This window comes from Opisthorchis viverrini, assembly GCF_000715545.1.
Source record: "Opisthorchis viverrini unplaced genomic scaffold opera_v5_115, whole genome shotgun sequence".
Taxonomy (NCBI): domain Eukaryota; kingdom Metazoa; phylum Platyhelminthes; class Trematoda; order Opisthorchiida; family Opisthorchiidae; genus Opisthorchis; species Opisthorchis viverrini.
Window position 1 is genome coordinate 1,181,576 of NW_008751773.1, and position 57,091 is coordinate 1,238,666.

At 45.5% G+C, this 57,091-nt stretch overlaps 4 protein-coding genes across 4 annotated transcripts; 2 read left to right on the forward strand and 2 right to left on the reverse strand.

Annotated features, from left to right (window-relative positions):
* Positions 1-8,528: 8,528 nt before the first annotated feature.
* T265_05925 (hypothetical protein) lies at positions 8,529-11,782 on the forward strand (the record flags this gene model as incomplete). The annotated part of the gene is made up of 3 exons (XM_009171060.1): positions 8,529-8,564; positions 10,828-10,974; positions 11,699-11,782. 3 exons carry the CDS (start codon positions 8,529-8,531, stop codon positions 11,780-11,782), a joined length of 267 nt encoding a protein of 88 aa, XP_009169324.1.
* Positions 11,783-16,324: 4,542 nt separating this feature from the next.
* On the forward strand, positions 16,325-45,445 carry T265_05928 (hypothetical protein; the record flags this gene model as incomplete). The annotated part of the gene is made up of 9 exons (XM_009171063.1): positions 16,325-16,453; positions 17,312-17,822; positions 21,538-22,110; positions 24,792-25,172; positions 27,770-28,396; positions 32,235-33,343; positions 39,848-40,552; positions 41,124-42,033; positions 43,266-45,445. 9 exons carry the CDS (start codon positions 16,325-16,327, stop codon positions 44,237-44,239), a joined length of 5,919 nt encoding a protein of 1,972 aa, XP_009169327.1.
* T265_05926 (hypothetical protein) lies at positions 19,652-28,707 on the reverse strand (the record flags this gene model as incomplete). The annotated part of the gene is made up of 4 exons (XM_009171061.1): positions 19,652-19,855; positions 24,508-24,577; positions 28,544-28,624; positions 28,670-28,707. The coding sequence occupies 4 exons, from the start codon at positions 28,705-28,707 to the stop codon at positions 19,652-19,654; spliced, it is 393 nt and encodes a 130-aa protein (XP_009169325.1).
* On the reverse strand, positions 35,594-35,899 carry T265_05927 (hypothetical protein; the record flags this gene model as incomplete). The annotated part of the gene is made up of 1 exon (XM_009171062.1): positions 35,594-35,899. One exon carries the CDS (start codon positions 35,897-35,899, stop codon positions 35,594-35,596), a length of 306 nt encoding a protein of 101 aa, XP_009169326.1.
* Positions 45,446-57,091: the final 11,646 nt, after the last annotated feature.

Here is a 57,091-nt window from a genome sequence, read left to right on the forward strand (position 1 = left end):
TTAGCGAACGCGGCCCGAGCCTTGCAGATTCGTGCATTCACCTCATCTGTCACACTGCAATCAGAATTAATACAACTTCCAAGGTACGTAAAACGCTCCACAACTTCCAGTGCCTCCCCCTGGGTCGTAATTGGCGTGTTCAGTGACTGCACGTCCACAAGCTTGACCTTACACTTTGTGGGTGCAAAATGCGTACCAAAGGACGGGATGACTTTGGTCAGTTCATCCAAGAATACTTGCGCCTTCTCCTCCTCTTCGAACATGAGAACGATGTCGTCTGCATATTCCAGATCGACAAGGTGGGTGCAAAATGCATACCAAAGGACGGGATGACTTTGGTCAGTTCATCCAAGAATACTTGCGCCTTCTCCTCCTCTTCGAACATGAGAACGATGTCGTCTGCGTATTCCAGATCGACGAGGTTTTCTTCACTGGCTATTTGAACACCAGGGTTTTGGAGACCCTCCAGCTTTCGTCTCATTATTTCATCGATCACAAAGTTAAAAAGGAATGGAGAGAGTGGGCATCCCTGATGGACACCGCTTTGTGTGCGGAAGCTTTTGGAGAGCTCTCCGTACACTCTCACACGTCCGGAAGTCTGAGAATACAAAGAACGTATTATGTTTACAAACTTCCGGGGCATTCCTTGGTGGGCAAGCGTCTCAAGAAGAACAGACCGATCAACCGAGTCGAATGCGCCTCGGAAATCCAGGAATACTAGAATTGTTGGTCGCTTGTACGTATGGCGTTGTTCTAGCACCTGACGAGGTGTGAACATTTGGTCAACGCAACTCCTACGAGGCCGAAATCCCGCTTGCTGCTCTCGAGTCAGTATCTCACGAGCCACCGTAAAGCGACGAAGCACAGTGGACGCCAACAGTCTCGTTACGACCGGGTTATCACACTCACTACGCGCCCCCTTTTTGAAAACGGGCACTTCACCGATTCTCCCCAGTTGTCTGGGACAGACTCCTTTTCCCAAATGCAAGCAAACAGATCGGACAAGCGCTGACTGAGGACTTCATCCCCGTCTTTGGACAATGTGGGTGGAAGCTCATCCGGTGGCGTGGACGTTGATTTACGGGTTTGGCCACCTGGGAAAATGGTAGAGCCAGAATATTTGAAGAAATCGATCTGGTTTATTGATTCTCTTCTGATACTTAGTGTGTCCGACTGGACTGTCGCGCTTATATCGAAGAATAAGCCCATCTCATCGAAGCGTATTCTCAATGCAGTCAAGGATAGACTGCCTTTATATTGATTCTTTGCTCAGGACGACGATATATTGTTGCTCCACAGCTCAACAGAAACGTCTCGGTAATGTCTCGGTAACGTCTCGAGATGGTCTAAGTGGTTGGAACGCGAATTTGCTGACCGAAAGGTCCGTGGTTCGAACCCGACCCCCGCCTCTCGATTTCCCCTGTCTAGGCTTGGGCAACCTGACAGTTTCCCAGCCCTCGTGCAACCTTCGGGTAGTATGCCAGCTAGGCACCGGAAGGGTGCTACAGCTGAACGGTCTCGGTAATGTGTGGTGTAGTTTGAATTTCAGTGGTTTACTCAAAAGTATGGACGAGTCATTTCACGTGCCTGTTGAATTGTGAATCAGATATCCTCGGCACTGTTCTGCTTACAAAGTGCTGAAAAATGTGTGAAGATGAATGCAGATAAAGGGGAATAACGTTGAATAAATGGCTGGCGTTGACTGCCAGGACTAGACGGTGACCAGCATCTTCGGTGAATTAGAAATTCACGCCTTGTAGAGTCCCAGAGCGTAACGAAAGAGACTGAAAGTGCTTAGATTGCGGCCTTACCGTTAGCGATGCGACTACTGCGTTGAGAATCCACCACCATTGACAGGGCATCAGCCTGACCTATATTAGGGAGATCATGGCCTTAAAGTATGGTTGCTCACCGTTGCAAACGACAGACCATATAAACTGGAATGTCTTTTTCAGGTCCAGAAACACCAGTGGGAGGTTTATGGTAGGTGACCGGTTACGAAATTACGCGCCTTCAGCATTTTGCGAGAATTTGAGAGTGAAAACAGTTACCGCCTCTTCCTTTTTCGCTTGACCGTAGTTTAGTGTTAGATATATGGCTGCGTGACCAATGGGTTTTTCACTTCCATTGTAGAAAATGTAGGAAATGATTATTCGAACGTCATAGTCATATGCTTCTGACGATGATGCTGTCTATAATTGAATTGAACTGGGTCAGGAGTAGGTCAGATCCGAGAAGCACCGTTGCCTTGTCAAATCAAACAGACACTAGTACGATCAGCCCCGCGATGCATCCTTTCTTAGAAGACGTTTCGGCGGGTGGTAGATATTTCTTGCAGAAACGCACTGCAATCGTTTTCCAGGCCAAGAATGAACATTAAACTGAAAGGTCTGCCGAAACTGGTATCCGTTGCGTTTCAGACATTTTCTGGGTCAGAATGACAACCGTTTTTGTCAGAAATAGACCCGTTATTATACGGTGGGAGAACACTCACGTTTATCACAAATGCGATCGCGGGCCACATAGAACCGGTAACAATTATTCCATCCAAGGAAGTAGATGATCCACCACTTGAGCTAATCAACATAGAATCCATTACCTGGTGGAGTCCGACTAGTGCTGACTTTACACTAAACGGCAGGCAGTTTAGTTGAGATAAATCGAGGTGTGTGTTGAATGTCAACAGCTCTTTAGAAGCATTTGTGACTATTTCAGTGTAAGCGCAAGAAAAGTCAGGCTTTCAAAACGTGTTCTACTCTTGAGTTTCGCGGTTAAACTCGGCACCATAGATTGATGGTGATGTGAGTCCAATAGGCTAGTCGGCGCAAACGTGACTTTTGCCATTCTGCCTTTAAACGACAACAGTTTGAGCAGCTCATAGTAAGTGGTTGACAAGTTAGATAACTCCGGATTGTCTGGGGTGTTTTCATTCTTCCTATTCTCTTGAGGTCAGCTTGCGATAAGACACGCTGACTGCGGGAAGTATAGGTTCGTCAGGGTCAGCATCACGGCACCCTTTGGAGGGGACGGGGTGTTCATTAAGTTATATCCGAAGCTGTCGAAGCTTCCAAGTTCAGTGTCGAGTGCTTTGTTACGTGTCAGGATTCCGATTGGACAGCAGGTGGGCAATCGAGGTGTTCATAGTTTCCACGATAACGACTTATATGTTCTTTTTTTGGGATGAGCCCTCCACGTTTATCGTCGATCGCTTTTCTCACCAACTCCCTTCCTGAACCTTTGCCTGTCTAAGTAGGAACAGTTTTTGCACTTATCTTCCAATTCAGCAACTTCCGGGATCCTGTAAACTTCCTCCTCTCCGATGCCCCTCTTCACTCAACACGTGGCAATTTTTCGAATCGTGTTGTATTAATGATTGGCTAGAATTTGTCCGAACCTCGGATGAGATAAAAGTCTTGTCCGAGATCCACTGCTCAGGTGTTTGCACACACAGAGTGCCCAGAATCTTGTAGGTTTACCGGTTGTCACTAGGTGGATTGGCCGCGAGAGACTGTACTAGTGGTTTCGCTAAGTTAGCTTTACATAGGTTCACAGATTTCTCAATCAAGCGAACTGTGTTCACTTTACGTATCTCTGAGGAGCGCAAGAACAAGCATCAACTTATATGCGCGTGGTCTGAGATTACAAGGATGTTCCATACTGAACAGCAGTCAACAATTGGTCCTTTCCGTCTGTAACTGATGGCTATGTGCTTTATTCACAATCGACGTTGGGTCATATGTGAGGGGCGATGTGCAGCCAACAAGTTTCGTCTGTTTCGTAGGTTAGGCTACAGAAGAAAGTCCGTACCTGCAGCAGCCTTTCATAATTGTCAACAGACCTTGGTTCCAGTCCACCACAATAATCGACTTAAGTCTCAACAGCGTGAACTTGCCGGTTACCACAACAATGTTTGGGTTTTAGATGGCTGTAACAAAACACCTTTGGCGTCGTAAAAGCTGTTTCTGAGATTATCAGGGCTATCTACGTCGGCTGTGCACTGATTGAGAAGTTAGCTACTGTCCTGAAATAACAAGTGGAACTTGTTGGGACCAGAAGCTTAATGAAGCTCCAGTCGAGAGACTGGTTAGGATTCCATATAGATAATACACTTTGACTTCACAGGATGGAAGCTCTGATGGGATGTAGCAGATGACCAACTCGGTTTGGGCTTGAAGTATTCTGCCCAACCGTACAGAAGTTCTGTACTGGTAACCCGAGAGCCACAGTGGTCCTGGGTTGTTTTACTGACAAGATGCTTGCATGACCTTGTTGCATGAGTCAAGTGAAAAGTCTGTGTCGTGCTATGCTGTTATTTCCTTGGTTTTCTGAACACCGTGTTTCTGAGTCTTCATTCACAAGCAGTTTTGGCGTGCGTTGGATGATAAGTCAAGTAAGCTTGTGGTTATGGTCTGAGGGTATCTGTTTCCGGGCCTTCAGCAAAGCCACAACCTTAGCCGTCCAGCATTCGTCGGGTGGTATCACAGACGCTACCAAGAAAGCCCAGATAAGACAGCAATCAACAGGTTATCTTGTCACGTACGGATGCACCCTCTCCATGGCGTAACACAACACCAATCCCGTCGTCTGCCTGACCAGAGGTGCATAATCGCCCATCAGCTCAGCTGACGGCGCTACACCACGGTCACTAACATGGTGAAAGTATTCGACTGTGAATTTCATGATTGTGCGCGGTCTGAGCTACTATTAGGCTGTCCAAACATGGCTGGGAGGACTTCGACCGAACCTCTTGGCTCGAAGGCCTGATCGCAAGGTAGGTGGCGACTGGCGGCGTAATACCATAGTAGTGAGGTTTTAAGGAACAAGTCACAGTGCACGTTTCATTCGCGCTCGCCACACATTGCTTTTTAAACCTCTATCTGTACACTGGTTTGATGTGAGAGACTCGAGCTCGATATAGCTCAGTGATTAAAGCGCCAACCTACTCACCGGAAGATCTGTTGTTCGAGTCTAGCTTCCGCATCTCGACTGCCATCTGAGCTTGGGCAACTTAGCAGGATCTCAGTCCTCGAGCCTCCTTTGGGTGACATGGTAGGTAGGCACCGAAATAATCTTACAGGTGAGTAATTGATGTTGTTATGTGAGGCTTTATGTGTCAAAGCGTACCCCGAGCTGTGGCCCAATGGGTCGTCGGGGTGCATTAGGCGTTACTCCATGAGTGTCGTTTTGTGGTGCGTGTTTACTGACCATGGCGTGTAGGTTTGAAGACGAAGGCAAGCACTAACCATGTTGAATAAACTGACCGCAGTCATACCATGGCATGCGTCTTGCACCTTCGCGAGCCATCTCGTCCCCCAAATCGGCACATACACTTGATGGAAGTGAGATATGTTGACTGTCAGGAAGAAACATCATTAACTTACTGCACGTTCTCAGGAGTAGTCATATTTATTTGGTTGTGGTGGGATAAGTTATTGAACCATTCGGACGCAAGGCTGCATGTATTAGATGAACAAACCTTCAGTTCGCAAGGATATATGCATGTAGGTCGCCCCTCGGACGAACGTTTTTCAGCTTTCGCAAAGGGCGGTTTGGTTTTCGTAAGTTGAGTGATTATATTTTTCAGCACAATGACCAACCCATTTGCGTCCACTAGAAATTTCACGTTGTGCAAACCAGTAGAGCTCATCATTTTGTTCGTTAAATTTCCTTATAGCCAGTCTTGTCAAGTTGACTATTCGGTCACTCCTCAGAGTCTCTTCTGAGAGTTTCAGTGGTTTTCCAACGTATGTCCTGGAAGCACATCCATCTACAATCAAGAGAACGAATGCCCATGTTCGCAAAGCATGCATCATTTGTACTCCCACTGGCCTGGTTCACAAAAACAGATTATATATATACCTATATATATATATATATATATATATATATATAACGATCGCACCATTGAAATCACGGACTCTACTGCGTGTCTTTATTCCAGCTCTATGGAGACATGGTCCACGTAGCCGTAGGCGCTGGGATCCAGCATGCAGTCCCAAAGCACGTGGGACCGACTTCGTCGAAAGGATCTTTTCGCACAATCACGTGAAGGGTGAAAGAGAGCCAGAGTTGTTCAAACAATGACTGGGCAGCGAAGTATAGAAGCCACTATCAGCGAACTCAGCTGCGCTGGTCATTGTCATCTTCCTGGATGGGGACCCCGAGACGGGTCTTATCAATGGTTAGAAGCATTGTCAGACATGACCAAGTCGTGCCCTCGTTGGCGTTCATGCATCCAAGCTATTGCTTTCAGTGCGTGGCTCCCTTCCCAATCCCCCACTTAACAGTCCATTTAGTGCTGTATTTGAGCACTAATTTATCAGCTCTGGTCTCCAATGCGCAGCTACCCACCCAACCTCTCCGAATCGTCGGTGAACGAAACTATGACAGCTACAACCACCGTACGACATGTACGCAGTTATCGCAGCTGACATTGATGGTGATGAAGTTTTATTACAATGAGGATCAAGCTGATACCCACACAGTTACTTTTTTCACTATTTCTGACGTAGGACCAGTCGGTGTCTGCCAGCCCAGTCCAATTGGCTGGATGGTTAGATAACTAAGGCGACATGGCTGATGGCACCACGCGACGGCCGATTTTACATGAGTTCATTTCTATATGTGAAATGGGCTGGGACACTGTCGGGGCGCCCATACCTAGATAGGAGGACTATTAGGGTCCTTAACCAAAGCCTTTGGTTCAAAAGCCTAACCGCAAGGCAGCGGTGTTTGTCTGGAAATACAAGTACATTACTGTTTTTACGGAACAAGGCGCCACACGTTTTAACCCCCAACCTGGAGGACCAGGAGACTGTGTTCGTCAGACCTGTAAACGTTGACCAACCTGTCATGAAAGACTGCGAGTGTCGCGCAGACACCCCCAAGTATAGCACACAAACCGTCACACCAAGGTAAGGTCAAATCTCTTCGTGACGATTAGATACATCCCGTCCTTTGGTATGCACTTAGCACCCATGAAGTGTAATGTCATGCTCTTGAGCATGCAGTTACTGTACAAGCCACTTACAATCCAGGAGCAGGCACTCGAAGTTGTGGAGCGTTTTACTTATATTCGAATTTGTAGTGTGACGGGTGAATTCAGTGCACAGATCTACGAGGCTCGGGGTCGCGTTTTAATTTCTACCGCGTTAAAACGTTATAGCTCTGAATCTCAAGGGAAGTGGTTATCTAGCTACAATACAGGCTGTTTTGCTTTATAGCTGTGAGACTTGGCCTATTCTAGCAGCGGAACTGAGACTTCTTGAGGTGTTTGACAATCATTGTCTCAGGACCATAGCTCGTGTGGTTTGGTGTCAGTGGATCCGTAACGAGACTATTAGGAACCGAGTTTTCGGTTGTGCAACAGCAGAGGCTGCGTTTTCTAGGCCATATATTGCCTGCGCCGAATTATCGTTTGCCGAAGAGATTGCTGTTTTCCTCACCCAGTTCAAAGTGGCGGGAATAGAGAGGTCTCCAACCTTTGACCTAGCAGAGGGGTACAAGGGATATCACATAACGTTTGGGTGCCGTTGATCCTAGTCGCTTCCGGGATGGGGACCGCATGATCTACACTGCGCCTGGTTGGAGACGCCGCAAGATATGGCTGCTAACCTATGTCAGTGGCGTTCATGTCGTCAGTTTCTATCCAGATTGCCCGAATGAGTGTCTGGAAGTGTAGGTACCTCGTAGTTATTGTAGTAAGCTAGCACTCAGTTCATTTCCCCGTCTACCTTTATTCTTTTCTTCACAATAATGCTTTCAAATAAATCTGGTTGTACGGCAGTGAAGCACCGATGTTGAGTACTGATATCGTGCTGTCCATGATGTAGACGATTATAGTGATGGGTAGATAATCAAGTCGTTCACTGCAAATTTCAGCTTAATCATCAGACTGAACTGTCGGTGGCCTACCGGCCCTGGTAGCTTATTGGCTGCTGAGGGTGATTGTTTCTTCTCTACCACTGCATCTGCGAAGTCACGTTTTCTGGCACGAGTCGTAAATTTGGTGGAGCAATGTAGAGCGCTCTGTTGAATGGTTTTTCTACGTCTCTGGCCGGACGGTTCACATAACTGAGATATCTGTCACCGACTGTTTCACTCACAGAATGTTTTGGGTATCTGTTAAACTGATTAATTACAGTATTGTTCTACCATATCTATTTCTTCGGCATACAAAACCCACCATTCTTTTTTGATGAAGTAGGATATATTTTCCGGTGTCAAGTAGAGTCAATATCTTTCCGGAGTTCGACTTTGTTGTTCGTATTGTAACAAAGCGGCAAAGACAGCACGTTCCAGAAGGTCTGGGGGCGAGATGGCCGAAGTGGTTAGAGCGCGGATCACTAACCTGAAGGTCCGCGGTTCGAATCCGACCTCTGCCACTCGACTTCCCCTGTCTAGGCTTGGGCAACCTGGCAGTATCCCAGCCCTCGTGCTTCCTTCGGGTGGCATGGCAGCTAGGCACCGGAAGGGTGCTACAGCTGAACGCCATGAGCGCACTAACTAGCCATTAGACAACCTTGCCCATGATGCCGATACGCACAGTGCGCGTGAGAGAGCCGGTCAGGGGTTCGCTTCTTATTCTCAAGCCCTTTTTCTCCTGATTAAATCGTAACCGACTGACTGACCCCATCGATGGTTTACATCCACTCGCTTGAATGGCAACTGTCCGAAACAAAAGTTGCTGACACGGTTGACGCTCACTTTCAGCTTACAATGCGCAACTTGCTGTATACGTCTCAATTATTCGATTTAGCAGATTTTTAACACCCATTACGCTGTTACTGAAAGCATATTTGTCTTTTCGGATCTTATAAGTACTCCTCAGCCTCCATTTCGATTCAACGAGAAATAGTAAGGCACTGGCATGGGGACTGAATCAGCTCATCAGGGCCCAAGTGGAGTGACCACGAAAACCACTGTCGGAACAGGTCTTTTTAGATGCACTACCAAAAATAGCAGGAATATTTCTATTAGACTGTTTAAAACATCGGAAACATTGATAAGTAAAAACCCGGATTTTGGTATACCAACTAATTCCGGGTGAATAAAGTTCATGCAGGATATCTCCAAGCCGTCATTCTGCCTTTCCTTCTGCTTGATGTGTATACTGGTGTACTGCTGAACCAGCAAGTATCCAATTGACTTTTGGAAACTCTGAGTAAGATCTGGTCATTTACGTTCTGGAATGCCCCAGCTGTCTTCAGAAACGTGGCTGTTGTCAGCTCATTAAATCAGAAAACAATAGCTTCACCTTTCTAATAGTTCCATCTCCTCAAGAGGCTCACCCTCGTCAAGTCAGGTTTTCAACAAGTCACTTGTTGTTGTTTACCTACAAAGTCTGCATCCACGTTTATGAAAACCAACACTCGCATACATACTGATATTCACTTTTGCGCTTTTAGGCATATATAGCCCAGTGACCTTTGAGTAAACCACTATCATTTTTATGTCGCAGCTGTAAAGTCAGCATATCTGTATCCCCTATGTAGAAAACTTCGTTTCTGAGATAGAAACACTAGATGTGGAACCAAACTCAAGGCGGTCATAAAAAGCGCCCAGCCGAATATGACTACCTTATCAGATGAAACGCCTGTAAGAAGAGACAAAATCTGTCCCCGCAGCAAGTATTCCGAATTAAACCATTCCCTATAAGAACCCCCCCCCATCCCATTTGGTTTGGTATTCTTACCCTCAAATGTGTCTTTTAGAAAGACAGCTACAATCCCCCAGCAAAGACTATCCGAAACGCTTCTTACCTCCTCTCCAGGTACAGTTAATCTTTCGATTCACTTTACTTATCACAGCCCCTTGAAGTTCTTAAAATAGGCCTCAAAATGTACTACACATTGTAATTGTTACTTGATTCACAAGCGATTCAGCTCACCTGTATCCATTGACTTAGTCGATCGAAATGCTGTCCCCGCTGGTTTCCCCATTTTCCGAGCTACAGAAACCTCTGTTCATTGTCTTTGAACAGGAGGAGGATGACCAGCACATTAAAATCCTTGACTGATAATAACTTACAACATTTCCATCTCCCCCCAGCCCTCCAACTAAAAATATACTGCCTTCCTCTCCACCGGTAAAGGCATAAGGTGATGTGAGAAAAAGTGGTAAGATTCCCTCTGACCATCCTGCTTCATCTGGAATCTTCAAACAGAACTTCGCATTCAGTTAGGATTATGGTGTGTTATAACATGTATAGTAGTGAGCAGAAAGTCAGAAATATAAAATTGCTTCGTACTAATAATCGATAACTAGTCATTGGCCCGCATTATGCTGTTACATGAGAAATTGCAGATTTTTCGGGTCGAATGATGCTCAGAATCATAATCACACACTAGAACGTTCGTACGTATAAAGCAAAGCCATTTATCGATTTTTCGAAAAAAGCAGCAGCGGTATTTCACTGTGGCACCCCAATGGATCTCAGACCTATCCTGACCACATCAGTTCGTAGCAGGGAAATCACTGTTCCTCGTGCGGAAAGATCCGTTCTAGCGCTTACTTATTTAATTCCAGCCTATTTGATTGAAATACATACTAAGAGGTCTTTTATCGTGAGAAAGATAAAGTTTGTCGGTAAACTTCATACGTTCCTCGAAATTTCGTCATCATCCTAGCAATTCTATGTACTTTCTTTATGTTCTTACAGTCGTTTATTACTCTGCGCCACTCGCTGGGAAATTCAGATTATTCTGGTGAGTCCACACCAAAGGTAAGCACTGGACTCGGGTTTCGCTCTTATTAGAGCTCACCAACGTGTAATCCACTACTCCACCAACGCACGTTGGACGCATCCAAATTTTCACGTCTGAACAGGCGGCGTGTTTACGCTCGGACGATGTGATTGGTGTGCCCGTCTCGCATGTCAGGTATCAGAAGTTCAAATCCCGGCACACCATTGGATATACACCACTGATGAGTTCTAATAAGAGCGAAACTCAAGTTCAGTGCTTGCCTCCTATGGTGTAGACTCACCAGAATAATTACATCAGAACATGAGGACAACCGTTTAAATGACAATGGTGTGAATATGAACCAAAAACTTATCCCACAAAACCCCGCAACTGAAACCAAAGCCAGATTAATTTGACATCCACCACCTGCCAAACATTGAGCGAACGATTCGATAGAAACCACAACCAATGAACTTACCGAATTCCCTTTCGGTACACAAGCTTCTTCATCATCTGGATTCTGCAAAATGGTGTTTTTCATGCAATACGTTGGGTGTAGTATCAAATCTAGTTCGTAAATCGCCCCCTTATGTAACTGCGTAAGTTGAGTGATTATATTTTTCAGCACAATGACCAACCCATTTGCGTCCACTAGAAATTTCACGTTGTGCAAACCAGTAGAGCTCATCATTTTGTTCGTTAAATTTCCTTATAGCCAGTCTTGTCAAGTTGACTATTCGGTCACTCCTCAGAGTCTCTTCTGAGAGTTTCAGTGGTTTTCCAACGTATGTCCTGGAAGCACATCCATCTACAATCAAGAGAACGAATGCCCATGTTCGCAAAGCATGCATCATTTGTACTCCCACTGGCCTGGTTCACAAAAACAGATTATATATATACCTATATATATATATATATATATATATATATATAACGATCGCACCATTGAAATCACGGACTCTACTGCGTGTCTTTATTCCAGCTCTATGGAGACATGGTCCACGTAGCCGTAGGCGCTGGGATCCAGCATGCAGTCCCAAAGCACGTGGGACCGACTTCGTCGAAAGGATCTTTTCGCACAATCACGTGAAGGGTGAAAGAGAGCCAGAGTTGTTCAAACAATGACTGGGCAGCGAAGTATAGAAGCCACTATCAGCGAACTCAGCTGCGCTGGTCATTGTCATCTTCCTGGATGGGGACCCCGAGACGGGTCTTATCAATGGTTAGAAGCATTGTCAGACATGACCAAGTCGTGCCCTCGTTGGCGTTCATGCATCCAAGCTATTGCTTTCAGTGCGTGGCTCCCTTCCCAATCCCCCACTTAACAGTCCATTTAGTGCTGTATTTGAGCACTAATTTATCAGCTCTGGTCTCCAATGCGCAGCTACCCACCCAACCTCTCCGAATCGTCGGTGAACGAAACTGTGACAGCTACAACCACCGTACGACATGTACGCAGTTATCGCAGCTGACATTGATGGTGATGAAGTTTTATTACAATGAGGATCAAGCTGATACCCACACAGTTACTTTTTTCACTATTTCTGACGTAGGACCAGTCGGTGTCTGCCAGCCCAGTCCAATTGGCTGGATGGTTAGATAACTAAGGCGACATGGCTGATGGCACCACGCGACGGCCGATTTTACATGAGTTCATTTCTATATGTGAAATGGGCTGGGACACTGTCGGGGCGCCCATACCTAGATAGGAGGACTATTAGGGTCCTTAACCAAAGCCTTTGGTTCAAAAGCCTAACCGCAAGGCAGCGGTGTTTGTCTGGAAATACAAGTACATTACTGTTTTTACGGAACAAGGCGCCACACGTTTTAACCCCCAACCTGGAGGACCAGGAGACTGTGTTCGTCAGACCTGTAAACGTTGACCAACCTGTCATGAAAGACTGCGAGTGTCGCGCAGACACCCCCAAGTATAGCACACAAACCGTCACACCAAGGTAAGGTCAAATCTCTTCGTGACGATTAGATACATCCCGTCCTTTGGTATGCACTTAGCACCCATGAAGTGTAATGTCATGCTCTTGAGCATGCAGTTACTGTACAAGCCACTTACAATCCAGGAGCAGGCACTCGAAGTTGTGGAGCATTTTACTTATATTCGAATTTGTAGTGTGACGGGTGAATTCAGTGCACAGATCTACGAGGCTCGGGTCGCGTTTCTAATTTCTACCGCGTTAAAACGTTATAGCTCTGAATCTCAAGGGAAGTGGTTATCTAGCTACAATACAGGCTGTTTTGCTGTATAGCTGTGAGACTTGGCCTATTCTAGCAGCGGAACTGAGACTTCTTGAGGTGTTTGACAATCATTGTCTCAGGACCATAGCTCGTGTGGTTTGGTGTCAGTGGATCCGTAACGAGACTATTAGGAACCGAGTTTTCGGTTGTGCAACAGCAGAGGCTGCGTTTTCTAGGCCATATATTGCCTGCGCCGAATTATCGTTTGCCGAAGAGATTGCTGTTTTCCTCACCCAGTTCAAAGTGGCGGGAATAGAGAGGTCTCCAACCTTTGACCTAGCAGAGGGGTACAAGGGATATCACATAACGTTTGGGTGCCGTTGATCCTAGTCGCTTCCGGGATGGGGACCGCATGATCTACACTGCGCCTGGTTGGAGACGCCGCAAGATATGGCTGCTAACCTATGTCAGTGGCGTTCATGTCGTCAGTTTCTATCCAGATTGCCCGAATGAGTGTCTGGAAGTGTAGGTACCTCGTAGTTATTGTAGTAAGCTAGCACTCAGTTCATTTCCCCGTCTACCTTTATTCTTTTCTTCACAATAATGCTTTCAAATAAATCTGGTTGTACGGCAGTGAAGCACCGATGTTGAGTACTGATATCGTGCTGTCCATGATGTAGACGATTATAGTGATGGGTAGATAATCAAGTCGTTCACTGCAAATTTCAGCTTAATCATCAGACTGAACTGTCGGTGGCCTACCGGCCCTGGTAGCTTATTGGCTGCTGAGGGTGATTGTTTCTTCTCTACCACTGCATCTGCGAAGTCACGTTTGTTTCTGGCACGAGTCGTAAATTTGGTGGAGCAATGTAGAGCGCTCTGTTGAATGGTTTTTCTACGTCTCTGGCCGGACGGTTCACATAACTGAGATATCTGTCACCGACTGTTTCACTCACAGAATGTTTTGGGTATCTGTTAAACTGATTAATTACAGTATTGTTCTACCATATCTATTTCTTCGGCATACAAAACCCACCATTCTTTTTTGATGAAGTAGGATATATTTTCCGGTGTCAAGTAGAGTCAATATCTTTCCGGAGTTCGACTTTGTTGTTCGTATTGTAACAAAGCGGCAAAGACAGCACGTTCCAGAAGGTCTGGGGGCGAGATGGCCGAAGTGGTTAGAGCGCGGATCACTAACCTGAAGGTCCGCGGTTCGAATCCGACCTCTGCCACTCGACTTCCCCTGTCTAGGCTTGGGCAACCTGGCAGTATCCCAGCCCTCGTGCTTCCTTCGGGTGGCATGGCAGCTAGGCACCGGAAGGGTGCTACAGCTGAACGCTTTTTTTTTGAACGCTTCCAGAAGGTCTACTTAAGAAACCTATTCGGTGTCCACACTGTTCCAAAACAGGCGGCAGTATGGAAGTTGGAAGGGTGACTAAGAAGATCATACATAATTTTTCATTGTGCCCATTTTTCATAGAACTAATTAGGACCGTATTTGTGGCATTGGTTCATGTGTATGTGCTACTTGTTCCTAATATGACATCTGGATTCGTTTCCTCAATATTCGATTTCAACCATCGACGTCTCCTTTACAGCTAGGCATTTCGGTTGCTCTCTTATTAAACTGTCTGTAATCTGGATGTATTTTGCAGGCAACTACTCATTCTATAAGATATAGCCACACACCGTAGGTTGTAATAGTTGCGAGACACTCCTTCCGTCTGCATCGCAGTGTTTCTTTTTACCTGTAATCGTGTAAAACAAAAGATCGTTCAGCTGTAGTACCCTTTCGGTTCCCAACTGCTATGCCACCGGGAGGAAGCACTAGGGCTTGTATACTGCCAGGTTGCCCAATCCTAGATAGAGGAAGTCGAATGACTGAGGTCGGGTTCGAACTACGAACCTTCCGGTCAGTAACTTCATACTTTACCCAGCGAGCCGTTTCGCCCTTGTATCAATGTAGTTTGTTCATCGTGTCACCTGATAGCGGTTCGTTAAGTCAGTGGCCAGTAAACTTGCCCGCTGTGGCAACTGCCATCAACCAAATGTGGTCGCTAGGCGAAATATCCCTGTGTTGTCCATTTGGTAGATCTGATCCAGTCACACAGTTCATGGAACTGAGGCATCAAAGCTATTCCCACTCTATCTGACGAAAACTCAAGATAGTTTGGTCATTGCTTGGCCGTCTCTGCCACTCTCCTTACCCGCTGTAGTAGCTCAACCTGGGTCACCCTCTGCATATGATTTATAGCTGACAACGAGTCCCCAGTGTTACTTTTTCAAAGAAGACGTTCACTTCGCAAACAACATAAGATAGTCATTTGGTCATCTGAACTGTACTTTTATACGGTGCACGTGCGAGTCCTATTCTCTGGATTTGAACCAGTTGTCTTGATACCATTCCACAGCGAGTGTGTGATTCCGTCATCACCATTCTCTTCTGCTTATCTTGTTATTCATACCAATTGGAATAGGGTGCGGAAAAGCTTGCACTGATTTGTCCTACGTGCTTCACTTCAGTCCTAGCAACATTGCGAATGATGACTTGTGCATTAACGTGTATCCTTGCGCAGTGGATATACACTCACTGCGCCGATCACTTGCACATTTTCTGCTCGATTTGGTTACAGGTGCCGCGTTCAGTTTTTATTCACATATACACGCACACAAACACACGATTCCTCTTTTTGACCATTGTTTTTCTACACGGTACATATTCGCGTCAACAGTCGATCGAATTTAGTTTCGCTTATCTTACCTATTGTATGTGCATGTGTCTACTATGCCCACTGGCCTATTCCGCACGTACTACTACGAATACCTCGGCATGTACGTATCACAAAACGTTTTTATTTGAACTGCGTCTGTATTCCTGCTTGCACATGCCGTGCAGTTGAAGTTCGGTGTTATCCCTCTGAATGCGTGTGAGGTTTATTGTTTTGTGTCTGCTTGGCCCCGCGACACGGTTCCACACTTGTTGGACCAGCTTTTTGTGAATTTACAGTTGATGGGAGGACTATCCAGGCCGCTATGATTCTAGCTTCTTCCCGACTCCAATCTTTGGTCAGTGGCCTGGTTTCAGGCCTCGTCGTTCTGTGTGTGTGCGCTTCTGTGCGCGACCCGGTTGTTCATTTGGCTTGTCCACCGGTAAAATCAAGTTAGCGGTTGTTGTGGAACTCGTTTGTGTATCGTTTACGTTATTTACAAGAGGAGCATAGCTTGTGTCTATATTTGAAAACTGTTTGTTCGTAAGCCTTTTTAATCGAATGTTATGATTGTCCTTTACCTTACTTCATGTGATGTTTATCGATCATCTGTATGCGTTGACGGTGAGAGTGTGAAGAGACTGGTTAAAATCCACTGGAAAACAACTACCAGTCCAGAACTAAAAACCGTTTGAATATGTTATTTAACGCAACTTTTTACTCCTTTTTAGCTATATGGCAGGCCTCAAATTAGAGGATCCCACGGTTGATGTGGGTGACGTCGAGAAGTACCGGTTGGCCTTCTTAATGCAATTTTTCGTCCAACATAAGCGACGGTTTCGATTTCCGCGCTTGCGTTTACAAGTGAGTGTCTCCCCTCAGGGCTGACTCAATTCTGTGATAAGTGGATAGTGACATAATCTCATTTGATGTTATTTTTACCCCAACTTATGGCCGAGGATGTTTTTTTTGCCGGAACGAACCGCCTACCTCAGAACTCAGTATTTCGTTGCTGTCGTTTGTTCCTTGTTATCTCCTTTCGCATCTGTGTTTTTCCACATTTGAGGAATACGTCCTGACACGTAATTGCCATCATCTGATACAAATCTGTCACCCACTTCATCTCACTAAGACGATGTGGCTGCTTAAACCTGTATTTTCCTGAGGAGAGATGGCCAAACGAATAGAAGCACATCCCAGTCTCTCCTGAGCACGTTTACGCAGAACTTCACAGAAACGCATCACCAAGTGGTGCCTGCTAAATATTTTCGGTGTATCCTCGTGGGCCGTCCCAATCGCTCTTCTGATTGAGCTTTCCCCTAATAATAGTGTCTTTAGTTGCCTTCTGTATTATGCAGACACTCTGTTTTCAGTTAATTCTTTGTTGTTCTCCTTCCAAATCGCCTCAATATTCTCATTTTCACTATCTTCACCCGAAAACGCAGTCATTTGGTCTTCTGGAAGAATTAGAGGAAGACACTATTTCCTCTCATAGTAAACGCCTTTACCCAGATTCTGTATCGTAGTCTCAGATCTTGGATACTGCATACTTGGTGGGTGAAAAGTATATGGTCGGCAGACGACCATGCAGTCAGAACGCAAGGTCATCGCCATTTGTTCCATAGACAATATCTTGCATCCTATGGTTACACGTTGTCTCAACATTTTTTTTAAATTGCTGTTCCGTTTCCATATTTCGTTACCTCTGTCCTATATTCCAAGGATCTGTATCAGCGTGTTGTAAAGGATACCGATGCAACTGCATTTTGCGATTTGGTTGCCCGTATCTTGCGATTCTTAAATCATGGAGACCCTGACGTTTCGATCGATACGGTCGATCAGGCCCTAGATCGCTTCACCGTGGACAAGCGAACGTCATATCGAATCAATGTGCAACGTTATCGGAACGGGAAACCAGTGCATCAACTTGGGGCAATGGCACGAGCTGCCCTGTTGGATAATTTGATAGAATCTGTGTACGACGAGCAACCGGACTTCAACTTCACATCCGGTTTTAACAGTTCGAATCCAGTGACTGGCTTGTCGAATGGTATACGGCCCACGAGCGGTTCGACTGTCTTAGATTCAGGAGATCCTGAAGGGAATTCTAGTCTCTTCAACGGCTCGGATTTGGCAACATCGGATGCTGGTGACTTCACTGAACCGGAAGATGTCAATGTTCTTATCAAGGCTGGTCAAGATGCACAAGGTTGCAGCTACTACTACATGGACGGTGAGTGGTTGTTCATTTCATCTCAATTTTATTACCCGTTTGTTCGTTTTACTTGTGAATTTTTTGGTACGTGATGCGCGCACCCATCGGCTCTCTCAAGCATGACCTAGTGAATCCTTCCTAATGATTTCTTATGTAATTAATGTTGGTAGTATGATGAGATTTGGGAATTTCAGTGGAGATTCCGTCTTGTAATTGGAGCCGAGCTATGCTGAAGAGTCGAGAAGCACTTGGCTGCTGTTTCATCTTTATTGGGAATCATCAGCAGTGCGCATATCACGAAACTCCAGGGAATCTCAAACCCGCGACCTCCCGGCTAGTAGTTTGAACTCAGCCGTTCGACCACGAGCGAATATAATTGGTGGAATTCACATTGCAAGAGTAATCACTAAGTTGGGATCAAAATATCAATTTGAAAGAAACATTCTCCATCCTGGTCGTACATTTTTCGAAAGTTCTACGGAGGTTTCTCTGTTCCGGTGCCATAGCACTGGAAAAACTTATATGCTCCAGCTTGTTAAAATAATCTGTGACGAGGGAGAAGAAACGATCGGATGTATCGTGCCAAAATAAGCAATCAGAATTTCGGTGTTATTTCTTATTTCTCTTATGGAAGGAAGATGTTCAGTTACACGTGCCATTAACGATGATAAAACCCGCTTACAAAACCGGTGCTGTGTGCCACGCTTATGCACTTGAACTTCACACACTGCTACCGGACGGAGTGGTGGCGGAAATCCGTCGCTGTCATCACTGAAGTCGTCTAGACACCATCAGAGCTTTTGGAAATGGCGTAGCTTTCCATTCATGGTGCGTGCATCTGGACCCACCAAAATGACTGCGCTGGGGTGAGAGGACAAGCGTTCAGTCGAGGTGACGCGAGCGTGCATCGGAAGCGATCACGTTTCCCCGGGAGACCGCTAAACGTGGCTCGTGGAACGTCAGAATGCCATTGGGTGAAGCTGATTACCAGGTCTGTCGTCCTTCAACAGAACTAAAATCGATTTCCACATCCTGAGCGAAATGCGGTAGGCTGACAAGATAACTTTAGAAAGGCTGGCTCCAGATATAAAATGCACTGGCTCAACTACTCTACAAGGAGAAACGGGATCATGGTGTCAATTCTGCTCTGTCCGACCGCGGAACCGCGTGGCACCAATCTACGTCTTGCTTCTCTGTACCTGAGGTCGACAGGCCGAATTTACGTGACTGATTATTACGTACGCTCCAACGCAATGCTCAGTGGGTGACCGCAAAGGCAACTTTAGTAAGTTTCGAAAACTGACAGGATTTTCCTGCTAGGAGTATTGGTGGCACTTGTCGCTCGAGGCACTTGTCTCAGGACTGTAGACGCCAACAGTGACAGACCTCTCAGACTGCGCCATCCACGTGCTTGCTATCAGTAACACGAAATTAGTCTCGGACAAAGACAGCACAGACGTGCCCATCCAGCGGCATTTGTCACCTCGAATATTTATTCTTTCTCATCTAAGTCCTTGGAGTCAGCACATGGCTGACTCTATAAGCTGACTGTGGAGGATACCACCAGCTTGCTAGAACAATGGTGATAGATAAATCACAATCGTCCAGGTGTAACATCCGTTCGGTGCCTAACTGCCATGCCACCCAAAGGAAGCACTAGGGCTGGAATACTTCCAAGTTGCTCAAGCCTAGTTAGAGGAAGTCGGAAGGCTGAGGGCGGTTTCGAAATACGGACCATCCGGTCGGTAAATTCGCGCTCTAATCACTGAGCCATTTGACCCCCTTAGAACGACGATGCTGGCGTAAAGTTCTATTGTCGGATTGATGGGCATTTTGGTGGAAGGACTTTACTCCACTCGACCAAGGTCTGCATTCCCATTTTTGCGGACGACTGTATTGTTCGCATGTGCACAGTATGAACTACAGTGCTTAACTGGGAAGCTGGGCTCTGAAAGCTGAACGATCGATAGTGGGCTGAAATCCATTGTTGTCAAGGTTAGTGTGAAGTTTGGCAGGTGTGGATAAATTGGAGGCTGCGAACGGAGACCAAGCTGCATGTGTATAAGAAGATGGTTCTATCTGTACGGCACTGAGACACTAACCATATGCTGGTGTAGCTTCTACTTGAGTAGCTTTCGAACGCACTGCCTGTGGGGGATACTTGGTATTCCCTGGGCTGAACGGGTGCAAATACAGCGATCCACCAACGGTGCTTTGTTCGTGATTAGAGGACACGATCGCACTCAATCGTCTGCGGTGACTGACATATGTTTGCCGAATGGATGGGAAAAGAAATAAATTCTATATGATCATGAAGAAGTGGACCCCTGATAGACAAACTCTTCGATGTCCGGATAATTTGGTATCTTCTGTGGATCGCGTGCAGTAGCAGGCTGCTTCGAGCCAGAGAACTGAATCGTGCAAGACGCAATAGTACAATCGGAGCTGTTGGACCTACATATCGGACAGGATGCATCCAGAGCCACTGATCGTGTTTATATTGACCACATGTAATCGGTCTGTCACCAATGGATCCATAATGACCAGTCAGCTAAACCCCGGCAAGTGAAGTGAGATTCCCAGTTCCTCTTAAGCTTTCTTGGATTACTGGATAGCTTAACCGGTGAACTCGGTGGAAGTAACTTTGGATGACTGTCGTCGTACAGACCAAGACCCACCAAACTTCCTTAGCGCACTCAGCACTTCGTTGTGCTAAACCCGTGATAGTTCTGGAATTTTCTTCCAACGTGGACGTAATCAAGTCGAATCATATATGACTCAAGAATGGCGTCCGGATGCACTCTAAATTTGACTTATTAATAATTCAGCCTGGTCCATCCAAAGCGGACGTCATTTGGTTGGTTCACTGGCTAGACCCTTTCCAGTAGGAAGACACTGTGGCCCAACGAATAATGCCTTGTTGATTGCTGGCATTGGTCTTGTTGTTTATTGCTCTCACTGTTTTCCACCACTGCTGTGTCCCGTGTTCCGTCTGGTCAGCAAAGTGACTCATTCACCTTTGGGCAGACTGGCTGTTAGTAACTTCGCCTCATGGGTTCCAAAGTTGCGCACCGGATTTTGTCCAGATTTTGTTCCTATTCTAACCCGCGCGGCATTCCGTGCTGGTGCTTGTTGTTTTCGCTGGACCAATCGCATGAGCGCAATACGTCTGTCGCTGCCTTGGCGGCGTCCCTCTTCCCATGTGGAGGGTGGTGATGATGACAACGAGGAAATAGTTTCATGTGCTTAGGTTGCTGTCGCTATTGTTGATGCCTTACGAGCTCGAGATCCAATTGGAGACAGCTGTTCACTTGTGCTTTTCAAGTTTGTGTGTGCGTGTGTGTTTAGAGCTTTGACGGTGGCCTAGCTGTCTGGCTGTTCGTCATCTGAGAAACAACTGGTCGTTCAACCTGTAGATCAAACATCCTTTGGGATCATCTTTCCAGTCTCCTTATTTCATGTTTGGATCGACCACTATTATTCCGAATCACAATCGCACTCCCCAGGTAGATTCTCCTTCTGGGCCGAGTATGCTCTATTCCGACTGGCTATATGGATTTTTGGGATTGTTCCTTTTCATGTCTGACTGTCACAAACTCCTCGAGGCTGACAAATTTTACACTCTGTAGGCTAATTGATTTCGATATTTCGTATTGCCGCACACACTGGTTGTTGACGTGGTCCGAAATTTTTTGTGAACAGACTTTTTGTTTTTGCTTCCAAACTGTCTTAGACTTGCGGCTGTATCGTGAACGACCACAAAGTGGCATATCTTCGCACTGGGATGTGGCTGTTGGTCCTACTGGTGCTCAATGGCAGGCGTTTATTTTATCTCTAAGCCGGAATGAAAAGGAGTACGACCTGTACTGTTTTCTCAAACAAGATCTTTTCGAACTAGTCAAGCATAGTCTAGATAGCTACGAACTTCACTCCACTAACAGTGAATTGGATTCCAACTTTTTGCGTGCCAAAGAAGCGAGTGAACTGGCAGAACTGCGCCGACGGAAGGGTTTGGTTACATCCAGGCTCGGTGGTGATGGTGTGGATGGCGCTAAATTGACATTAACCACCGCATCCAATCTGGCCACAAACGGGCCAAAAAGCGCCTCACCTGCTTTCTCTGGTGGTCATGGTGCTTGCGGCATTGGAAACTCAAGCAACAACTCCTCGGGAGCACCACTCACGCCAAGTTCCGCACGCACCCCAACGTCCGCCCCACCCGCAACTGCTTCAGGATATTGTTTACCCTCGTTGGGCCCGGCGGATCTATCTGATTTACTTCCAACATCGAAGACCGATCACATGCGTAAGTCCCGTTCTAACTTACTACCAACTCTCTTCATCTCACTGGAGTATCTGTTCCTTTTCTATGATTTACCTTGACTCAGCCATCGTGTTGCAGCTGGTGCATATGAGACCGTATCAGCTGACAGTGCTAAAAACTTACCAAACTTGCATTCTGATGTTTGGTCACGTGAGCCTGCATTGTTATGGGTATCTTGTATCCTGTATTGGCTTGTACTGAGTCCACCTTGTAGTTGAAGTATGGTCTCATGAAAAGTGACAGTGTATTAAGAGATATTTGTTATTCAACGCAGCTGCTCGTAGTCCCATGCCATTTCGTGGCCGTAGCTTGCTGTGCTTGGCACGTGTCATACTCTCACGTGACTCTGCTGCGTATTTTTCGAAAACTCGTGAGGTTTGTTTGCCTGAATTGACTTAGTTTCTGATATATTAGGTGCTATGTTTTCTCTCTGCTCATCCCCGACATTCGTGACCTTCGATTGTTTCTCTCTTTCAGCTGCAGGTTTGATGTGCGCAATACCATTAGTTTGACACAACTTGGACTTAATACATTTGAATTGTTATTGTTGAATGCGCAAAACTGTAGGATTGTCACAGAACATGCCTAGAACTGACAAAAAGTTAAGGCGATATTGTAGGTATGGTATTTTCCCATGAGTAATACGAATGAACGGATTCTTTTTAAACAGTGAGTTTCAAGGTCATGCGTACCCTAACTGATTCCTTGATTCGAACTAATCGGCAACTCATTGAACCAGTCTAAGTCTGGCAAGTGGTTCTTGGGTTTCGGCCAAAGCCACTAGTGATGTGGCAATGCGTGACAGATTGCGACTTGATTGAGTGGATTGATGACAGCAGTCCTTGCTTCCATCGTCAATCTATCAGTATATTTTTTGATAAAACCAAAGGAAATTCGAAGGGAGATGCCCAGCAAAGCAAAGAAACGACTAATAAAGACTGAATCTGATCATATAATGCATAGAACTTAAAAAAGGTGCTCTCAATCTCAGTATACGTGTTGGGTAGGTTGAGAAAACTACTTCAAACTGATTCGCATTTAAAATGCGTGCAATTGATGAAGGCACCTTGTTTGAACACAACACGATGGCAGCACGTGGGGGGAAATGGTGTTAAGCAATGAGAAAAACTTAATCCGGACGATACAAATGGTTTAGTGTGCTACCGGCATAAAGTTATGGCAGAACTAAGAGTTTTGAGTGGATTAATTACCAAAGCAATTCTTTGGTGGGTTGAAGAGAAATCATTTTTTTAAAAAAAAGAAGCGCGCGACCATGTTGACCGAGCAACAGACGGTTTATTCCTCCTCTGCGACTGGATGGCTAGTTACTTGCAATTCCGGTGAGGAACTGTTTTTGATGTTATTGCGAATCCGTGCACAACGTCCGTTTCCTGTACTCGATTGGTCTCTGGTGAGAAATTAAGGAATCGTGACCGGATAATTGTATGAAGCTAATCAAAAAGATGAGAACTTTACCGTGGATTTGATAGGTCTGTCGAAATGATATGTTTCAGCAATTATTCTTTATTCTTTATTCTTTTCACTTCATTATTCTTAGGTCTTTTATTCTTTTCGTTATTTGTTGAAGTAGTCAGTTCTACACTCAACTGACATGTTCCGGCCTGTTCTGTGACATATCTACGGGTTTGCGCGTTTAGTTGTAGGTGTTTTGCGGGGCTTGTAGAGTTCCGGTTCACATCACTCTCGTTTGAACAGTATAGGTCTGTGAAATGATATGTTTCAGCAATTATTCTTTATTCTTTATTCTTTTCACTTCATTATTCTTAGGTCTTTTATTCTTTTCGTTATTTGTTGAAGTAGTCAGTTCTACACTCAACTGACATGTTCCGGCCTGTTCTGTGACATATCTACGGGTTTGCGCGTTTAGTTGTAGGTGTTTTGCGGGGCTTGTAGAGTTCCGGTTCACATCACTCTCGTTTGAACAGTCGCCCTCCTGTCCTGTCGCAATTGTTCTGTGAAGTGTACACCAAAGTTTACTCTATAGCTGTCTGGGTTCGGATAGACTTCAAGTTTAAAGGTAGAGATATATGTAGTGTAGTTGTTCTGAGCACTACACTTGAATGATTCCATTTGTTTTTGGAGGTGACTAAACAGCTTGAATCAATAAAGTATGACATCGTTTGTCAGGTTGTCCATTTTTTTCAGTGTATGGACAGAAGGCTTGAAGGGTGTCTCCTGTTGTCGTACTGCCTTAATGTGTTGATTCCTTGCCTATTCGTGTGCTATACCGCCACATTTACTTCACCCTCCAAAAAGACCGTTGGTGACTTGAGTAATCATTCCTGTCAGTCAAACAATAGTCGTGATGAATCTGGTTTGCTTCGGTTACTTGTGTTAACCATCGTTCAGCTGTAGCACCCTTCGGTGCCTAGTTGCCATGCTACCGGAAGGAAGCACGAGGACTGGGATACTACCAGGTTGCCTGAGCCTAGACAGAGAAAGTTAAAAGGTAGAGGTCGGGTTCGAATCACGGACCTTCCACTCAGGAAATTCGCGCTCTAACCACTTGAACCATCTTGCCCCTGTGTTAACCATATTGACCCTTGGACTCCCCCGTTTCTATTTGTTGTTTATTCCACCCAAATAAGTTTGGATCATGATGTGCTTACACTGCTCCACTGCTGTGCTTGATCTACCTACAGAGTCATCCCAATGTACTAATCGTTCTCAATCGATATGTGACGTACCACCGAAAATTAGCAGTGCGGATGTAAGCGATTCCTCAGCCTCCCACAAAGGTCCTGAATTGTGCGTCACTCAATCGAATGGTTTGCATGCAGAAACCACCTCTTGCCCTGCTGTCAAAAGTGAATCATCAGAACAATTGGCCGGTACACCAAGGCATGCGGATACTTGGTCTTGTCCAGTCGAAGCAGATATCACAACATCGGGGATCCCCGCCACTTTTAACGATTTACCGCCTACAAATGATACATCCTGGTCATCACCGAACCACTGCGGTGGAAAACCGTTAACCGGACCGCGACAGCCTTCCCAAGCTGGTAGGATTATGAAACATCTTCGTATGCTTTTCATTTTTGTCGACATTCAACACACAGAATCCTTAGTCACACAAGCTTGATTGCATGCAAGAGACTGAGTTTTTTCCAAATCCCGATGCATGTCACGCACTGATAGGCGGTTCTTTCGCCGGCAACAGTGCAGTCAGCTTCGATCGGAAAGTGCAATTCTCAGGGCTGGAGCCTGTCTCCAACCTGGTCAAACAGAGCTACACTCGCTTGGTCGCTCACGAGACCAAGAATTAGTTTCAGCGTGGGTGGTCTAATGCGAATCGTCGTAGACCTTAATCTGTTTGATGAACTCATGGAAGACAGCTGTACGGTCGTCTTGACCACCAGCCTTCTAACGAAGCATTGTATATGATTCCAGGTTTTTCCCATTCTCTTAGCATTTGATATTTTTGGGTACCGCGATCTCAGAGCACTGTGTATCCAGCAGCAGTATTCTCCAGAACATACTGAACTGTTTGCTTCTCTGGGGCATCGTCATCGAGAGGTATTCTTCTCCGTGACGGACCCATTTAGCCCTTTTCGGGCTTTTTGTTTTTGAGGAGTTTCCACGCCATTACTACTACTCCCGCTAACACCAATGGGTTGATACCCTGTCTGATTGTTTCAATATACCAGTGCCCAACACCGAGTCCAGAGTGTATTGCACAGCAAAGGCAAGTATTCTTGCTCTCGTACTCAGCGTGCCCTCCAAACCCTTAGCGGACTACCTCACTGATTATTTAGTGGAAGTTTTGAGCTAGCTGTAGATTTTCCATGTACTGTTAGGTTACACTGCTTTAGTATACCGTCCTAAATGTCAGTGTTTTCGCGATACCGAAGACAATAGCTCTCGAGCAACTGCTTTTCTTCGCCTTTACCCGATAACACTGATGGCTTCCGACTCCTTCCTGTCATATTCTTGATCACATTCGTTTTAGAGGTCGAGGCATGACGAGTGCGATAAAGAGGCAGATTACGTTTTAAGATCTTTAGTCTTCAGTTTGCATAAGAACATGGAAGTAATCACATCTGGCCAGTCTGTATGCTTATGTATCTACATGACCCATAAATGTCACGGATTCCAACTACTTACAAGGAATCATCTATACAAAGACCTTTCCCTGAAATAATTTGATCAACGTAGCTTATCTCGTCACCATAGTCATGAACTGTAATACAGGCGGTCAATTTGGATAGAAACTGGCACCTTGAAACTCGTTAAAATCGGCTGTGTGCCATATCTTTGAGTGCGTTCAGCCAAGCTTAGGAGGAGTGACGCCAACCTCATCTGAAATGGAAGGTCGCACCGACGGTACGGGAACACGAGAACACATCCGTCATTCTCTTTTACGAGGTTGTATTTTGACCGTCTCTAGGCTATGGCCACTCCACACTAGGCGAGGAAAGCAGCGTTCTCGTTAGACGATAATTCGGTGTTTATCTTTGAAATGTACTACCCGTAAGGTTGCTGAAATCCGTCGACAGCCCACGACCGGTTTCGTCCTTTTTGGGGCTCATCAGTTAGGCGTAGTCCCCGGGTTTCCGTCAACCTTGTGTTCTACTTGAAAACAAATTGCACGAAATTAGCGAATATGCACTCATTTGCAAACTAGTTTGGTTTTTCCAGAGACTCATCTGGAACCCAGCTTGAAAACATCACAAGCGAGAGATTCAGCTGGGTTCCAGGTGAGTCTCTCGGAAAACCAAATTAGCTTGCAAATGAGTGTGTATTCGATAATTCGGTGTGTCTAACACATGGTCAAGCCATAGCAGCCTTCCATGCCAAGTGAATTCCTCAAGCGAAGTGCTTACTGGATTGCTAAATACCTGTTTCCTGATCACACGAATAAGTTTGTTCCAATATATTCCAGTCATAGCTGTGAGAAAATGACAGCAAAAGACTACCGACCGGAAAAATCAAATCTAACAGCCGCATAACAACGTGTACCGTAGTCTTATGCCGCTGACATACAAGGAGGACAAATTGACAGAATTCTTCTGTCGAGGTACCACCAGACCTGATGCAGCGTCCGAGATCCTCGGATCGTTACGCAATCTCCGGCCCTCTTCTCCATTAGTAAATCCGTTAGTTAAGACTGTTCTGCAGCGTGACTTCCAAATTCGTACGCCTTAGTGAGCAAACTGCTCATTTCGCTGAAACATAGTTTTTAGGAGTTGTTTTTATCTGATCAACTGCTCTTAATAGAATAACGAAATGGATATTTCTCTAATATTTTCTACTCCTTTCTCCCTTGCTTTCGACTGTGTGCTAGGATACCTTTTCCCCATTCCTATGGTAGTAAAGTAATGTCTACTGATGGCATATTGCCGTCGATAGTGATGATGGTTATAACGGAAATTGACATTTATTTTTAGGCCGAACGGAAAAATGCTGCTCTTGTACTGAAGTAACTATTCGGTTGTTGTACACTTCGGGCTGGCGGTGTCCAGCCATCAGTTTTTTATTCCTAAACTGATGCTTACTAGCCATACAGAGAGTTCTCAGACAGTTTAGCATTCTTCATGATTTTCTTGTTCCCTAGTCAAAATAACTCAATCTAACTTGATTGGTTTCCCCTTTTGCTTGTTTTTTCTACCCCTGTCCTTAGGTTCAGATGCACGGATCAACACCTCCGCCAAAAATGTTTTCATAGCTCCTTCGAATGACTCATGTAATCTACCGGCTTCACCAGGTCCCGCTTCTATCAACACAAACCCAATACAGACGCAACCGTGCCTATCTGTTTCCGCAACTTCACAACCTATTGCTACCAAACAGCAGTTATATCCGGTTGACCAGTCCCCGAACAAAGACGGCCAGCCAATACCCGAGTGTAACAACGGACGAGCCATTTCCGGCCCTCTGCGACCTGTGCCCGGTGACCCTGTGGACGCTCTAGGTCTTGGGGACCGCCAGGTGCCACCAGGATCCAAACCCCCAATGGGCCCGGCCACCGCACTCGTCCCTCCCATGGTTGGTATGCCCGATGGTGGCCCAGCTCTGACTCAGGAACAGTGGGAAAACCGCAAAAGCAAGATTGCACAGTTGGAAAAAATACACTCTACCCTCAGCAAAAGCAAGAGTGCTTCAACACCCGGTGCCGTTGCGGCAGCTGCAGGTGTTGTACTTCAACAACAACAACAACAACAGCAGCAGCAGCGCCTGCCTCACAATGGTCCTGCGATGCCAACTGAGTTTGCTCAAATTCCTCCGTCAATAGCGCATCAGTCAACCGGTAAGCCAACACTCGGCAAGCCTGTGTGCGTAGTCCCGAGAGGGAGGCATAGACCATTCGTCGTTTTATCAGTTAGTTCGTTTTTTTTTGTTCATAGTTTTTGTTGTCCACTAGTAGAGACAAGATACCCATGTAGCGTCGCGTTACATTATCATCATCATCGACAGCATAACATCAGTGTTCAACACCGATGCTTCGCTGCCACACAACCATAGTTTAATCGAAAGCCTTATTGTGAAGAAAAGAATAAAGGTGGTCGGGGGAGTGACTTACTGCTGGCTTACTACAACCAATCCGAGGTGTCTACACATCCAAACACTCATTCAGGCAATTTGGATAGAAACTGACAACAAGATCGCCGCTGACATCGGTTGGCAGCCATATCTTGCAGCGTCTCCAACCAGGCGCAGTGAGGATCACGCGGTCCCCATCCTGGAAGGCGAGTAGCACCAACAGCACCCGAACGTTTCGTGATTTCTTTCATACTCCTCTGCCAGGTTAAGGTTTGGCTACCTCTCTGCTTCCGCGTTACGACTACACATGAGTGGATGTATCTGACCACTGGTGTCAGTACGACTGTTTTCGGTGAGGTGTACATTGATTCCTTTGATTATTGTCATCGATCAGCTTCCGGGAGAATAGCTTCGTCTCTAGGCGGGCACCAGTATCAATGTTTTCCGTTGTACGAGAAGTTAAAAGCACCTCGCGCTTTGGCCGCTCCGTTCCTGGTTTTGAAGTAGACCGTTGCGATACTTACGTTGCCTTTAGAAGACATCCCGAGACGGAATTGGCTCGTTGCTCCATGCCGCTTTTGACGGTACTGAGCAGCATGTTCAGTTATATCCTCCGAGGCAACGTTTTTCTCGTGATTTCAGCGTCATTTTTGTTAGAAACCATTGCAAATGCCTTCGTTCAAGGAGTTAAGCCAGACGTTGGAGACGGCGACAGCGTTTTCGGATCTCATCATTCGATTTCTTTCTTAGATAACCAATTCTCACTGTACGTCGGAGGAACCAATGGTCAAATACTTCCATCTTTCGGATATCTTCCTCTCGTTGACGCCATGTTTCGCCGCAATAAATCAGGACCAGACAGATGGCTGAGTTGAAGATCCGGATTAAACTAGTGTGTTCGCTTCCGCAGGACAGACTAAGCCAAATGGAGGCTTGTCGGCACTCGACGAGTCGTCGAATTTCTTCTTTAGCCTGTCCGTTGGGTACCATGGTGAGATTAAGTCGGCAACTTGGGTTAGTTCACCGCTTCTGTTGAGAGGCTGGGCGGACACGTCCATTATGTGCAACCCATTAGGCTGCAAGAAACATGCAGCGAAGTAGGTTATCAGTAACACCAGCTTGGCCGTTTGATCCAGAAAGTAATCTCGTTCGCCTAATTCCACAGAGGTGATTTATGTTCTCACCTTTGTTGGCTTAGCTGGCTCCCTCAGAAAGACAACCAACGGACCGTTAACCAGGCTATATCGTCTAACACCCTCTTTCGTCCTTTCAGTCTGGAGAAAGCACTTCTAGATGGCAGTAAATTGGACCTTCTCAGCGGAGGTTACATGCTGACAGGTAATATGAGAGCGTTTCAGAAGACTTCCAGTCCCGACCATACTGAGGCATTAAAGGCACTAGCTCAACAGTCATCGAACGTCATTTCGCTGGTATTTGTCATTGGTTTGTTATATTCAAGTGGATTTCACGCTGTACATTGACTTGTCAATGCGTTGGGAACGAAACTATTTAGAAAGTTGGTTTTTCTAGTTCATAAGACACCTACACAGAGCCACCAGAAGTGAGCAAATCACGGATCCATTCGCAGAGGTCCGTTCCGCCTGCGAACTGTGCGGAAGTGTACAAGCCACACCATTCCACTGTATGATCACGCAAAGTTGCGTACGTACACGCCATTGGTGGACAGTGAAACAATGTCTGTATAGTGTTATCACCCACCTTAAGTTCTTTGAACAACTTTCACGGAGTATTAGGACATTGGCCAGGATATGATGTGCCGGTTGATGGAAAGCTTGTTGAACAAAGGCCACCACTTTAGATAAATTTTTACGTACTGTTCAGTTACGGGAGTGAAAAACAACAATGGTGGAAACTGTCCGGCTCGTTGTAGTAGTCTGTTGAGATCGAAGGGTTGCAATGGGGATTTCACTCATTCAAGGAAGCGTCCTTTACTGGAATTCATACCTCAAGTGTATAAAAAGATAAAAGATAATCGTCCAGCTGTAGCACCTTTTCGGTGCCTAGCTGCCATGCCACCCGAAGGAAGCACGAGGGTTTGGATACTACCAGGTTGCCCAAGCCTAGACAGAGGAAGTCGAGAGGCAGAGGTCGGGTTCGAACCACGGACCCTCCGGTCAGTAAATTCGCGCTCTAACCACTGAGCCATCTCGCCCCCATCTCAAGTGTATATCAGTGTGGCAACCCGAAACCAGCGCATGTGCTGTCAATGGTGCACTGTAGGCACCAAGTTTGATCACCCGGAAAATCAAAATTTTGCACCATATTTTACAATGGAATATGACGGTGGTGTAGCAGACAACATTCGCAAGGTGTTCAGCTTAAGCTGCGCATCCAGACGCTGGCCAGCAGCTGTTTCGGAGAACGTTTTGTGCGTTGCTTTACCTGGTGCGTGGATTTGCTGTCAATAGTTGATGAGTCCAGAGAAAACGCTTTAGTGCAGTTAGTTGAAGAACAGTACACGAACAAACTATCCAGTTTGGCTACCTAATCTAACACTCTATCAGAAGCTGATGCTTGCGTAAAGTTCGTACCCACGCCACTGTCAGTTGGACAGTCCTCCTACCACTGTGGCGCAACTATTCTGGTGTAAAAGACCGTGTTACAGCAACGGGACAACCGCTATCTGCCATCCATGTGCAAAAAAGTTTTTGCGGACCTTATTTAGTGAAATGTCCACACAAAATCACACTCGGCTTGTTGAAATTAAGTTTGGCTTTGAAATTTAAGTCTCTTGTAATTTGTGTAAGGCACTGGATACAATAAAAATTTATTACACAGTGAGCCTTGTCCCGCTGTTTGATTATCTAGTTCAGCGTCGTTCATGATTCCTGAGGACCAGTCAAGATTACCCTTAGTACAAGGCCAACAGCATCAGTTCCGGGTGGTTCCGGTGAAGTGAATACTTTGTAGGATTAGGGAGCATGATTGTTTGTTTTGTAGTTAAGCCCTGAAAAAATATCTCTGTCCATCTTTTTGACAACCTGTTCAGTACACTGAAGTTACTCAACTTCCCTCGCTTATCACTATTTGTAGAAACGCTATAGTGCACCACCTTAACTTCGGTTTTCCTCATCTCGAAGGTTTTTGGGGGAATGCTACTCTTTTACCGAATTATTAACAACCGTTGTTTGCCGTTGTACGATAACCGATCACAGCTCGCTCGGTGACTGTAGATTTTCTCTGGTTGTTCTGGTATCAACCCTCAGAACAGGAGATTACCGGAGTACTTGTGAAGCTGCTCTGATTCCTCATCAATTAGCCATCTGAGAACTTGCATCTTTATGATCAGGCTAGTCCATTAAAGGTGACAACTTTCCCTAGCTTAGTTCTGCTGAGTAGAAGTTGACTCCATCAGTATATCTGCGATAACCCTCAAGGGAACACTTGTTGAACACCACTTAGTGCCATCCTGTGCCGCTAAGTATACACATACAACTGGCATTCTGGTCTCCATACAACTACCCAACTCGGTTAGATCATTACTTGGTGTTACGAACTGCTAAACGTACAGTGTTTCCTCCTTTTCTAACCCCATACATACATTTTATTCTCTATCCAACAATGCATTTCTGACTGCCTTTCAGGTTTATCTTCTCCGGTTGGCTTTGGCCCGTCGCCTTATCCACCAGTGCCACGGCAGGTTTTGGCAGAAGGTTTTCCTGTCAGTCGTCTTTCCGGTATACCCGGAGGGCCACCTCCAAACGAACTGGCGCAAAGGGAATGGGACAGAATTTGCCTTGACTACCAGCGTGAGAAGGGAGAGCCGCCTGGTCCCCGCTTTCATACCTCTGCTAGACCCCCGCCATCGGCGACAGCCTATGATACCAGTGGATGTCCTCTTGTGCAGTCAGACGTCGGCATATCTCCGCCAGGCGCTGTAATGATACCGTCAGGGCACATGAGCATGGATCATCCCTCTTGCCATGCACCTCAACGTCACTACCCACCCAATCCAGACGGTCCTCCCGTTGTTATGGTCCCACCAAATAATTCGAATCTCACTGGTGGAAATGCACCTTATCCTCCAGCCGGCTCTGGCCCTGTTCCCTCTGCTTCTATCCAGCACTTCCGGTCAGCGCATTCGATGGGGCATGGGTGCCCGGATCAGTCTCATGCATGCATGATTCCGACAGGTCAGAAACGTCCCTACTATGGTTCCTACGGAGATTCTTGGGTTCCTTCAAACAGTGGATGTATGATGGGACCACTTTCATCCAGCGATAGCAGTATGTACCCTGGTAATCTACCTCCCACAGGTTCTGTGCAGCCCCAACGTGGCAGCTCTCTGTGTCAAAGCTCGTTTGGTTCTACTCCTCCCAGCTCTTTACCTATGGTAACGGCTGCAAACGTGGTGACTAATTCTTCGAGTGGCCGTACCTCTGGTGTCAGTAAAGCAGGCGGGAAGAAACGTAAAGCCGCAGCAGTGACCGGAAGAGTTAGCACGGTTAATACGCCCGCTACTCCTACCACAAATTACCAGTCTCAACAGCAATACGCCTACGCCAAACAGTCAGGACCAAACAATTGCGCGGGCCCGATGACACCCAATAAACCTCCGTATTCTTCAATGTATATGTCTGACCCGTCTCAAGCCGGATTTCATCGCTCGGCTTACGCTTCTTCTCCTGGTCAGCAGAACTTCGGTCCTCCCGCTTCGTATCCAGGATCCGATCCGTACTTTCTGCATTATCCGGTGAGAATTTTCCCTTTAGTCTAACTTATGCCTTATTGTGGGTAAAAAAAACTTTTTCAGAAGGAATCTATAATGGTCAAAAATGCAAGCTTTACTACTAAAAGCTTCGGATTCGCTTGTGTGTTAGTACGCCCATCAGTCTCTAATCATGAGTCTATTATCCCTTCTGCGTCCTCTCAGTTGGAAACAAAAGACTGTGCATACGTGCAGTTTATTCCGTTTATTCATACAGGGTGTATTACCTCAGCGCAAAATGGTGTCCATATATTGCATCATTTTGCGTTGAGCAGACCCACCACCTCATGTCTTTCGTGACTTTCTTCGGGTTTCCCTCAGTTGTTCGTACAAACCCACCTTAAAAGCAATAACACTCATTAAGATCAGTTCGTACTTTCCGAAGCTGTTTAAAGTTAAGCCAGGGTTCAATGTAGGGCGTTCTTATACTCGTTTCGTTTATTGAATCCCGTAGAACATCTGTCACTTGTTTACTTAGTGGCTAATGGCCACATCTGCTTATTTTTGTAAATTGCAGAATCTTCATGTATATCACTAGACACATCTGCAGACCGTTATCTTCATTTTTGTCTCTTTTTCAATGCAACTAAATTGGCTTAAAATATGGTTATTTTCTCACACTTTCTTTTGTTACACTTTGTCAAAACTCATCTGCGTATCTACTTTGGTATACAGGTAGTTCATATATTTTTTTCTCTGCACACATATATGAGGAAAGAACTCAGAATTGAGACCGTCCTCAGTATCTCGCATTAGTTGGTCGATTCTGATATTACCTTGCGCATATTGGCTGTTCTTGTATCTCAACATGATGTCCCAAACGCAACCATTTTACCATTGTCATCGAGTCTACCGGGTCGTATTCGTATATGCTCTGATTCTGTTTTCGCTGCTTGAGGGTGTTGGCTTCTTGATGAACTTATCAGCATGGCAGTTTGACAACTACACTATTGCACACATAAGTTTTACTTGCAAACAAGTTTCAGAAACCTGTGACCGCACATCCGATTGATGCTCTAGCGGATTCACATCCACCTGTTGCACAGATCTGGCACTAGTCAAGTTCAACCCTTTTCTTGGTTTCATTTTCGCTGTACTGTGCATCGCCTATTCATCACAGCGACCCAACTAACCGCTTGCCTTATATCTACTGTCAAGTAACCAGTAATATTGATCTTAACTGCGAATAGACCCGAATTTCCGGATGCATCAGGAGATTCTCCCAGTTCCATGCCATTTTTGCATGGGCGTCGTTTTGTACATTTTCAGCAGCTAATTTCTTCATCCTCTCGCTTGTCTGGCAACTGTGTGCTAAAACGTGTGTCATCAAATGCTATCTGGCCAACTGCGCATGGGCGTGGTTGACTGATCCTGGCGAATAACATGCCCGCCTCCTCTGATCGTACAAGACACCAAAACGTGTACAAATAGACACACGCCGCATGCCTGCCTGTTCCTGATGTTTGTTAGTCTGTTTAGAGGTTGGACACGCATGAACTCGGCTTCAAACCCAAGTTGTCAGCGGACACTGAACTACCTACCCTCGCTTCCCCTGTACCTCAACCATAAGTACTAGCTAGCGAGGTGAACGCATTTGTTCATCCTCGCTCACTCGGACATCATCTACTATGCATGGGTGTACCGTTTGTTGGACGTGCATACATTCGCCTGTGCTTGAGACGCACACAAACAATTTTGATCGTTAGCTAGCTAGTTGCGTACTGTAGCATGACACACAAGTTTCGTTCCTCCTTTTCTTATACCTAGCAGTTACTCAACTGTGAGTCTTTCGGGGGGTAGTCTACACACTAATTTCCTAAGACCACTTCACGTAGGTGACCCTAGCGCATATTCCGAACAATTTTTCCCCACATGTAATGTTGTTGCCCTGTTTGGCGTGATACTTTGACGTAAAAAGTTTGCTTACCAACGATCAGCAACACCAATCGTGAACGTGTGTTCCACTGTGCACACTGATAATAGTTTTTTCGAATAAAGTTTTATTTTTGAAATAAAAAAATGGATATTAGGCAGGAGTTTATTAGTAACCTACAACACGCCGATCGAACTCCGCATATTGATACACTCCGTCAGAGATCGACCACTGCGAAGGCAACGAACCATTGTACCCCCTCAGCCTCCCAATTTGTGGTATCTTCAGTTCGTTCACCATCGGTTTCTCAGAACTGTGACTAGAGTCAGCTGCCGTTAACGAATTCTCGATGAAGTGTTTGGTTACAAACTTTTATGGCTCAGCCGTGTGACACGAATATCCAGAGCATCTTCCTTGACGGAGAGCGTTGTTTCCTGTGTTGTGTTGGAATAGGGGTCTGCAGAGTCTGAGTTTTCAGAAGGGAACGGAGGAAAGTCTGACTGCTGCCGTCCAGAACGAAGCATGCACAACCTTTTGTTTAGCTGGGGACATCGAACCTTTGGACCAATATCAGCGGTTTCTATGATTCTCTTGTTCAAGTTTTGGAATAGTTTTGGAAGTGTAAGCGCCCTTGTTGTGTGTACCAGGTTGCACTGGGGTCTTTCCATCCATTCTCTTCATCCGTACCGACCTCCGGAAGTCCGTATGGGATGATGGAGTGTTTCTGAAAGCAAAGCGGGATCGTCGAACCCCACAGTTATTTGCATTATGACAGAGAGGGTGTCCTACTAGATACACGCTTCCCAGAAACATGTCTCCTGCTCGCCCCGGGGAGAAAGTGGCAGATTCACAAGCGCTGACTAAAACCAAAGAAGAATAGCGTATTTTGAGGGAACACGCCATTCATAAGATTTCTGAAAACATCTCGGCAACAGTATTTCTTTCCGCCTGATAACTTGAATGTCATATGGGTTGTCTGTCTTTTTGCCACCATATTGTAAGTCACTTATGTTCTACAACCTTCTTTCTGAAATGTCTCTTGGTTGGGATGGTCTGGTAAACTCTTGTTAACGGGTGACCTAGACCAGGACGTGACACCATCGTGTTGTGTGACTCAAGACATTGGAAGGAAGCGCAGGTGTGTAGGGTTTTGTGAACGCTTTCTAACGCGTAGGACATCTTACATAGACTTTGCGTGGTCCTTTGTACGGCAGTCTAACCCCGGGATAAATAACGGATGTTAATATTCCTGTTGATGGCGACAGCGTGTGGCCCCTGTCTCCTCTAAATTGCCATTCATCTAGTTTCCCTGTTGGCTTCGGGAAGCCGTTCATTACCAGTATGTTGGAAACTCCTGTTGCCAGCGCGTCAAGCCGCGAGTAAAACATACCGAATCAAAATGCATGAAGTCTGCTGTTGAAAAAAAGCGTAAGGAACAGTACTTACGGTTATAATCTGATCACCCCGGTCTGTTGGCCATTCGTAAGTGAGAATGAGATCCGTACGCCACAAGTCACCGTTTCAACGTATTCAGTGACACCACCTTTTGTGGCGAACAGCTGCGAATAGAAGTGATGGTTGTTTCTAAATCTTTCAAAATCGTTTGCCAGCTGATTCCTAAGCTCAGATTACTAACTCCCCTATATCCCACCTTTCTCTAGATGATATGAAGTGGATCATTATCCAAGTAACAGTTTCAAAAACCCGTCTGGCTAGCTTCCCTCTCACAATCCTCTAGGCCATTCAGCTTGTCTTGTGCTTGCACATTGTCGCAGCAAATCGAGGTCATTGTTCGGCTGTTTCCTTACGGCTTACGCAGATGCACAATATGCAAAGAAGTGCGGGTCAAAGTTAGGGGACCGTGAAATAGCCTAACGCTATCGTGAAGAATGCGCACTTATCCCATAACAATGACCTAAGTTCCGCGTGTCACGGTATGGTTGACAATGGACAAAGTGGGAGACGAAAGCCCGGCTTTCGAATTGACAGGGCCAGTCATGTATCTGCTTTCGTTGCACCGACACATGTTCACCTGTGATAGGATAATTTAAGAACTCTTATCGAACCAAGAAACCTATTCTTTATCATCTCTAAAGAGACAAACAAATTGAACAGTATGCTTCCATTTTCGAACCGTCCGATCTGCGGTAATACGGCCTTCTTTATCCGCAGCGTTGTAGACAAATCAGTTTGTTACTTATCCCACCAAGTCACATGAATGTTCTGTGGATGGCTGGTGCTATCGACTGAACTCATCATTCTCGACTCTTCTGATCTTGATGCAACGATACTTGCAAAGTTGACGAAAATTCTTCAGTGGCTTACTGCCGATCTGTTTAGCCGTGATGATAGTTTGGTGGTATAGTAGACTAGTACAACCAATGCTAAGTACCAACATCCAAACTGACGTAAGCACACTACTAGAATTTTTATTCATTGTCCTAGTGCACTAGCAGCGCATATTAGGTCTTCACACTTGACTGCACGCTTCTTGCTTGCGTACTTTTTCGGAAGTGTATGCCGTAGTAGTCGTTTATTTATCGGTCAACGTAGTGCTTTGTCTGACCATTTTCTCTTATCCCTGTGTGCCGCTCAGAAACCCATTCCACCACCTACTCGTAGTCATGTTTCAATCAACTATTGGTCACTGAGCGGTACTCTTTAAACGATGTCGTTACAAACTTTTGCGCCGTCCTGTTTGGCGTTCATCAGTTTCTTCCATCCCTTTGTTCTTTGGTGTAACGTTCTCCGGTTGACCGCCTCTGATAGTCGGTTACTTGAGCCGACTTTTTCACATTTGGATGGGTTGAGCATGGCTCAGTGAAAAATTTGTTCCACTTAATTTATCTGATCAACGTAGGTGCTATTTCTCAATTCTTTACCAAACTGGACTGGTATGCATATCACTCCCGTTTGAACAGTCCTCCTTTTATCCTGACACGATTATTTTGGGAAGCACTGAACTTGATGTGCGCTCTTATTGGAGCTCCACAGCAATTCATGTGTTTCGGTGTCCTGGAATTTTATCTCCGGACCTTTGACGCGATGCGAACCTACTCCACCAGTGCTCTCTGGACGAATCCAAATTGTCACGATTGGACAAGCGAACATGATCGCACTTTGAGCTGTGTGATTGGTTTATCTGACGTCAAACTTATCGTGCCAGTACAGGCGAAAGACTGTTCAGCTGAGAGCAATGTGGGTGCGATTCCTCATCCACACGCTACATTCTTTTGGTTGTTTTCCCACCCCTACCCAAAACGCAACGTTCGATTTTCGCATCGGCATTTTCGCGACCGTTTTTCTGTCCCACTGGTTGTCGCACATTTTCCTAGTGTTCCAACAAAACTAAATTACGTTATTTGTTATGTCCTTCAATTTTCCTAGTGTTTGTACCATGCGACTGGGAGGGGGTGCATTCGGGTTCTATTTGCCATTTGTTACATAGGGATCCTAATTTTGGCATTTTGAAAAACAGCGCTTCCTTTTTGGAGGAAGCATCTTTTTTGAGGTAATAATTTTAAAGAAATGAAATTTTTTCCCACTGAAATCCTGCCTCGATAAGACATTCCGCAAAACCGAAGACAAGACACGTTTTAGTTTCTCCTCGAGGTTTGGATACAACAACGGTGTGGTTCCAGATCTAATTAGGTAGCTGTCATTCCAAAGTCTTTCTGCCGTAACGAAAGCTGATGGAATAACTCGTCATGTTGAAGAAGGATTCCTACTCGGCTCGTCTTGGCCGATAATTTAACCTTGGATAAGTACATGGCACCATGTGTTAGAACATTTTACTATGAAAATACCAATTGAAAGTAGTGCAGTCGAAAGATAGGATTAAGCAACGTACGGCAAGTCATTATTCCTCGGCTTCCTAGTAGTTCCGTACAAACAGGTCTTTGAGGGTCCTATTCAAGCTTAGCAAGATGAGAAACTGTTAGAAACTGCTGCCCTAGTGTGTCAATCAATTTGTCAGCTATAAACCATGTGTCATAGGCACATTGGTTCCGGCTGCTACAGTTTAGATCACTGGAAAACGGGAAAGTGGAATACGAACCAAGTCTTGGAGGCGAAGGCGCGCTCAGTTTGTTCAGAAATTGGGTAGCTGCGTAACGAAGACGATAGCTTTGATGCACGAGCGCCACTGACTGCGCGATTGGGCCATTTCCGCCAATGTCAATAATTACTGGTAATTTCAGTACCGGAATCCCCATCCCTAGTGTGTGTAAATCATGGATAAGCAAGTACATTTCAACATAGGGTTAACATTAACTGGAAAGTTGTATCTTACTCCAACCAAAGCTGTTGAAAAACACCTGAGTATGGATGAGATTTCATCACCGAAGTGCGTAATTGCATGCGGCGGCATTTTTACAGCTCAGCCTTTCACAAGGGAACACTCCCTTGGAGAGAGCATTTTATGATCCGGCAAAAGACCATTCCTCCAGGTTCGATTGTGCAACGTACGCTTCTAATCCGAGGAAATGTACTTTTAAGCAGCGTTCATCAGTTCTCAGTTCCGTATGGGGTTATAGAATGCCTAGTTATTTTGTTTCACTTAAGTTTACTCACCATATTAACGTGCCTTTTGGATGTATTTTTTCATTTTGTCACAGGAGCCGAATATGCCTAGAGCAATCGGTAACTCGGGCCTTGCAATGGAGAACCGTCGTGCTCTCACTCCAAAAGGGACCGATTCGTTCGCGGTAGGTCCAGCTGGCTACCCACTACCATATAGCGCTACATCTGGTGGGCGCATGCCATCTAATTGTGGAATGCCATTCTCTTCTCCGGGAAGTGGTTCTGTTGCGCATCCGTACATGCACTCCCCAGATATGTCTGGTCCCCACTGCGAAATGACGCCCGGATTGCGGCCGTCACAGACCGGATCCTGTACACAACACTTAACTTCAGCTAGCTTAGCCAGCCTTGCTCGTTTATCCCAGCTATCCGGATCCGAGAGCCCGTACGTCCCGTCTTCGGCTTCGGTAGGTAGCTCACTTGGTACAATACCTGGCTCCGGAAATTATGGTAGTCGGGCTGGGTTGTATCATCCGGACAACGTGGTGGTTATGAGTGGCTCGCACCAACCGGTACCACCGCAAGCGGTGCGAGGACTTCCTGGACCCGTGCCAATGGGACTGAAGCCTCATGATTCTGAACTACCACCTGGTGCGCCTTCCATGCATACCAAGTTCGCTGCCCAAGGATACCACGGACCTACTCAGCAGCAACATTCCGGTCCCGCACAGCCGTCTCTTCCTCAGCAGCAGCAGCAACAACAACAACAAGTGCAGTCGCAACAAACCCCCTCGATTCAAGTATGTTTTTCTGAATTGTGTTTTTCCCACTCTTGATTATCGAACCAATGAGGTTTTACGTAAAACCACGTTCAAAGAAGCTGCCTACTGGTGCTAATCCAATTTACTGGTTAGCGACTTGTTATCCACCTTGGCATGGATTAGTCCAATAGCTGTGCAATAGAGATTGCTGTGATCTTCACATCTTCGTTTGACAACACTACTCTGACACTTTCCTTGGGAAGGTTTATATGGTCTCTTCGCGTGCCATGACATCTCGTTTCACACCCCAATTGGTCTAAGCTAAGTGGATGATGATGTCTACTCACTAAAGGATTTGTCGACTGGAGAGATTACCACCGGCACGTAACGTCGTGGGAAGATATAAGAGATGTGTTCTTTTATCATTTTTTATTCATAACCATGTGTTGTCTTCAGATGTTTGGATACTTTCCATAAGTAAAAGTGACAAGTACTGGGCTCTTCATGACGGAGTTTTCCTCATCCCATCTAAGTTTATTTTGTGCTAACCACCAGGATTTTGTAGAATGTAGTCACGTTCAACTCACCTCGTTTCGCATCCCATTTTCAGGTTAACAACACCTTTTTCAATGCGCAGCTGAATGTACAGCAAATGAACTACCAACACGTCAGCGCTCCTGGATCTACGGGTCAGATGCAGATCCATTTTGTTCAACAGCAGCAACAACATGACCAACCTGTGGGTACCAGTGGTGGTGGTGGTGGGAATGCTCGAGCCACCCGACAGACCAATCCATCTTCACGGATGCCTCCCGTGTCGGACTACTACCCTTCACAAGCTCCGATGGGTCATGCGACTAACTATGGACCCGAGTCGGGTGCTGTGCAACGCGTCTCTCAATTTCCCAATGGTGCTTCTAGTGCGGAGTTCCAAGTAACAAAGTCTGATGGACCAATATCGACATGCGGTAGCTTACCACCTAGTGGGGTCGGGCCAGCAGCCACGAGCTACGGCAACACAAGTGTACAAATCACTCCGCGAACTCCTCATACTATTCAGTACCTGCCTACGGTCAATCCGTCACAAACAGAATTACAACAACCAAGTTCCCAGTACCCTTCCGCTGAATCAGCCCAAAGTATACGATCGAAGGGATTGCGAAGTAATGTTCAGTATGGCTCGTCCGACCCCACCATGTTTGGCCACATGGATATGCCCATACCAGAAACGATGAAGCAAGCATCCTTCAGCTCCGGAACAGTGTACGCAAACCAATCGGTCACGCAAGCTACATCTCACCAACAGTTCCAACAGCAGCAACAACAACAGTATGGATCACAAGCCACCTTCGCTTCCCAGCCATCTAATCAGGGAAAGAATGCACCCTCACATTCATTATCTGCACGAGGTTCGTGGGTTTCTTCTGCTGAAGGGCATTTCGATTCTAACTCAACTGCAGGACCGCCAAGTGCGTTCCATCCGGGGACGGTTGACGCACAATTGATGTCCTCGGGATCCGGTGAGTTTTGCTTCATTTCCATCTCAAAATTGTTATTCTACACTCGCCAGTTGTATAGGACCTCAATACCATACTATCGTGCATGTCTGTGAGCTAAGGGCCACTGTGACGATATCAATATTTATTTTGGTATTGTTTTCTGAATTCATCTTGACAATAAACAGGGTTTCACCAAATTCCGAACTTGGAATGAATACCTCAATGTGCCCAAACTGTAGGACCATGTAGTCTTATTTCTGAAATGGCTTTTTCTGGCTGCTCTCCTCAGTTGAGTCCCTTCCGTTTTTCGGGGTTAGGTAAACATTTCATCTGATAAACTGGCTCACGCATTGCCTACCCCAGTACCGCCATATATTTGCTCCAGTTAGTACACAGAAAACGATTGAATGACGTTCACAACAGAAGCGTGAGACTATGTATGCTGGAGATGTTCACTTGGCTCCCACAAAACCAGCCGACTGGTAGTGAAATGCCATTTGGTTTTTACCCATGAGCTAGGTAAAGGATTTGGACTGTGTCATTTGATTCTTGGGATGACAAAATGCATGGAGTGTGCTACCGGAATGACCTGAGTTGCAAGTCGGATTAGCTCCTATTCCTCAGTCGTGATTTTCGTACTGAGACTATGCTGAGTCACTGTCACCGGTCATGTCCTAGCTTTCAGACTAGAAATCTTTCTTCTAATCGATTTGATTTCGAAGTAGTTCCTTTCAGAGGTGACACGGTGCTACTAACTAGCAACCGGATGAATTACTAACTCTATCTACAGCAGTTCTTTCTCATTTCGGTCCGGTCTTACTTTCCAGTTAGAAATAGAGCTCTTTTCTAGTACGCCTATGAAGGAATATCGATCTTACCTGATTGAGGAAGCTCGGGAGAACCAACTAACCAATTCGTTCTTTCCGGTTAGTACTTTTGTTACTGAGATTCTTTTAGAATGGCCATAAGGTTGAATCGCAAGTTCTTGACTGGTTATTGGAACTTCAGATATGAACACGGTTTTTTAACAGTGCACGAAGAACTTCATTTCTTAGCGTTGAAATGATCGGTGTTTTGATAGAGTTAACACATTTTCAGGAGATATTATCGTGGTCGACTAAACCTTTCGTGGAAGACATTCGCCGCCAAGTGAATTGAAAGACATGATTGATTCTTCATAGGCTTGTCCTATTGCAGAGCATCTGGAGTTGCTAAAACTAACCTTCTGTTCTTTCCCCCAACAATTCTCCTAGTTGGACGTCCAACTGTTCACACTTCCCACCCATCCAGTCGGATAAACATAGCTTCTTATCCGTCAGGCTATTCCGGTGACCCAATGGATCAGACTGTGGCAGACTCTGTACCCGGATCCGAGGTGGTTGGCCCCGGCTTTCAACACCGATCTAGTCACCCGCAGTACGGCAGACAATCAGCAGCGAACAAACATGAATCACCCGCTGCCGTTCAACTACCCCCAGTGCAACAACAACAACAACAACACACCTATCGTCATCAGCAGCAACAACATTACAGTCAAAGCGCGCAACAACATCAAATGTTTATGTCCTCGTCTATGGGCAGCCTAACACCTGACGGGTCTGGCGCCAGTAATCAGGTGCAATTTATGATGTCGGCCTCTTCAACCAGCTCTTCCCTAAACGCATCGTCTACTATGCAAAGCACCTCGACAACACTTGTTACAGGCGACGTTTCCCCTATGCCAACCACAGCGAATGCGACATCGGAAGCAACCACTGTTCCTTCGGGTGGAATGTGTGGGGGCATGGCATCGGAAATGAAACTCAGTCAGTACGACCCGATTGGTTCTGCCAAGCGCGCCATGCTGTTACCACCCACCAATGATGAAATAAAACCGCCGGGTTCCCTCAATGGGCCATCGTCCTTCAATACTAGTTCTGCTTCGCAACTGCCGAATCGGGTATCGTGGCAGTCCAACCCAAGTGCCATTGCGGCCATTCCTAACAACCATTCGACCATGGATCAGCAACATCTTGTTAGTGGGGGATCTTATGCTGCATCCTATAGTTCGACAGCTTATGCCACCACTGCATCTTCGAATTCAGGGACCGGACAATCCACAGGCTTTGTCGACGCCTTAGGTGGAGGTATTCGTGACGTGATTGGACACCCGCAAGCTGCTACTACGTGCGACCTCCCGCCTCCTGGACTATCCCAACCTCCCTATCCATCGTCCATAGTACAGTAAAATCACTTAACGTGGTCATACCAAACCCTATCTTTCACTTGTTTCCTCTTCACAGACACACCTACATTGCCGATACTCTTCCTCCAATGTAGAAAGACGAGCTTACTTTACTAGTGTTTTTCTACTTCTAGGCCAGCAACCCAAAAGGAAAGGGCTGTGTGTAAATAAACCATTTTATTAGAATGATCATCATTCAATGAACTATCAGGCAGCCAGCATGCTACTCCTGTCACATGTGCGTGTAATGTTCTACACACTCAGTGACCTAACCATTGATCCCACCTCTTGTCCCGCTCCACCGAGCATAGAGCAAACTCGTCTAGCATTTCTTTTCTATCGGTCAATCTGATTTGGGACCGACTCATCCTAGTTGTACTCCAGTCAATATGATAGTCTGTCAATAACGATTCCTCCTGTTCAGCATCATTCATTACACTATATACCCTCCACGTACTCACTGATGGGTGCGTGATGGTTGTGGGTATATTAGGACATAATTTAACATGATTATTTCGACTCTGATGTTGACTTCTCCCAAAACCACTCGATTTGTTTCATGATGTGCTTTCTCAACCACTGCACCTCAACATCCTGCACATAGTAGGTCCTCTCTCTCCAATCTTTGTCTGTATACTTCAAGGTAGACGCATATTTTTCCACCTACCGTGTTCTCAAATCCTGGGTGCATTGTACATTTCTGTCTATGTTTACACAAATTTTTATGGTCTCCTGTTTACTAATGAACCTTCGGTCATTTCGTTTTCTCTCTGTCATGATATTTTAGCCCGTTTTTTATCATTGACTCCTTTCTTAATTGTGCCGCGGATACCTGATTCGCCGCACGGATTAATTGGGCCTGTTTTCACGATCGAGAGTTCTATTGGCCCATAGACCGTCTCTCACGTCTGGACGCCGTTTTATGATTTTCTTGACGTACTTGTATTGCTGTGTTGTTGTCGTTGTTCGTTTCTTGCTCTCTCTGTCCCTGGGATATTTGATGAATTAAACTGATCAATGCTCACGTAAACGTCCGGCCAAATAGAATACAGGCGATCATCTATTCGATACTGATTTTCTCACTTGTTCGCCCTCTCTCTTTCTCACTATTCTCTGTTCAACACATACAAATCCATTGTTATTTCTACCGTTTCTGCTTCTATCTTCGTTCAGCGATGTAAGTTTCTTGGATACCACACGCAATTAAATGCCTTATTTCATTTTCCTTGGTGGTTATTGTTTTTCTGTCAGCTTTACCCATGGAAGCACCCTTCTGTAGCTGAATGCGCAGGCCTCTACAATCGGCTGGGAATGAGCTATGGAGTGAAGCGCAAGATTCTAACACCGGTCCCTCTTTTGGGTCCAAACAACCCAGTAAAATCTCAACTCAATTGCATTGTGGCTAAGCATTGAAGGATTGACCCAGTTGAGCAGTTTACGAAGCACAATACTGTCCATGAAGTTTAGGGTGATGGGTCGCCCTCCGGTGTTAATGTAGCGCTCCAGGGCGTTTGTTCATCCCCATTCTGTTCTCCTTTTACCCTCTGAACTTTGTATCCTAAAACAGGTACGAGTGAAAAGATGCTTGTGGCTGGAGGGCTTTTCTGCTGAACATATCGTTTATCAATAAAATAAACCGCTATGGCTCCAACTTTCTTGTAGTGTTTCGAATTACATTTGCCATTTGCCGACAAGAATAACCTTTGCAGGCAGATTGGCTGTGAACTAAGCTTTGATACCGCCTGTGCTGCGAATGACTGGCAGCTTATTCGTAGTGATTGGTAATCGCTCGTATCGAGTTGGTCTTTACTGAATGGATCTGTCTTGAGTTAAGATCCCTGTCTGTGTAGTTCTGGATGGAAACAGCTGGTTTAGCATGGCACTCTCACCCAAACGAAGGCCGGTCACACTCGGCGTAGAACTCGTATTCTGACGTGCTTATCAACCCAGTCTCTGTATCCACAAAAACACCACGCTTCTGCTAATGAGCCATGATCTCTTATCACTTGCCCTCTTTACGGTGATCTAAATAAAAGTTACTTAAAAGTAGTCCTTCCGACTCGTGACTGTAACACGTGATATGCACCTCGTGGAACCGGAGTACGTGAAGCACGAGTGTGGGTAGATTTATTGTTAAGTTTATTCTCGGCTACGCTGTTGGTTCGGTCCCACTAGTGAGCTAGTAAAGGGCATGGAATTCTTTTTCCTTGGTAATGATCATCCGCATCTCATAACTTCATACTAGCAAGTAAGCAGAATGCCCCTGTAACAGACTGCAGACTACACATCAAAAAGCGCGACAGCCAGTAAAAAGCCACACATTCTATCCGGAAGATAGTCGCCAGTGAAGCGGATCACCACAGATTCAGTTACTGCTGGTGTTCCAAATGTCTAGGCTTGGGCAACCTGGCAGTATCCCTACCCTCGTGCCTCCTTCGGGTGGCATGGCAGCTAGGCACCGAAAGGGTGCTACAGCTGAACGATTATTATTATATCACTGAGAATGACGATTTTGACCTCAGGTTATTTTTCGTGACGAGTGTTGCAATAATGATCGGGAGTTGCCTACTTGCCCTACAGTGACTTTAGCTTCCATAGTTTCGTTCGCCCGTTACTTAGGGAGTTGGGGTAGATAGCTATGGAGGAAGTAGCTGATATCATTGATGCGAAAAGGATGGGCGTGAGTGAATTTTTCATTGGAGGGATCGGGATGGGAGCTGTACATTGAACGCAACTGGACCATGTCCGATAATGTCTAAACGTTGATGTGGTTGTCCAGCCTACTGACCATATAGCCAAGCCACCACAACCTACAGAGTGTGATCGATTCGTCTATCATTGGTGAGCTATTTCCGTAAATCATTCGAAGAACTACCAGATTTGGTCAATGCGCCGAAGACATCAATGGTCAAACAGTGAAAGTCTTTTGACGTCCTCGGCGCTCAGCGACCAGGTCTCTTGCCCGCCTAATAGTATGGAGCGCACCGCAGCATTATAAACTGGACCCTTGACAGATCAGCTGATTCTACGCCTACTCCACAGGTGATGTAAGTTCGTGAAACCTACTCTGTCATTCCCATTCCGGATCGAAATGTCTTTGGCCAGAACGCCGGGAATGGTACAGCTGCCCAAATTTTTCTGTTACCTCAATCGGCTCATCCGCAGGCATGAGGCTAGGGCTCGAGCCCCTCCAGCCCTGCAACAGCAATTTACACTTTGCAGCTCTGAAGCTTATGCCAAACCGTGAGAGAATTGTATAGATTATCTAGTATTCTCTGCATTACAATGGCATCAGATTCAAAAAGTGCTATATATTTTTTGTGTGCGATGTCTGTGAGGGAATGCTCCGGAGGCAGTTCGACCCTGCAGACATTAGAGATTGGTAGCGAATCTTCCATAATCTATCAGATACAAAATTGAAGAAGAAAGATAAAAGAAGGCAGTCTTGCTTGACACTACTTAATGTGGTAAACTCAACGAGAGCCTCCCGTAGACCTTCACACGTCCGCGGGAGTGGGCATACAGCGCCTTAAGTAGTCAGGTTTTAGCGGGGGGCACGCTGCTCCACGGACGCTGTAATAATGCCTGACGGTCCACAGAATCCATGGCAGCATTCAAGTCAGGGAAGACAAACATTTTTGGTTGGTGAAAGCAGTGTTGCTGCCCGAAATCCGTTGGAAAGTGAAATTGTGATCGATGAATCCTCTTGCAGTACGGAACGAAAATTGGTTTTCACGAATCTGCCTTTCCCTGTGTTCAATCAACCCTCGAAGAATAAGGCCAGACAGCAATTCCGATGCCGCAGCTACCGGGCTGATATCACGGTCGGTGTCAGCGTCGGCTATCTCAAGTCGATACTGCCTACCTATGATGGCTTTTCGAAGATGGTGGATTGGCATGCTTCTTGCCGACTTGCAAGGGCATTAATGGGGAAGAAGTGTCAAGCATGATCGCGCTTCAGGGTGAATGGAATCATGGCCACGTGATCTAACTGGTCCCTTGGTTGATTTGCACTTGGTGGACGCCAGGTTACGCGGTGCGGAGATTTAAGTTGGAAATTCGGCTGGCACACAACTGGAGGAGTCGCTCTCTGTTTTCTCTGCGGCGATCCACGACTCCAAATCAATGTGATTTCAACGATCTTAGACGACCGACTTGTGATAACAGCGTCAGGGCGAAACTGGTCGTGGGCTGTCGAAGAGTTTTCAGCAACCTTGTGAGTGGTTTCCTTTATGAAAACAACGTCAGTACTTCTTACTTGGCAATAAGCCCGTATGAATTTCGACAGAACGTATCCTTCGCACCTTAAAAACTGCATTCCCTTGTGGTATAGGTTGACATTGCAATCAGGCACCGCTATTCATTTCGGGTAGCATTATGCTTGATTAAACTAGATAACTGAAGGTCTCAAAAACGACTGTTCACTGGTATCCAATCCGACAAACCGCCTTGAGCTCCTTGGCTGAGTGTGGTTCTTATGCCATATACTCAACGAGTCATCACTTCTGGATCATCGGACAAACTGAGAGCGGAGTGTAAGGGAGTTGAGTCCGTTCTTGGCGCTTTAGGATGCATTGCCACACTTGAGTCTTGAATGCGTGTTCGGAAGACACAGTATACATTAATTTTAAGGGAGTATAAGGCTTTCGAAGGCACTGCCTCTTCGGATTTGTGTACGGTCTTTGAAACCATCGATGTAGAAAAGATTCAGCAATATTGTCTTCCAGACGTATTACACTACCCATAAGGTTGGTGAAAACTATTCCACAGCCCACGACCGATTTCCCCTCCTCTGGATGCATTAGATAGGTGCGGTCCCCAATTTTCTGTCAACTTTATGTTCTACTTGAACGCGAATTGGACAGATTACGATAACTACTCTCAGTTTCACACGAATTTGTTTTTGACAGGAGACTCAACTGAATCTCCAGTTTTAAACACGTAAACTCGGGGATTGTGTCTACCTGCTTAGCCTCGAGAAGGACGAAACTGCTCGTGGGCTTTTGAACGGAAAGTGTATCTTTCACTATTGATGGGCAGTGCAATGCATAAGGTGCGTCGGTCAGACAAAGTCAAGACCAAATGGTCCGGCTGTACGGTTGGAAGGTTTGGGGGTTACATCGGTGGACAGACACCCATGAGCGTAAATGACGCTTCTCAGCCGTTCAGACCGAGGAATAGGACTTAGCTGAGGTATCCGCCTTGAGCCTTTGATTCAAAATTCTGACCCACGAGGCAGTAGGGTTTTCTCGGAGACCTTACCCGGAACCGGTGACTCAATAGTCTGCCCTGCTCGGCTGCAGGGGGCTGGTGTAACCCAGCAGTGCAGGGAGTAAGCCATTTCTGTCTCACTCCTGATGCGGCTGCGCGCAGTAGGTGCCTTTTGAAGAGCACCGAACACCTTGGCTCTAAAAGTATTTCGGCCGTAATGAATAATGCACCGGTGGTCACTGTCAACCTTTGAGCGACTGGAGTGTGCGGCTCTTAGAGCCGGCTTTTTCTAACCTGTCCTTCTTCGAAGGAAGGCATCATTGCTGCTTCCATGAACATGAACATGTTTGTTTCCTGGGGAACACAAATTGTTGCCTTCAGGCTCCCATTGCAGAGGACCGTTGGACTTTACCTGGAAACCGCCTCGTGGTATGGGTTCTCGCTGCTCTTGATCTGACTGCCCCATTCTTTTAGCCTTCCTTGCATGGGTGCGCCTCGTGTCGAGAAGTTCTAGCTAATGTAGCCCACGGGACTATTGCAGAACTCAAGTTCGTCTACTACGTCAAGGTGGCAGCTTTAGGTTGGGGGAACTGCAAAAGATGGTCATGGGTTCCGTGCACGGAACTTTCTAGATGGGGTTTGAACACCTTACAGTTCAGTGTTGCTAATTTACCACCATATATAATAGTAACTTCATTATCATTCATCTGTATCACCCTCACAGTACCTAGCTGCTACGCCATCCGAATGAAACACGATGGCTAACACACTGCCAGATTGTACAAACCTAGACAGGAGCAGTCGGTATTCTGAAATTGGGTTCGAACCACAGACCCTCCGCCAATAAACTCAAACACCAATCTATCTCGAGCCAACACTCATGTGTTACGTAGTATAATCTTGAAAAAATTCTAACTGTCTTTGTTCGGTTGTTGTATTTTACATTTGTTTATTCCATTTCAAACACTCAACTTGGAGTACAAACTACCCCACTTACCGTATTGTTACTTATGCCTGGAATTCCGACGCACGTCATTTCTTCGCATGTTTGCGCAACTGGCGCACGCGCCATTGCATGGGGAACAATAAAAGTTGCTCACTCCTTATGTTTGTGAGTTTGACAAGCAATTGCAGGTCATGAGCTTAGTCACACTGATGCAACTGATTCGGACGATCATGAATACACATTCCATCCTATCATCTCACGGACTTGGTCCGGACAGACCGACTGAGCTGAACTAAGCCTAGTACTAACTTAGCGATGAAAGCACCGCCGTTAAAACTCGGCGGCAGACCCCTTATTGTCTGTCAGGATCAAATAGCTTCGAAACACCTCTGTCGTTGAAACACCTCTGCATGAAAACACACCGAGCTGAAGCTAGTGTATGCCGAAACAGGCAGGTACATTTTTCAGGATATTTACTTTATTATAACTTCACTTTACTGTGACTTTCTCCTCTGAGAGGAGACAAGCGGCCCCAAAAATATCTCGAATCGCCGCTAAAGATCAGTTGTCAAGTTCATGCTGTTGTTTAACCATGTCCTATTCAACTGCGTTCACATTATCTTGGGGCAGCGTCCCTTGTAAGAATGAATGAACGTTCGTGCAGACAGCCATGATCACTGTCACTCAAACGAAGAGCATTTGTCTACATTTGCCTCGTGGTGATTCTACAGAGAAGAAAGCCATCAACAGACAAACAACAGGATCTCGACAGAGGGACGACCATGAGGAAAGGGTCCTTTCGACCTCCCCCGGGGGTCGACTATCATAGGCAATGTTTTCCTCATTAACATCAAATTACCAAACTGCTGGAAGTCGTCAGTTGCTTTTCAACCGTTCGGGAACGTTTTTGATCAGTTGTTCACTGTTGCGTGATCGAGTCTGCCTCAATATCAATAAACTCCAATCTGCACTAGAATCCATGACTGTTGCCTTGAAGCGGACTTCTTCGTCACCTTGAGAGCTGGCTAGCTTATGTTCAAGTAACTTGTAACTCTCTTTCAAAACCAAGCCAACCGAAATACCCATTAATTTTAGATTTCATCCTATCTCAAATTATTTCGTAATTTAAGGTGCCCATCGACTAATAGCATAAGCCCACGAAGTCCTGCATAGTTATCCCAGGAATCCGTTCATATATGGTTATCAACCGGGGAGTCTCCTCTCAAGGTAATTTTCAATGGGGGATTTTTTTTAAATAAAAAAACGTTTTACTCATCGTTCCAAGGGCAGGCTCACTTCAACCATGATTTCCAAGTAGTTTTCTAAATTAACCAACTATGGCAGTAGTGTATTAAAGGGTCATTAAATTCGGCGTCCAATGATCCATCAACGTGGTATCAGTTGTATGGTGCAAAACTGCTTTGCGTTTGGAAGTGACCATAATCAACAGTGCTGTTGCTCTTGCAAAAAGCCACACATAAGGATGAATGTAAAGCATTTCAGAATGAAATTTCACAGGGTGTTCTGACCTTAGTTATATGGCCTCAAGGTTACCACTGTTAAGGTATAATATTTGATCAACATTGACCACACAGCCGTCCTATTCTCAGATGATTAGTGCTTGGTGGAACGGAAGAAACCAAGCAGGTTTAGTGTGACTGTTTCGCTACAGGTTATAGGTTCACTTGTGCCGTGTGAACAGCAGAGTTTGCTCTTAAGTGTCTGGGGTCAGCGGAGTAACCTGTGACCAGCACATGCTTTGCAATCGATGCTGCTGTCTGACCACTAGCTGACTGTTGTCACCTGGACCGCATCAGATATTCTGGTATGTATTCCAGGATTGTTTTTGTTTGGAGAGAGCAATCTGTTCTTTCCATGTGTCACCGCACAAAGACTGCTTGCTCGGGGTTGGCTAGTTTCCAAGGTGAACGGGCTTAATCTTGTTTCAGAAGCGCTTGGTAGATAACCGGTAGTTTAAACAAGTTCACCAAGCTCTTCTGAAACGATGGCTTAATCTTGGTTGCGCTGTACGAAATGTGTGATTAGGAGCGGCCGTTAGTTTCTGTTTGCGAATATGTGATCCTCATTGAATATTAGACTCGAGATTTTTTCTTTTCGACACTAGTAGTGAGGCGTCCTGCGGCTTTGTACAGGCTGTGTTCGGAAGGAACGATCCGGATAGCCATTGTCTAGGACAGTTCGTTTCAGGAACTACTTTTCATTGTGTAATTCATCGGAACTGCAACTGTTTTTCGTCTTGAATAATCATGCTTCGATTAAGCTGCGCTTGTAAGCTGCTGGTGTACGGCTTGGAATTGGATGAACTGACCACTCTAGGTCGTTTTACGGTGGATATTTTTATCCGGACGTCCTCTGAGCAAGCTAAGCATACATTTATGGCAGGTAGACTTGGATGAAGGTTACTCAGAAGGTCAAATTTCAACTAAGATGTTCCTCAGTAGTGAAAATTAGGATATCATCAACTTGGCGTCTGTAAGCTGTGGCACTCACAATATTACGACATAATCGTATTTATATCAATGCCAAAAATATGCCTAAAGCACTGTCCATGTCGACATTATCTATTTGACGGTACGGAAATCAAAGCGAATACTTCCTGTACACGAAAAGTTGTAGTTTTTCGGTAGAGGATTTGAGATTTCCGCCGATAGGCTCTGGCTGACTGTGTAATTATACAGAATTCAACGGATTGATATAGTGGTAAGGTGATTCAACATCAATGAAAAATATCTTGACAGAATTCGCAGACAAAGTTCATGTCATTTGTTGCTGTAATTGCAGTGACACCTACATCGGTAGAGTAGGTCGATGTCTCTCTGGAAGAATTGCATAACACACCAAAATGTCTGCTCAGTTTGAAGAGTAAAACTCCAGAGGGCAAAAATCGCTTTCAGTGTGCCGCCCAAGTGAATGGATAGGTAGAGCGTGTTACTGTCAGCTTACTAGGGGGGTGGAAAGTGATTTACTAATTTGGACCCTGTAATAGTAGAGGTGGCGTCTAACCTTAGAACAATAAGTGCACTACTCATAAGATCACTGAAAATCGTCTACAGCCCACAAACGGTTTCGCCCTTCTTAGGGCTCATCAGGTAGGCGCAGTCCCTGAGTTTCCGTCAACCTTAAAAGCAATGCATTACAAATATACGTGTACCGTGATATCTCGAATATCATAGCAACTGAAACATGAGGCGGCCTGGTGCGGCACATTCAGTTGACTGGAAACATCGCAACCGAGCGATTCAGCTGGGTTCCAGGTGTGTCTCTCGAAAAACCAAATTAACTTGCAAATGAGTGTATTACGCTAAGTGGATATGCTATTTGGGTGTAATCTTAGTTCCTGTGCTGCGTGTCTTCAAAAGGGGAGTGACAAGTTCTCAAGCCACCGGTCAGTAAAAAGTGCAACTCGGCCACAACTTTTAGGCTTTACCTCGGCTTATAAAATTCATACTTCTCTCGGCTGCCAACAATGGCTCTCCTTTTGCGATTTGGACGTTCAACTGTTAGGAAAGTGTGAACTGTGGACGGCTTTGAGACTTTACTCTATTCGGTGCTCAGCCGATTCAAGACCCTTCTTTATCGTAAGTTATTCCTACAATCAGAAAGGCTGAACAAAGCACCCGTTTGTAGACTAGCTTGTGTCGGCATGAAATTCAGTGACCTCAGCCATGACGAGTAACACTGTCTATTGTCAAAGCTGTTGTAATATCACACTGCTTCGAATCGAAAGTTCATCCTATAGTTAAGCAAATCAAAACATCCACCCTTACTGGTAGCTTCTAAGGCAGGATCTAGATGAACCCTTAGAAGTTGTTTTGTTTTCAAGGTGAACTAATTAGTCGCAGTCACCGACAGTACTGTCTTTTTCTTGTCACATTCTTGCGCACAAATTCACTATTCTTGCCTCCAACATCGTTTTGTCTCTCCGTAAAACTACTAATTACTTTCACAACATCCGACATCATTAGCGTTTTCAGTCATGAACTATTTATTAACCATTGCCACTATTCAACTGCTAGTACATCCTGCATACCACTTTGATGACCGTAATTCTCAGAAAATTTGGTCTTATAAAGTTTACGGTTACCCACTTGTCGTTAGACCTATGGCAACTGGAATCAAGTTGAATGAATGGCTTACATGTGAGCAAGTATCTCCCATAGGGTGCGGAGACAGTTGTTCCTGTTAGGTTTCACCCCCTCATAAATAGTGAATCGACGGCTAGCTATTTTACCCTAACCATGGCTCACTATCACTGCGTGCGCTGGACTTGAACCTATCAGACAGGGGTGTCTTAACGTTTGGCTGGAGATATCGCAGCAAATGGCGGCTAATCGATGTCAACTGCGTTCGCGCTGCCGGTTCTTTTCAAACTGTCGGGCTCATGATGCCTCCGACAGGTCTGCGCAAGGTCTTTCCTTAACCCATTCTTTTCTCCTATTTTCCCCTCAAGGTTTTAGGTGAAGTTAAATAAACCCTACGGTTCTACAGCAGTGAGGCATCATTATCAACACCGGTTTTTTTATTTTGCGTCTCCGCTGACGGTGACGATCAGTTTGATCCGATAATGCTAATGCATACCGAACTTCCCCTGGTTTCCGTAATACCAAAAAGTGATTTAAGCGGAAACCGACTTCCCAAATAGTCCAAGCACTAAGCCTATAATTCCACACTCTTTTTACTCCTCCAATTTCATGCGATGAAGTTTTGAATCCGTTTGAATCCATCATGATGGCAGGCAGCACGATTATTTTACTATTCGCTTTAAGGAAAAACAATATTTTACTTATAGAATGAGATGTCCGTGTCCTTAGTTAGCTGATCTGAACTGGTAGGTATGGATCTGCTTCTGGGCACACGAACTAGAAAACAGCTGACTAGTTTCCCAGCTGTTGTTATTCGACGTGCGTTACCAGCTTGGTTGCAGATTTATGCTGTTGCAGTAGATTTGTTATCCAAGCAACAATCGGTCAGTCAGTTTTTTGGACCACTTTAGGTTACTCAAAGAATGTACAAGTGAGTGTTATGGAAGAACAACAGTTTTGTTCACAGATTTATGCTGTTGCGTAAATATTCATCATATCTGTCAGGCATAATACACCACATAAGTGACAGACCAGGTTAGATCTGAACAAAGAACGCCTAGTATACATCCAGTATGCCATCGATTCGACGAGTTGCTCATCGACAGATGTTAATACAGTATTTGGCCAGACATATGTGTGAGCACAACAATAGGGTCTTACGGGGTCTTCTAGAACCTTTCTGGTTGCTGTGTCGTTTCATCAGGTAGATGCTTTCGAGAAACTTCCAAAGATCTACGAAAAGTCCCCATTGACGAGATGGCACCTTTCAAGAATGGCAATCACTTACAGGTACACACAGATTGGATTTTTTAGGCATCCTCACCCACTTGTCAGTGGTGCAGATATTTTCATTCGTAAAGTGCCTCCATAAAAGCAATGCTTCGAAAAAAAGTAACCCCTTTGTTGCTTTCGAGTTCCTTTACAGTTAAAATTGCGCTTGCAAACAATAACTGTACGGTGTACGAAAGTGACCGATCACAAATGAGGCGAATATTTAAATCGGCAGAATAACAACAGCTGAGCAGTTGAAATGTTTCCGATGATTCATAAAACTCAAATGTCATGAACGGTTAGTGGATGACCTCAAAGAAATTTCCTTGTGTCCAATAATGCTCACCAGGAACTACTAATTTGAAATGAAACGCCCATTCGGAAATCGTATACATTCACATACCCCAAAATAGCCCTTGAGAAGTACAGTGTTTCCGCTAAATGTGTCCTAACCTTACCCGATTCGTAAACTTTTCGTCCTGAACTCACATGTGAGCGATAGAAACAGACAGTATAGAGTGTTGAGTTGCACTTGGTATTTTTTGTTTCGTTGTCCATCATTGAGCTAATTGAAACGAACGTGCATGTATGCTCGCTTATTTCTGTTAGCGCCAATAACTGGGCTATGCGTTATTCAATCGATCCGCACATTCGCTAAACCCATAACATGGTTTCTTGTATGACCGGCTTAGACTTGATGCAAAAATTGTCTATATCACTCGTTATTTACATTTTTCTGAGACACGTTTTGTCGGTCCACGATGACCTGTTAGATCTAACATGCACGATGATGTTTCCTCGAAGAAGCGAGTCTTCACTGTCTGACCGAAATATTGTAATTACACGAAAACAAGTGGTGGATCCTGTGCGTGATCTCGTGTGGATTGTGTTCGCGAATTTTCAGAGAACTGCTTTGTCAGCTTTTAACTATTTGATCACATGTTGTATTGTCGTAATCACAACACACACAAACCTGTGTGCATAGTTTCGGTTTCGGCATTTGTATTGACCATTTTCTATCGATTAGCGGTATAACTTGAGCGCTAGAAATAATCCGGTGCTAAACACCACGTTGTGTTGACGTCGGATGGCTATCAAATCTGATTTCCCATATAAATCTTGATGGTTCATGCATAAACTGTTGGAATTATTTCCTTATTACATCCATCGATGTAGTCAGCTAGATGCATCTTGTTCACTGAGTGGCCATAGTGATTGTATTGTATTAGGTGGTTTCTGTGACTTCAAGGAACTGACTAGAATCGATCTTTCTCTCTTTACTGATCCCTGGCTCTTATGTTTCTGCAATGGGCGGAATTACTT